The 62,714-nt window shown below is 30.1% G+C and overlaps 7 protein-coding genes and 1 long non-coding RNA gene across 15 annotated transcripts; 3 read left to right on the top strand and 5 right to left on the bottom strand.

Annotated features, from left to right (window-relative positions):
* Nucleotides 1–9,629: 9,629 nt before the first annotated feature.
* Nucleotides 9,630–10,576, top strand: LOC101205829. The gene is made up of 2 exons (XR_004214078.1): nucleotides 9,630–10,207; nucleotides 10,315–10,576. It is a non-coding gene; the product is annotated as an uncharacterized LOC101205829 (long non-coding RNA).
* On the bottom strand, nucleotides 10,468–17,101 carry LOC101213606. 7 transcript variants are annotated; one of them, XR_004214075.1, is made up of 5 exons: nucleotides 15,997–17,100; nucleotides 15,659–15,892; nucleotides 14,091–15,332; nucleotides 12,759–12,867; nucleotides 11,237–11,373 (listed from the first exon to the last, which is right to left on the bottom strand). XR_004214075.1 is itself a non-coding variant. In XM_011658795.2 (4 exons), the coding sequence occupies exons 1-4, from the start codon at nucleotides 16,281–16,283 to the stop codon at nucleotides 10,788–10,790; spliced, it is 2,349 nt and encodes a 782-aa protein (XP_011657097.1). In that variant the 5' UTR covers nucleotides 16,284–17,077; the 3' UTR covers nucleotides 10,468–10,787. The 7 variants fall into 7 exon arrangements, 1 of the variants encoding a protein (XP_011657097.1); XR_969751.2 differs by having other exon boundaries at nucleotides 12,759–12,872; nucleotides 15,997–17,097; XR_004214076.1 differs by lacking the exon at nucleotides 11,237–11,373 and adding an exon at nucleotides 11,647–12,238 and having other exon boundaries at nucleotides 15,997–17,101.
* Nucleotides 17,102–17,635: 534 nt separating this feature from the next.
* Nucleotides 17,636–20,798, bottom strand: LOC101205594 (glutaredoxin-C4). Its single transcript, XM_004146297.3, has 4 exons — nucleotides 20,482–20,798; nucleotides 20,217–20,290; nucleotides 18,168–18,266; nucleotides 17,636–18,081 (listed from the first exon to the last, which is right to left on the bottom strand). The coding sequence occupies exons 1-4, from the start codon at nucleotides 20,619–20,621 to the stop codon at nucleotides 18,023–18,025; spliced, it is 372 nt and encodes a 123-aa protein (XP_004146345.1). The 5' UTR covers nucleotides 20,622–20,798; the 3' UTR covers nucleotides 17,636–18,022.
* Nucleotides 20,799–21,640: 842 nt separating this feature from the next.
* Nucleotides 21,641–23,823, bottom strand: LOC101205358 (glutaredoxin-C4). Its single transcript, XM_004146296.2, has 4 exons — nucleotides 23,521–23,823; nucleotides 23,308–23,381; nucleotides 22,049–22,147; nucleotides 21,641–21,917 (listed from the first exon to the last, which is right to left on the bottom strand). Exons 1-4 carry the CDS (start codon nucleotides 23,682–23,684, stop codon nucleotides 21,841–21,843), a joined length of 414 nt encoding a protein of 137 aa, XP_004146344.1. The 5' UTR covers nucleotides 23,685–23,823; the 3' UTR covers nucleotides 21,641–21,840.
* Nucleotides 23,824–28,603: 4,780 nt separating this feature from the next.
* LOC101213370 (plant intracellular Ras-group-related LRR protein 6) lies at nucleotides 28,604–32,720 on the top strand. Its single transcript, XM_004146327.3, has 3 exons — nucleotides 28,604–29,038; nucleotides 29,481–29,650; nucleotides 31,725–32,720. Exons 1-3 carry the CDS (start codon nucleotides 28,748–28,750, stop codon nucleotides 32,401–32,403), a joined length of 1,140 nt encoding a protein of 379 aa, XP_004146375.1. The 5' UTR covers nucleotides 28,604–28,747; the 3' UTR covers nucleotides 32,404–32,720.
* A 6,752-nt stretch (nucleotides 32,721–39,472) lies between these two features.
* Nucleotides 39,473–40,366, bottom strand: LOC101205114 (oligosaccharyltransferase complex subunit OSTC). Its single transcript, XM_004146295.3, has one exon. It carries the CDS (start codon nucleotides 40,349–40,351, stop codon nucleotides 39,668–39,670), a length of 684 nt encoding a protein of 227 aa, XP_004146343.2. The 5' UTR covers nucleotides 40,352–40,366; the 3' UTR covers nucleotides 39,473–39,667.
* A 1,544-nt stretch (nucleotides 40,367–41,910) lies between these two features.
* Nucleotides 41,911–47,661, top strand: LOC101204865 (nucleotide-sugar uncharacterized transporter 1). Its single transcript, XM_004146294.3, has 7 exons — nucleotides 41,911–42,417; nucleotides 43,459–43,610; nucleotides 43,713–43,921; nucleotides 43,995–44,088; nucleotides 45,235–45,401; nucleotides 45,505–45,675; nucleotides 47,064–47,661. Exons 1-7 carry the CDS (start codon nucleotides 42,342–42,344, stop codon nucleotides 47,332–47,334), a joined length of 1,140 nt encoding a protein of 379 aa, XP_004146342.1. The 5' UTR covers nucleotides 41,911–42,341; the 3' UTR covers nucleotides 47,335–47,661.
* A 2,478-nt stretch (nucleotides 47,662–50,139) lies between these two features.
* Nucleotides 50,140–53,517, bottom strand: CSPIN5 (auxin efflux carrier component 2-like). Of its 2 annotated transcripts, NM_001280744.1 has the most exon segments (9): nucleotides 50,165–50,376; nucleotides 50,379–50,394; nucleotides 50,397–50,450; nucleotides 50,692–50,768; nucleotides 50,878–51,035; nucleotides 51,129–51,214; nucleotides 51,532–51,829; nucleotides 51,908–52,312; nucleotides 52,490–53,397. In NM_001280744.1, coding segments are annotated over 9 exon segments (1,944 nt in total). In that variant the 5' UTR covers nucleotides 53,337–53,397; the 3' UTR covers nucleotides 50,165–50,373.
* Between the last annotated feature and the right edge of the window lie 9,197 nt (nucleotides 53,518–62,714).

The raw sequence follows: 62,714 nt of genomic DNA, 5'->3' as shown, positions 1-62,714 counted from the left end.
TATTCAAAGCATATTCTCTTGGTCTATTCCATATAAAGATTAAAGTTATATATATATATATATATATATATATATATTCTGAATTACAAATTAGTATTGAAAATTTAGGTTTTAAAAATTGTGCCTACATAGACAAATAAATAAAGTTATGTATCTAATAGATAAATTAATTTTTGATATCAAAATAAATATGAATTTCGAAACTTAATGACTAGATTTTTAACTAGTGATATTTGAGAAAATGATTCTTTTTTGCCATAAGTTTTTTTGTTATTGCCAGCTAACAAAAGGTATCGAACAGTGTCTCTTATTATTCTTGTTGTACATTGTTATTATTATCATTATCATCGTCTTAAATTGGCCTAACATCTTTTATTTAATTTTTTTAAAAAAATGAAACTATAATAAAAATAAATATTATTTTATTTTGTTATGTTTCTTTCTTTTATTTAAACTATCTTCTTTTATCTAATATCATATTTATTTTTGTCAAAAAAAAAAAAGAAAAGAAAAGAAAAATACACAAGAAAAACGATAATGAAAATGTTTGTTTTTATTTTCGTTTAATAAATTTAAAATATAATTTCTTTTAAAATGTCATGCAATCTTAGAAAATATAAAAGGAGAACAAATTTCTCTATTTTTCTAAAACCACAAATAATTATATCCTTGGCATTATTCATTCTTATGGAAGAATTAATATATCCATAGCATTCACATCTTTTTAAAGTTTTTCCTTCACCATACTATTCTTACCTTCATTTGTGCCTATGAAATAGTAGGTTTAATTTGGTTCTTTGTTGTTCGTTTTTTATCGTAAAAAAGTCTTTTAACTTTCTTTTTTTAATAAAATAAACACAAAAGTAAAAGGTAAATTGTGCTTTTGGTACTTGAGATCTGAGGTTAATGTCTATTTTGTCTCTAAAGTTTTTAAATGAACACTTTAGTTTCCAAAGATTTGAGAAATAGTTCTAAATTATCCTTAAAGTTACTTATATCGTTAGTTAACTAACAAAAAAAATGATGTGATCATTAAACATGATTAGTTTGGCAAAAATATATGTTATTTCTTTATGTGCTCCCAAAATCGCTTCCTATCTTCTTATTTTTACCGTGAAAATTTTATTATTCTGTTTTTCTTTCTTTCTCTTTTGTAAAGGTAATGTAATGGGAAGTTGAACATGTACCTCTTGTCCACAAGTGCATACAGATGTCAATTGAGCTAAGTTCATGTTGGCTGTTTTTTTTTTTCTTTCAATTTCAAGCTCCACTCTTATGGCTTTCATTTTTTTCTCACAATAAATTTGCAAATTGAGAAGTAATATTACCCGGTCTACAAATATTCGAAAGATTTGATTGGACCAATTAGGTTTTCTCTTTTATGAAACTTGTTAGGGTTTTAAAATACAAACAAAAAGAATCTTGAATTTGGAGGAAGAAAATGGATGGTTTTACTCCAAAAGCAAGTAAAAATGGCAAAATTTGATGGTGACAAAGTAAGGGGCTAAGAAGTATGGAAATTTCTTTCAAAGAAATGAGATGGTGAGAATTGGAAAATTAAAAAAGAAAAAAGAAAAAAACAAATAGAGATAAAAAAAATTCTCGCTCACTAATCGATATTTATTTTTGTAAACGAACTCTATGCTAATCGAAAATTCTCGCTCGCAAAATTGGCTAGAGATTTGTGGAATGATAAGTGGAATTAATGGCTTTGAGTTAGGAGAGCTTGGAAATTGTTGTTGTTAATTAATCCAAGAAATTAACATAAAAGAAAAAAAAAGTGTAATATCGTGATGGAAGGTTGAACGAGAGAAAGGGGAGGACTAAAATGTTTATTTTAAAAATTTAAGAACAAAATAGCCATAAACCTCAAATATTAGAGACTAAAAGTCATTAGATTTGATCGTATAATTATTTATTAGATTGAATGGACTTTCTTAATATATATTTTCTTAATAACAAAATGTGGATAATCTTAAGAAAAAGAAAGCAAAGGTAAACATGCATGTGTGGATAGCCTTCATCATCAATAACTACTTAGTTACTTTTAAAAAGTTAATTAAATTCCTTAATCATCTAGTAAGGGCCATTATAGGTATTAAATAAAATTAAGAGATAAGTTTAAATCCAAAAAACAAAAAACAAAAAACAAAAAATCCTTTTGGTCAAAATTAAAATCAGAATATATTATAAGGGTCGAGATTTGATAATATCTTTCTCACTTTACAATTACATCATTGGAAGGTAACCCTTTGATGTTCTTTTCTTTTCTTTTTATTATATACCAAAAAAAAGTTCCTAAATTTTGAGTCTAATCTCTCTTCTTTACTTAAATTAACTTTCAAATTTTGTGTTTTTTAGAGTTTAGTTTCTATAAATTTTAAAAATATATTTATAGCCTTAAATTTAGCGTTTTGTTTCTATTTAAGTATAAATTTGTAAAATAGATATCAAATAAAAATTAAGATTAAAACTTTAGAGTAAAATATAGGGTTTCATGCATAAAATTATAATATTTTGAAACTTTATAGAAAAGATTACTTAAATATAAAAATATATTATACTTAATTTATCTATTTATTTGATTTTTCTTATAACTGTAAATATTTTTTGGATTTTTATTTTTGCTATTTTTGATTATTTTCCAAAAAAAGAAAAAAGAACTATTCCTTCTTTTTCTTTAATATTTTATCAATTATGGCCCTAAGGTTAGATTAGCAACATCAATTAGAGTACTTGATAAGCATTTTTTAATTGTCTATTTTTTCATTCAAAAATCTTCTATAACATTGGATGGTCTCCCAACTTTAAAATTTGTCTAATAGATTCTTCATTTTTTTTAAATTAGTCCAATTCAATTAGATAATTAAAATGAGTATTTTCAAATATCACAAAATAAATTAAAACAAAGTTTAATATTTTATTATTCATAAAATTGAAAATAGTATATAATAATAAATCAATTAATAGAGAAAAGTTTGCTAGGCCTTCTAGCCAAAAGAAAATAATTGATTATTAGACATTTAAAAACTCCAACAAAATTCAAACATAAATTTATAGCTTCATTATCATATTTTATATATATAGAGATAGATAGATGATAAAGATGTTAAAGTGATGTGCTATCTTGTATACAAATTTTTCAATGCAAAAAGCTGCAAGTAAATAAATAATAAGTATACAATCATTCTAAAATGGAATATAATAATTATTAAAAAAAACATTCACTTTTAGAAAAATATTCCAATGCATATTTTGGGTTATTACAACATCGGGTCACAAACTCCTTTACTTTTAACTTTTTGTTTTTTAATCGTCAAAGCTAAGCTTAACTCAACTAACATTCTCAAAAATCTCATATGTATATCATATGTATGTAATTTTGGAACGTAATAAAAATTCTATTTTCACTAAAAAAAACTAATTTCCATCTCCTTTTTCTTATTCATTACATTGAAAGGTAAGTTTTGTACATTGAAGGTTTAAAATATGGTTTCTTATTTTATTTTTTGGGTTAAAAAAAAGTTGAGGGTTAATTTAAATTGATATATATATAGTTGGTAAATAAAGCATATTGACTGCATTTAAATTACTGTTATTAGGAGTTAAGTATTCACATTTTTTATAATATGTTATTTATTTGAATCTTATTCTTATTCCATATTACTTTTACTCACTACATTTTTGTCTCCTTATTTTCAAACATTCCATTATACTTTATATGACTTTTGCAATATTTTTTTATTTAATCTTTTTCCTTCTCTTTTATTTATTATTTAATATAAACCCATACAAGGATTTTTCTTTATTGTTTCTTTTCTTTTTATTAACGATGGTTAAATATCTAAATAGATAAATATATGAGGTTTAGAGCATTTGTTGGCTCAATTTCCATATATGTTTTGTTTTTGGATTCACAAGTAATTATAAACACTTTTAAATATTTATTTAAAAACTTAGAAAGTTAAGATGGAAACTGTCTCAAATAACATAGGAAAAAGTTGATAAAATTTTCAAGAAAAAACTAACGGTAATTGATTGTTATTATTATCTCAACTTTCGTTTAAAAGTTTTTAAAAAGAGTTCAAAAATATCATTATTATTAGTTTTGGATGGAAATGGTTGAAATTTGTTTCAAAAACATTTTTTATAAATGTCTTTAAACTCATGAAAATTAAAAAATACTTCAACTAATTCAATTTTTACACCAAATTTCTTACTCCAAAAGAAAAACAAAAATTCTAAGTTAAAACCATAGTTTAGATTTTCACTCATATGTGGATATTTCTATTGATATTTTTTCACATTTCTATGAGCTTAATATCAAGGTGAATCAATATTTCTATTATATTGTGAAAAAAATTCATGAATCACAACGAATGAACATGAAAATAATACTAATATAAATAATAGATATGTTTACTAATTTAAAAAATAATAAAATATTTATTTACAAATTTAAATTTATTTTTTAAAAATATTCATTAAAATTGATTTTTTTAAAAAAAATTAAGACTTCAACATATCAATCAACATCAAATTTTTAAACATTAGCTAAAACATAAAATTTCATAAAATCTTACAAAGTTTAAAAAAAAATCTCCTTGAAACAAACTAAAACGTCAACTAGTCAAATAAAAAAAATCTCACATTGTGTTAGTAGTAAAATATATTGTTTATCTGACAATTACCTGTGTATGTTAATTACAATAATAACTATTGTGATTGGTGTTGTGTTTGTCATATTTCATTGTGTGTTAATAGTTAAATAAATTTAAAACTATGGTTTTAACATAAATTTTTGTTTTGGTGTTAGTTGGTGAGAAAATTGGTGTAAACTCTGGATTGACAAGTCTGTTCTTTTTTCTTTTTTCTTTTTTTTTAAGTTCAAGAGTATTTTTTAAACAAAACTTTAACGATTTTCATTCAAAACTAACAGTAAGAATATTTTTAAATTAAAACTTTTAAAAGTTAATAGATATTTTTTACACAAACCACAAAGTTGCTAAGTGTTATTTGTAATTTAGCTTAGTAGTATGTGGATTATAAGAAGTACATTGCACATACAATTCCATTCTATATTAGTTTAGTTTTTGTGCTTAAATTCAATATTCAAAATATTGATGTCGATGAAAATGCCAAAGTCTTGATTTGATTGAAATATCGATGAAAATATAAGTTTAAATTTTTTTATGATAATTGATGAAAATTGTTATAATTAGTCAATGAAACTTTTAGCATGACTTAGTTAGATCCTTTCATAATTTTTATGAATAAGACAACATTTAAATGTCTATTATAAATTTATGTGTAAACATCGATGTGAGAGCAAAAATTCAAGAAAGATTGAAAAAATAAACAGAATAATATAAAGTTTAGGAATATTTTGAAATGAAATGACGTGAAAATTATTAAAGTTTTGGATAGTAAAAGAAAAAATAACTCACATCAAATTCAATTTTGAGGTGAAATGATGTAAAAGTTTTATATAAAAAAAAAGTTTGAACAACGTGAGAAACAAATATATCTTATATCTTTTTTTGTGATTCTTTTTTTACTCAATATTTCTATAAATAAAAGTTTCTAGTCGAAAATAAAGCTAATATCGAGAAAATATGAAAATCAAAGAAGTACACATAAATGATGTTTAATCCTTTATAGAAAATAACATTGGCATCTGAAACTAAAATGTTAAGTTTCGTCAAGATTAAAGATTTTGAATTGGGCTAACATGGTAAGTTAAAAGAGAAAAGTAAAAAAATTTCTCTAACATGTTAGAAAGTTTTCAAACTTCTCTCGAAAACTTGTAGTTTTATCAAAATGGAAAAATCGCAATATTATAAAATTTTCTCGAAATGGTAGGAATAGCGAAATTTCCCAAGAGTCTTTAACTCATATAGCCTAAACTGATATATGATATTACATGAAGGATCTAAATTACTAAAAAATTTCGTTAAAGTCCTTAATGGACTAGTATATTACATAAATGTAGGCTCAAATTACTTTAATACTCATTTCTATTATTTAATTGATTTGTAACAAATATCTAAATGGAAAAAATCGTGGGATATAGTTTTGGAAACAAGTGGGGCTCAAATTAATTTAATACCAATTTCTATTATTTAATTTAATTGATTTATAACAAATGTCTAAATGGAAAAAATGGTGGGATACCATTTTGGAAATAAGTGGGGCCCAAAATAATTTAATACAAATTTCTATTATTTAATTGATTTTTAACAAATATCTACATAGGAAAAATAATGAGATACGGTTTGGAAATGAGTGAAAAACTTTTCATGCTTTCCTTCCACGAAAATGGTTGTCTACTCCTTCCAACGTGGATTACTATTTTTACTTCGAAATTTTAGAGAGTTCGGAGGTGAAGAAGAAGACAGTCGACGACCGACAAATACAAAACTTCTCGAACATAATCTAGTTAAAAACTTTGAGGTTAGTATTGTATATATTCAACACATATGAAACATTAGGTATATTAGGTATATTTTAGATATTCAATTAAATAGTCAATCAAACGAAAATGTAGTTTTGAATGTGATACATTTTAGGGTTTATTGAGATTTCGGGGTGAAGAAGAAAACTTTCGATGGCCGAAAAATACAAAACTTATCCGACAGAATCTAGCTAGAAATTTTGTGCTTAATATTATATATATTCAAAACAAATGAAACATTCGGTATATTAGGTATATTTTAGATTATATTTAAAACATATGAAAAATTTGGTATATTAGATATATTTTAAATATTCGATTAAATAGGCAAACAAACGAAAATTTAGTTTTGAATGTGATACATTCTAAAATTTATTAAGAGTTCAATATTGAAAAAGAACGGTCATCCTATCAAAAAAATAATAGAACTATATGTCAGTATATAGTATTATTGTATATAATATGATGTATATATATACTAAAACATAGAACATAACTATTATAGATTGCGGATATACTAAAGTATAATGTAATCAAATACATTTATAAAGGAAAAATATGTATGTATGATCATGTTGTTTACTACTACTTTAGTAATATTTATTCTACAAACAAAAAATTTAAACACAAATTCAAAATTTAAACACAAACTCCGTAGAAATTATGTATAAGGTATTATTGTATATAATATGAGGTATATATATTAAATAATATATATAAATTCATTGTATATTTTATTAGTGAAAAGTTCTTATATCAATTTGTTTATGTTTTTTATTTAAATATTCATATCTTATATGGTAAATAATACGTTATGTTTGAAATAATATTAATTATGTAATATTAAAGTTGTTTAGGGCTACAGGAACGTGAATGAGAAATAATTATGATGAGTATATATAATATATGTCATTAAAACATTAATTGTTTTATAGTATATGTAATGTTGTGAAAAACATTAGTTGATGTTTTGTATGGTATATATAATTTAATTTTGGAGAAGAATTAGGTAAATATATAATTTTGGAAAAAATATATAAATAGTTTACTATCAAATAGAAAAAAATTATAAAAATTATAATATATTTTAATTTATAATTAATTTAAAAGATACTTGAAATTTATTACCATATTAATTAATCAAATAAATTTAAGGATGATATGAAATTCATATTAAATTCAAATCATTTTAAATAAGGTAATTTTTCAAATAATTTTATGAATATAATATCTCATTAATATTCGTATTATATAATTAATAATTAATGAAAGGTTATAATTGTTCGTAAAATATTCTCTTTCCTATTTAAGAAAATAATTTTTAAATTAGTACGTTTGTGAAATTTCTTATTAAATTAATGTCTTTTGTCTAAATTTTTCTTTTTCCCAATCAAAATTTCGAGTCCTTCAAAATCTCAAAATTTCGAGATTTTGGTGGGAATTTTAAACCCATGCTTAAATTCTCCAAACTTAATACATGTATAGTAAATAATTCTAAATATGATCCTTTGAATTTAATTTTATCAATATTAGTTAAATAATAATTTCATGTAAGAAAAGGTATAGTGATATTTCCAAAAATCTATAAATAAAGAAATACTAATAGGAAAAAAAAAAAAACAAAAACAGAACTAACATATATACTACTTTAAACATTTATTGAAAGTATTTAAATTAAAATTGAATGTTTGAAAGCAAGGAGACATCATGACAAACGTCCAATAAGTTCAACATCTTAATTATGCCATATGGTTCAAAATTATGAAAGTTATTGCAGTTAGTGGTTTAGTATTGGTATTCTCCATCTTCTCTTCCAGAGACTAATCCCTCTACTGTTCACACCTTTACTATGGTTTGTTCGTGGGAGGAGCTAGACCATGTGTTGATTATTCTTCAAAGATGTGACATGCTCTTATAGATGATAAGGGAATCTAGTGGGATGTTCATGATCACGAAGAAAGAGCAATTCCTCAGAGATTACATATAAAGCAATCAAACTAGAGTGGAATGAGGACAATCCTCAAGGTGGTGTTCTCCCGTTCGATAGTGGCTTTGACATACCATCAAAAGAAAAAAATCTTTTTCCAAATAGCATTGAAACTCCTCTTTTCTTTAGATGGATGTGAACGGTCATAAGGGCAGTTTATTGTGGAGTCATACATGTTCATATCTCGAAAAAATTGAGTGTTTACCAACTAAAAGGGTCAAGAATAGACAAAAATATTTGATTTTCAGCGTGTTTTATTTCTCGATTTACTAAAATTTAAGTATAGATACAAAAATGGAATTTTAAGGTTAAAATAAAATGTGTGAATTTGGAAGAATTTAGCATTAAACTTTTACCTGAAGCCATTCATACAATCAATCAACCCATTTTACAGCCCATTCTACAGTTCACACCCAAGTCCCCACCATCCAAGCAAATTTCCAAAAATATCAAATCAGAACTCTTCTGTCAAAAAAATTAGAACCCAAATTAGTACATAGTCTGAATAGAAATACAGAACGTCAATCTTTCATGAACTTGTCGATATCTATTTATTATCAGATAAGTCTTATCATTAGAGTAAGAAATTACAATATCACAAAGGCATGGAATTTCAAAACTCAGATCTGAAACTGCTCACATTCATGGAAATAAAACAAAAGAAAGTCATGTCATGAAGTCTGAACCGATGACACACTTACATCAGCTGATTAATTCACATTACCACTTTCCTTTCAAATCAATTGTCACAGGGAATCTCCAGTGTAGCCATAAGTGATGTTAATCATGCAATAATCAATCATGTTTAAAAGCTGTAAAATGCACACCTCTTTCAGTTCCATACATTTAATGCATACAGCGCCAATTATCTCCCAAGGCTTTAAGATCCCGTTTTCTTTTCAAATTTACAAGCTTTACAACCTGAGCAGATAAATCTCATAATAAAATTCAAAAAGTTCTGATCAATAGAATGGGTACAAAGTTGAAAATGACCCATAATTTATACTAGAATTGTACAGGAAATGACAGACATATTACCCCCCCTTCCTTATTTTGTAAAGGAATCCAAATATATCCTTGGGTGAAAAAAAAATTGATACAAAGATAGAGTGAAAAGATTTTTTTCCCCCATTTTTCTCTTTTATCATGGCAAAAAAATTTCTAGGAAAGGGTATCTATTACTCTGAAACTGACAGGATAAGAGAGGAGAGAGTGAGAGAGTCAAAGGGTTAATAAAAGAACCAAACCAAATGAGATAGTGAGGACAAAATAGGGACGAACAATTTGGCCATGAGTGGTTCTGTTTGGCATGGAACAAACACGTGAAATTTTAACGTGAGTTAAGTCGGCCAAAAGAGTGTTAAATGGCTTGAAGACGGAGGTTGTTATCTGCATTCTTGGTTGGTATCGAGTCTATTTCATTTTGAATTAGCAACAAAATCACAAGCATGGGCTAGTCTTTGTCTCCCTTCTGCCATGGACCAATAATTGATTTTCCCTCTCTCTTTCTAACTCTCCAAAGGAGAATGCATAAAAAGCTCCCTCTATATAATGCAGCAAACCTATCTCTTTCCATCCCAAGATAACCTGATCTTTATTTCGGCAGATAAAGTTAGGAAATGAGATCCTCACATTTTATTTTCTTTTGCCTTCTCTTTACTTTCTTCTATCTTCGTTCAATGGATCTTTTGCATTCTCCACCTCCACTTTTCACCTCCGAAGGAAGACAAGCAAGAAAGTACCTTGGTACATCCTTTTCCCACGAGGTATGCTACTTCTTTATTTATTTTCTTTTATATATTTATTTATTTCTGAATCTTTCAAGTACTTTTGAGAATCCCTTATTTGTGGTTATGAATATGCCAAACTGCAGGTTCATGAAGACGAGTTCAATAGACCGTCTCCAAAAGATACGTCCTCCAACACACCTGAATATGAAGCAAGTATCAACAGCTTGGGTGAACTTGTATACCACATTGACTATCATGGAGTGACAACGCATCCCAATCCAACGCCAAAACATCCATAGCAAACATATCAACTTTTAAGATGAAATGAATTATTCATACATGTACTGCACTTCAAATACTCTCTTTTGTTTTACAATCTATCAAATGCTAATTTTTTTCATGCTACAATTATATACAAGGTGTAACCTTCCCCCCCAAATCGGCACCTAGTAGCAACAGGCTCCTTACCCAGAGAACCATTGCAGATAAGTCATGGTTGAGCGCTTATTTGAGCTTGCAACTTGCCAAAATATATGTGATTCTGTGAACATGAACCTGAATTGCTTGAAATAGGAATGTCGTTGGGAAAGAACCAGACACATTAATCACTCGTAATTCAATGCAAAGAAATCATTCCTTTCGTATATTGGCTTCTGACCTTTCTAAACCTCTTGAGCAACTTTTTGTAGCACTCCACAGCGTTCTCAAATCTCACTTCACTACAAAATCTAGATTTTACCTCCACAAACGTAGTTGCTACCTGTTCTCTATGATTAACACAAGTAGAAAACAGATCTCTTATACCAATTGAAGGCATAGTCCATTTATCATCTTTGATGCTTTCCTTTCCATCTACGTTGAGAAGTCTGAGCCATCTCATGCGATGAAAGGGGTCTTCGTCTTTCTCAACTGAAATTTTTATTGCAGCAAGCACTTCCGAGAATTTTGACTCTCTACTGATTTTATCTAACAATCTACTGAAAACAGTCTTCAGGTTCAGGCCAAGCCTGTCATTAGTTTCTGAGGGCAAAGAACATGCTGCTACCAAGCAAGCCTTTCGAAAGTTATGATCAGAGACACTAATTAACCAAATTGCAAAGTGCAGTAGTTCTAGCGACATAGTTCCAAACAAAGTATCACACTGCTTTGGGTTATGACTCCAATTCCAAGAATAGACAGCAGTATGAACAAATCCTTCCCACCTGAAGTAGGATTAGAAGGGTCAGAACAAAGTAAATAAATGATAAAATTGGACTAGTGAATTTACTACAATTTTTGGGGATTTTAAGTTTCAAAAAACTTTATCCGACTCACAAAATAGAGACCTCAAACAATTCAATAAATAAAAAAAGCTGAGAGATTTTGATGTTCATTGATGTTGTGGTCTACAAGACAATAGGCGTCTTATTTTATCCTTGGTTTCAAAAACAATCATTCTACCAACCTAAGCCACCTAAAGTTTCAGAAAATTGTCATAGAACAAATTAATAGTTTTGGCATATAACTGTGCAGATACAATAATAATAATGTAAAATGCACTTCCAAGTGAATTGAACTATCATAAATCTTTACACAACCTGGAACTAGCAATGCAGTAATTACAACTAACTTTAGGCTTTTACAAGGTGAACTAGCAATGCAGTAATTACAACTAACTTTAGGCTTTTACAAGGTCAGAGATCTATGATGACAATCAGCTTTCACAAGAACACAAACTCATAAAATAACCCAAATATAAACATTTGTAATAATATGCAATTTTTGGCTAAGAATCATCATCGTACAGAGCTTAATGATCATATGAAGGTTCTCGCTCTAAGACACTTCTATAAGCACAATAGCTGTCTGATGAAGTCCCATGGGGTCCATAAATTCAAAGTCCAGTTTTAGAAAAATGGAGAATCCAACATGCATTATGGGCGTCTGTGAACAAATAACCATCATCATTGCAAGGAACACCTGCTTTTCCAGAAGCATTGGGTCCAAAAAGTTGTTTGTGTCCCATGGAAACAGGTCAAGGTTCCATACTTTACAAAAAGCATGTTGGTCACAGCACATGACTTGTTCCTGAGTTGTCATACGGTAAAATATAGTGGTCTACCAAAGCAGAAACTTCCAAAAGATATTTGAACATTTTATTTAACCTATTTGCTTCAAATTTAAAACTTGGGACACACCTAAGCAATTGATTTTGTTTGGAAAAAAAGACAATATCTCAATATTAGTGATGCAAGATGTCTCCGCCGGTGTTTTCTAAAGCTCAAGGTGCAATAAAGCGCAGTGGACTTCTCACTTCTAGGGCTAAAGTGTAAGCCACAAGGAAAAAAGAAAAAAAAAAAAAGAGGACTTTTTTTGTGAGGTGCACTGTGTATAAAAGTACTACATGAAGAAGAGAAAGCATAGTTGAAGTAGAAAACTGAAATATTAAAAAAAATAATAATAATAACCTTGAACACAAGAAATTTGCTTTCAGGCTTAGTAAATTCAACTTTTTTAGTTAATAAAGGAAAAACTCTAATTATTAATACTTTCTAAAAATAATGAAAAAGCCTCAAGGCTCAGGGCTCAGTGCATAAAAGGTGCGCACCTAATATTGTGAGCCTTGCCTAAGGTGAGGCACCAGACCTACACCTTCACCTTCACCTAGGCATACGCCTGAGAGAGCTTATTAAAACACCGATCACAGCCACTGCTCCCTGAGCTGATTTCAAGAGGGAAAAACCACTAATTTGTTACAAGAATGCAAAGGCCACATCTTGAGTCAAAAGAAGACCGGTTCGTACATTATCAACCAATTAAATATAAGGACAACAAGGACTAAAGCTTTAGCCTCAAAAGAAAAAAAGAGAAAAAATACTTTCATACAAGTGCTTCATGTATATGGGAAGTAAGCGTATCTCGATATGTTATTAATAATAATTTTTTAAAAAAATTAAAAAAAAAAGAAGCAAGACACTGTCACTAAGGAGAACACAGCAGTGAACTATACTAGAGGAACAGCATACATGATCCAAGAGCAGAAGAAAAGCTGATAGAATTATCAGTGTAGCATAATCAACAGAATATTAAGCATCTATCACTTCATCTGAAAATATATGCTTTGTTCTTAGTCATTTCTATGTCATACCCTTGATCCTATAAGAATGAAAAACTATTAATCTCTAATGGTTATAATGACCTGAAAATGTTAACCTTCAGAACTTCTGGCCAGTAACAGTCTAGACTTTTACATCATATATGTAGGCCAGCCCTCGATAGAAGTACCTTATAGTATTCACCAAATCAAAATTGTAGATGACCTTAAAACATATAGTTTTTCTTTTGACATTTGTAAGTGTCCGGCTAGTTTACGCTCACCTCTCGACTAATCTTACGGGACAACCCTTCTGACCCTACAATATTTGAGTGTTAAGGTAACTCGTAGGAAATTAATTCCTAGGTAGATGGCCACCATGGATTAAATCCATGGCCTTTTAGTTATTGAGATTATGTCTCCTTTTTTACCACTAGGACTTTCCATGACGGTCATGACCTTAAAACATTAGTAGACTTACAAATAGGTAAAATAAAATAAGCAAGAGAGCAAAAACTTGTGGGGACATCAATTTCAAGAGAATTTGAATTTAGTGACAATGAGAAAACTACTTAGGGAACAAATCAGAAACTATTTTAAATTGAAAGATCCCTCAAGTGAATCAAGGAACTTAGTAAAATACAACCAATTATCTTAGTTACTCATAAGACTTTACACATCCATTCAAGAAAACTTCTCCAATTTGTAATTATAGCATCTAAAAAACTATTCAACTTTTTCAGATTAAAGTTAATGTTAAACTACATGAAGTGAAACGTAATAGACCAAAAGAAAGCATAACTGTTCAAATCATCTAAAATTCAAACAGAAGTTTCATTGACTTACTCAAAAGGAGGTTCAACCTCAATACCAAATGTAAGGTGTAGGGAAGACCCATCAGGACCACCAATTTCAGTACGAGCCTCATGAAGAAATCCTCTAGGAATATATAGCACATCACCCTCTCTTAGGAAGAATTTTCTTCCAACCGCCAACGGACTCTCAACATCCAAACAACTTGGGAATTCATGAGAATCGTACAAACGAGGTAAATACTTCCTTGGTGGACTAAAAACTGTCCACTGCTTGCTTCCAGCAAGCTGGCATACAAACACACAATGATCATCATAATGACGAGCCAAACCTTGAGAACCTGGAGGTGTCAAGTACATATTAGCACCTACAGATGGTTGACCAAACAGCGACGCTAATGTATTTGAAATAGCAGCAATCTTCTCATGCCGAAATTCCATGCCCCGCAGAGCAATTGTATAGCCTTCTTTAAAAGCTTCTTCACATTTTAGAGCGTCATGTAACTTTAAGAAATGAGGACCCTCTATGCAGCATGGCTCAAAATTCTTCTGAAAGAAATGTATCTCTCTTTTCAAGCACTCATCTGTTCTCAGGACCCGTATATCTTGCTGATAAATTAAAGGAAATCCCAATTCAGCTCTTGCCTCCTCTAAGAAATTATGTATGTCTAGCTCATCTGAGGCAATAGGACTACAAGAAACTAATCTTCCAAGCATTGGTGAAATAAAGGAATGATTTTTTTCAATTGAGGTTATGGACCCAACGAATGACCCGATGATATCAGCTTCTTCATTTATTCTTGAGGATTTCTGCATGAGGCATGGTGAAGTTTCCCAGTGACTCACCATGAATTCTTCAAAGTTTGACCCACTTAAACCCAATAAAGTTTTAACCTCCTTCACAGGAAAAACTCTGCTAACTTGATCGGTACTCATGGAAAGCCTAAAAATGCACGCAGCCAAATCATTGGTGCTAATGTTGCTCATATCAAATTGCTCCTGCGAGCACTCTATTTCGTTAATTTGCATCATTTTACTACGCACTTCTATCCATTGATTTTTCAAAAATCCCATGAATGCTTTCAGATGGTAGATTGGTATCTTCTCCAAATGTTCGAAATGGCAAATATTAATGAGAACTATAGCTGCATTCAGAATTGATATTAAGAGCTCATCTCCTTCAAATCCTGCCTTCAAAATTGCAGAATTTTCAATATATACAGTGCCTATGGAAACTGACATCCCTGTAGAAGCTGAAACCTGAAGAAATGCAAATCTAGTAGATCTTAAGTTCAGTTATCAAAGAAAACACCCTAAACTAGTATAACTCTGATTCGCATCATTAAATACCATAACCAGCCACTCGTAATACGTGTCACCTTAATCGTATTGGAAATGAATTATAGAGAAGGCACAAAGTTCAATTTAAGTCGTACCCTTTTTCTCCATGCGTTTGTTTTGAAATGCTTAGACGCAGGGTACAAAATCAAAATGATAAACGTAATTAAATCGTATATTAAAAAAAAAAAAAAACCAAAAAATGGGGAAAAAGATGGGGCAGGAAGAAATCAGAATTAGACTCAACAGCAATAAAATACTTACATAAGACGCTGGATGGCAGAGAACTCTACCAAGCGTTGCCGCCCAAACGACGTGGTGGACAAATCCAGAACAGCATTACAAGCAGCCAACGCAACCCTTCTCTTAGAACACCCCAAGACAGAGATCAAAGCCCTCACAAGCCCATCATCCGAAGCAATCACCTCATTCATACGAAGGGAGAGAAGCGAAGCAGCACCCACGATCTCAGCAGCACAAGAAGCAATCCCTTGGCGCCTGCAAAAGGAAAAGGGAAAAAAGAACAAATAAATTAAGAAACAGGGGGATAGAGAAAGTGCAATCGAAAGGGAGCGAAGAGAAAGAGGAAAGAAATGGGTTACTCGGAAAGAATGAGAAGAGGAAGAAGGGAGAGGATTGAAGAAGGAAGAGTTTGAAAAGGGTGAGGGGACTGAGGAAGAAGAGCGGAATGGAGGTGGGTTAAGCATTTGGGAAGCAAGGAAACAGAGTAGGGATTGTGAGGAGTAGAGACGGCGGCGAGAAGAAGAGAGAAAGTGGTATTGACATCAAAATCGAAATGGGGTTGTCTCTTTCGTTTGGTTTTGGAAGAAGAGGTATGGCTATGGCTATAGCTACAAGGCTCCTTCTTTTTCTTCAGATGCCGCTCCATTGGCGCACTCTGTGAATGAATGAATTGCGAATCCCGTCAGCACGAACTGCGTCTTCTTTATATATAAACACCTCTTCTCGCCGTCGCGGGCAGCTCCGGCTTTAGATCCCCATTTTTTCTTTTTCCTTTTCTTATAAAAATTTCAAGTCACCGTACAATTTTTTACAAAATAATAATAAAATAAAAAAATCCAAAACCAATATCCTATAGATTTTGTAATGAAAAAGAAATTCAAGAGAAAATGAGGAAATAACAAACAATAAAAAATGAGAAAATGAACCCTAACCCTAATATATTCAAAACCTATTCAACCTATTCATTCTCTTTCCAAATATATATGAATATGATGCTGCCCTGTTTTATAACATCAAAAGTATTGTAAATTAAAAAGACATTGGTCCATGAGTGTAGCTTTAATTTACTTTGTTGAGGAAATTAGGAGTTAAATGGATATTAAACATTAAAATAACAATAATTAGTCGTCTTGGCAATCAATGACTAAATTGACGATATTAATAATAACAACAAAAATAAAGATGATTTCCTTGAGAATCATTTAAGTTATATTGTTAAACTCATAAATCAAACTAGAGAGATAGATCAGTTTTCAGTTTAAGGGTTTAAGTAAGTAGTATGCAATGAAGCGAGAGAGCGTGACGATAGAGAGGTAAGTGGAAGAGAAATGGCGATGGCTATGGATGGTGGAACGTCGAGCACGACGGCGGTTATAGGGTGCAGAGAGTTTTGGAAGAAGAAGGTCACGATAGAGAAAGTGACTTCAGGAAAAATAAATATCATTAATAACCTACTTTTAATGTCAGTTTAAAACCAACGTTAAAGATCCCCTTTTTTTAAAAACCACTCCCAAGTAATCTGAAAACACAAAATATCATATTAAACAAATTATAGATACTATTTGGGTCAACTACTTTAATTTTCACTTATTTTGTTTTTTTTATATTTATTTTAACTATTTCATGGTTGTTTTTTCTTTAAAAATTTTGATTTGTTCTCTCTAATTTTCTTACCATGTTTACATCTTTATTAACATTGTTTCTTAAGTATCAATGACATATTCAATTAAACAAATTATAAAATACAAAAACAAGTCTAAATTAAATATATAATACTTTTGTATATAAAATGTATATTACTGAACAGAAATTGGTGTTTTGTAGGAATGTATATAAAACAACAAAACGGGGTCATAATCGGGTGTTTTGTCAAAATGTATATAAAACAATGGATGACTCTATGAAATCAATAGTTTAATCATAGCATATAAACCATAAAACTCAGAAGTTGAAAAGGAAAAGTAAAGCTTAGCAGAAGAAGGTTAATAAGAATTAAGCTGCTATCAACCAAACAGAGTCCCATTTCTGCTCCTTAATAAATGTGAGTTTGACCCAAACAGTACAGGATGGTTTGACCCTAAAGTTGGATTGGAGCTTTAACTACAGTGAGAAATTACAAGTAGATGTTGTCACAACGTAGATAATAGTTTATATGCGAAGAAACTGCAAAAATACTTTAAAATTATATTCAATAATTCCTAAAAGGATGTAGATTTGTTAATCCGCACCCAACAGACCAACAACGGACAACTATTTTGAAGACAAAATAATATCATGTAGTGGTCAATTTATCCCATATAATTAATAAGCAGTTGATTCAAGCAAAAATACAATCTGTATGTGCAAAGATATCTGCTTAGAATTGAAGAGATGAATCACTTTATCCTATTCCTCAATACCCAGGAGTTTACCCAATTCTCCGCTCTCATATGCTTCAACGGTATCTGAAAATCAAGGTCTCAATGAGTTAGAAAGTACTTTGGAGAAGAATATATTACAAACAATAAGTTGCCAAGGAAGAGCCAATTACCATCTGATCCACCTATGTGTTTTCCATCTATAAACACTTGAGGTACAGTGTGCCTTCCGACAAGTGCACTTAAAGCATCTTGAATGGCACTCCCATCATCTACGGGATAAAGATCCAAATTCTAGGAGTTAACTAAACTAACTTTTAAGTTATGAGTCATAGAAAAGCATGGAGAGAACAGTAGGATATAGAAAGACATGGAAACAAGAGTTATGATATATATATGTGTCTAGTCTAATGGTAACAGTTTTGCCAGACCATTTAGGGAATTGATACCAATGCTTCAATTCTATCCCCATCCTGAAATGAAATGAAAGAGAAGAGAACTAAAGTAAAGAAGACAAAGAACCTGTACGAACTACCAAAAGATAAAATAAGATTTTGATAATTTCTCACTAACAAAATAATTCAAGAGTTACGGTTGAATTTGTGCTCAAAGCAAAGTCAACACGAGTTGGACTCTGTTAGGATTCTACACCCTTTTTAATAAAATACCCAACTAGGGCTAAACAGAGACAGAATATATAGCCCAAAGTTACAGCTACAATAAGGAATGAAAACAAGAACAATGAACAACAAGAATAAACCTGCACCCTTCACAAGAAGGATACCCCTCTCCTATCAGCTGCTGCTGCCTCCCTTTCCTAAAAGATAACCAAAAAGATACCTATCCCTATTTCTCAATCATTCTATTTATACTCACCCTCAATTTCCTACCCAGTGGGACCCACCTGCACATTCTTTTATTTCCCACTCATTCTCTCTCCTTACATGTTGGTGAGTTTCCCTTCTTACCCTTCCTAACATACGTATGTATGATTGGGGGTCTCACAGACTCATAATGGACAAAACCAAACCCAAGGCCTATAAAGGCTAAAGAGAGTCAACCAGGGCCAATCAGGCCAAGGTTGTTGGCCGAAGGATATGTGGAATTTTTTATCCACACTCCACAGGATTGACCCGGCGAGAAGAGGCAGATCTAGATCATCTTAATCTGAGGAGGAGAGGAAAAACTCTAGGTCATCCCAGTTATATAATGAAGGGGTAAGTTAACTCTTACTACATTCTGAATCCTCTAAACTAACTTGGACATCAGGGGCGGTTCATTATATTTTGCAGTTCACCTCGTTTCTGAATCAAAAACTTGTCCACATGTGCAAGTTTGGTGATTCTTTCTTGCCAATATTTGCATCAAAACCAAGCCACATTAATCGGTCATACTTTTCCTCTATCATCAGCGACTTTTTGGCCCCTTTCCTTTTTGAGGATCTCATATTAGAAAGATGAAATGACTATATGGTCTTAATAAGACACAACAATTACTTCTCTTATTGTCAATTGGTTTTGAGATGAAATCCTATATAATTTAATATAGTATCATAAACCAAGACCATGAATCTCAATCAAATATTCAATCCAAACAAAGAAAACCCAAGAATGGTGAAACCAAAAAGACCCCATCTTTGAAGAGCATGTTGAGAGTTGCACATTGAAAAGAGAAAATTAGCCAAAGAGAGTAGAAAAAATGTTCCTAAACAAAACGTTTAGCTTCGAATTGGCAAAGCATATAACAAAGGATCACATCACAGGACTTGATACATAAATATTGCAGCTGCAGGTAATCCTCATTGTGAGAGGTTGAAAGCAGCACTAAAACTAAGGCAGTTTCTCTTACTCTCTTACAGTTTTTGCTGTTCTTATTTCTAAGCTTCACTTAAGTTTGTCTCAATCATTTACCTAGATAGTGTCTTTGAATAATGAAACTGAATCAGAAAACAACAGAAATGGAAGAAGAAGAGAAGCAGATGAAGCAAAGAGATAACAAAATAGTAAAGGCAATCCATTTAGTTAACACACACTTGAGCTTCAAAAATCTCAAATGTACACTCCAACATTTTCATAACTTGAAGTTACTAAGCTAGAACAAGATTCTCATGTATACTCAGTTTCAACAGATGCAACCCAAATTCAACAGTTAATAAAGAGACTTGTAACTGTTACTTTTCATAATCAGAGAGAAAACAAGAAGAAAGGAAATTAAGTAAATACCCCTTTGATCCAACTCAACAACATGAGGAACTTTGTTCAAATCCTTGAAAACAGTTTTTGCCGTTTCACAATACCTGCATTTTAGAACTAGAAATAATTAACACCAGGAATTTCAACGATTCCAATTGAACTTTAAAAGAAACAGAAAATAATCCTTGATTCATTAATGAACCCTGAATTTGCTTCCAATCTTGGACACACACAACAATATTAAAACAATTGACGAGAAGAAGAAGAAGAAGAAGAAGAAGAAGAATGAAGATACGGGCAATAGGATTTGGAGAAGATGACGGTCTGGTGGGAGGCGATGGTTTTCTTGACGAAGAGTGATTCAGGCGAAGATGAAGCCATGGCGCGTACCGTCGGTATCATCCTCATCCTCATCGTCACCACCGTGGCTGCCATTGATACAATGAAATTTCCGGGCCGCAATAAGGTTTTCTCGATAAGGCTGCTCCCGTCGGCGATTAAATTTGGAATTCAGTCAACCTAACTGTTGACCTTTTTTTCTTTTCAATTATAATGATAATAAATATTGTTATGTAATTGATTACAAAAATTTGCTTTGCATTTTAAAATTCATCTTCAAATTTATTTATTTATTTATTTATTTTTGAAAAAATATAAACAAAACCAACCATTTTAATGATAATAATATTGCCATGTAATTTATTATAAACGTTTGATTTTTCAATACATATATTTTTTTTTTTAATTTTTTGTGCCTCCATTTTTTTAATTTTTTGTGCCTCCATTTTATCAAATTTTTTGTAATTTTAAGTTTCAGTTTAATAGCATAGAAACATCATTGGAATTTTCAGCTAGAGCCTAATTTTCCCCCTAAAATTAACTCTCATCTTTATAGGACTCAAAATGTTGAAACCCAAGTAGTTATATAAAAAGTATTTGCTTGAGAGAGATGAAGGAAAAATGTACGATAAAGAGATCTGATGGCAACGTGGGTCTTGGTTTACGAGGCTAATAGCACCATCATGAATTTTGTCGCATAGGTTAGAGCCAACAGCACCATCATGAATTTTGTCGCATAGGTTAGAGGCAACGATGATAGATCTCAAGTATACTATATGGAGTAGCATTTTTTTGTTTTTCTATTTAAGTAACAATGGATCTCAAATCTCAAGACCAAACGTTCATTTTAAAACTTTAGGTACCAAATAAGTATCAATTTCAAACATTATGCACCAAAAGTTCGTTACGTCCTTATTATCATTATTTAGGTTGAAATTTAAAAACATGCATTTTTTAATATATATATATATATACCCTAAACCATAGAAGATAAAATGTTTAATGCAAAAGTTTTTTGTAAAAGAAACTAATATAAAGATTATGTGTAAATAGTCTAGAAACGTTATAACGTTACTTTCAACTACGGGATAGGCACGCAATTAAACAAGGTTAACTAGAGGGGCAAGAATGGTTCAATCTATTGACTAGTGTTCGAAAATTTCCTTACATTAACAGCATAGTTATCACTGATTTGATATCCCTATATCAGAGACAATTTATCCTCCACTATTAAGAGTTACAATTGAACAACTAATCCAAGCAAAACATACTCCGTTGGTGTAAAGATATCTGCTTACAATTTGAAAATTTGAGTTCAAAGATCAGCTTTGTGGTCTTCCTTGATGCCTAGAAGTTTCCTCAACTCCCCACTCTCATATGCTTCGAGAGTATCTGGAATCAGGGTTTCAATGAGTTAAAACTACTTTAGAAGAAATATATATTAGTACAACAGTAAGGGTACGTTATTTGATAACGTTCTTGTTTTCTGCTTATCAAACAAGTTTAGAAGAAAAGCCAATTACCATCTGATCCACCGATGTGTTTTCCATCTATGAACACTTGAGGTACAGTCCGCCTTCCGAAGAGTACGCTAAGAGCATTTTGAAGGGAACTGCCATCATCTGTGCAATACAGATTCACATTCTAGGAATAATTAACTTTTAGGATATGAGTAATAGAACAGCATGGAGATAACACTGGATATAAACAGATATGGAAACTTGAACTAGATATATGTCCTACAGATAGTCGTTTTGCTTTATCTTTTTCTTAGAAACAATGGCTTTTCCTTGAGAAAGAAATGAAAAAAAATACAAGAGCATATAAAAACCTAAGCTTGCATAAACTCTTAAAGAAACCACTGCTTTCGTTGATAATCATTTTGCCAGGCAGTTGAGAGAATTAAGCTTTGAACCTCCATATCAACTAAAAAGAAGAATTGGAACCACAAAATACATTTGTTAAACAGTAAACCCATGGTAGCGCTTCAAGGGATAATTATTCTTTGGTATTATGTTATATCTACTAATACTTTGGGTCTGATTGCTATATTTACAATTGTCCCTTGTCTATACTTTTTCTTAGTAAATTAGATGTTTCACGTTTGAAGCACCAACTAACCAGACACACCCTTGTACACCGTTGCTCACTTTCATTGCTGCTTTCTTCCTCCTCTACCATCTCCCACTCTTTGCCTTCCCTCTCCTAACTCTCAAAAGAACACACATAAATTATAAGGAATTTCCTTCCAGAAGGACACACTGCCTAACTCATTGTTCAGGGGTGGATCTGAGTGTGTGATTCTGATTAGGTAGATTAATTTGCATCTTTTTTCATCTGAAGTACAATAACATGTGCAAGGTGGGAGGATTCAAACTTAAAACCTCTTGGTGAATGATATACTTCTATATAAGTTGAGCTATATTCAAATCAATCGAAATAATTTGAGAAGAATGGCTGATCCCGAACAAACATGTTAATTTTCAATTTGGGAATCATTTAACAGAGCATCAGGCCACAATACCTAATACATAAGAACTTCAGTTAAGAAGTCACCATTTCAAGACGCTAGAGGCAATAAAACTAAGCACAAATTCTCTAACTACTCCGTAACAATTAAATAGAACATAGTAATCTACCTAATCAAGATATAAAGAAAGGATCTCAAAGACAAGAAACAAGCACACTTAATTTCAAACAGAATAAGCCAGTGGAGTAATTGCTATTTACCACAAACAGAACAAGAAACAAAGAAAAAAAAATGGGAAGATTAGGCTAGTACCTCTTTGATCCAGCTCAACAACATGAGGAACTTTGTGCAATTCCTTGAAAACAGCTTTTGCCCTTCTACAATACCTGACATTACACAACGACAACAATTCATTCATCAATCCCCGATCTGGTTCTAATTTAAGAGCAACAATAGTTAGATCTGCACATTGGGAGTATGAACAAATCGATTAAGAGAATGAAGAAAAAGGAGAATGAAAATTACGGGCAATAAGACTTGGAGAAGATGACGATCTGATGAGAGGCGATGGTGTTCTTGATGAATGATTCTGGGGAAGATGAGGCCCCGCATAGAGACGCTATGGCTACGGCGCAGACCATAGCTGCTGATGCCGTCAAAATCTTCCTCATACTCACCGTCGCCGCCATTGATCCAAATTCCGGACAGCAAACTAACCTCTTTCCGGTCAGGTTTACGCGTTCGGCAATTAATCGCTTCGTAAATGTATTTTTTTTACTGAATATCCCTCCTTTGTATATTTATGAATATTCGAACTTCAACTTTATTTCTTTTAGTTGCAAATAAATAAATAAATATATCATTATTGTCACCAAAATATTTATTACAATCCATATTATTATTGTGTTATATTTAAAATTATTTTCAATAGTTTTATTACTTAAAATAATTATCCTAATATTTCTTTTATATTCTATGGTACGTAAAACAAATTTAATTGTACGGTAGTAATAGTAAGTAAAAAAAAAAATCATAATCTCGATATCTAACTATAAAGTTATAGGTTCAATCTATGGTGTCCACCTACCAAGTTTTCTTGCTCAAAAAATGTTGTACTGTCCCATGAGATTAATTAAGATGTGTAAGTTAATTGTTGTGCAAAAAAATTTGACCAGTTAAATTATGCTACGTCATCACATTAAATATTGTCCAATAAATAAATGGGCTTAAGCCCAAACACAATAAGCAAATGGGCTCAAGTCCAAACCCAACAAGTAAATGGACCGAAGTTCAAGCCCACCTAAAGCCCATCAAATTTCTCTGTACATAAAAACTCTTGTCATTCATTTTATCGGAGTCTTTGGTTGAAAGAATAATTAAAACTTTGAAATATTCAAACTTCTATAAGCTCTCAAGACGTATAAGATTAAACTTTTATTGGATTCCAGAAGATCGAAGTTCAAATCAACTTGTAACTACAACATCAGAGTAAATACTAGAGGTTGTGTTCATAATATTCATCAATATACAAAGTTCATAGTATTCATCAATATATAAAGTTCAATTCCACGAAATACATTTATTCGAAATCACACGTGAACACTCGTGAATATATATAAAAAAAACGTAAATAAAAAAACAGAAAAATTTATCTAAATTTTCTATTCCCATCCTTTTTAATCCAATGATTATTTATTTTAACTTCAAAATGCAGTTTATCATTTTTTTTCTTTTGCTAGACTTTTAAGCATTGATCCAAAGAGTTTGCGTATAATTTTACATGGTTGTTTGTCTAAATTAGAAGGTAAATTAGACAAAATCGAACTCAAGGTTAAAACTACAATAATTCTATAAAGTTGCAGTCAAAAGAGATGAAATCAGGAATTTAGAGTCTAAATTCATATGTAGTTCAATAGTTGATTTAAGACTAATTTTATTTTAGCACAAGTACAACTCACGCAATATTTCATTAAAGAAGTTAAGTAAGTTAATGCATGTTATTTAACTTTGTTTTATACTAATTTGTTTGTGGGTGAGCTATTTTTAAGGAGCTGAATGAATTTTGAGTGAGCTTACCCGTCACTCAATATTAAAATAAATGTTATTTTATTAAAAATAAGTGTTATCTACCGTTTGTTTTGTTTCACTACAAACAATTACCAACTTTGTGGCTAAAGCTACCGATTCTTTCTTTCAAATTTTTGGAGTAACTTTAATCACCGAATGATTAACTCTAGACCTCAAAACGTTGGAGGACCCACCTATTTATAAAGCTCATGGGTAGTGTGGATTGGACTCAGTTGGGCAAGGTCCTGATCTATACAACTTGAACATTATTGGTTTTGTCTTTGGATTTTGACTCTTGGCCAACACAAAATGACTCGTGGGCCTAAGCCCATAAAGCAAATAGGGTATAGAGTCATCTTTAAAAAAAAATATCAAAAAATGTTTAATGGAAGACAACAGTGTGTTGGTGTTAACGGCCTAACATTCCCAAACCACACTATCTAACTTCCTCTTTCACTTTCCCTATCTTATATTGGGTGAGACCTTCTGAATTTTTTATAAGATATATGTGGTAGATAACAAAACATGCAGTATTTAGATAGCATTCTTAAGTAGCAAAGGATGCATGGGAGTGTCCGGGTGTTACAAGTACCCTAAAACATTACTACTTTCTCCTCTACAATCTAAAAAAACCAAAGTCCTACTTGTCAAACTTTTTACACATTTTTTTCTCTTCAACTCTGTCACTTTTTTTCATGAATCATTCACTTTCTTCCTTTTCAAATACGAGCTTCCAATCACGAACTTGAGTTCCAAATGATATGTGATTTCATCAATCAATTATTCTCGCTTTACTTTTTGCGTTAATTCTTACTCTTCCCATGCCCCATGCTTCCTATTTTGAATTCGAGTATCAACGTTGATATGTGATTTCATTGATCATCTCGCTCCCCATCCCACCGTCGCTTCAACTCCTACTCTCTACCAAAAACCAGGCATTTCAACGTTGAGTAACTTCTTGCTCCAATTTAATATTACAAACGGCCAAGATTGTTGTTATTTTATATATATTACCTAATTGTGTGTTAAAAAATACTATTTCGTTAGTTTTCTTAAATATAAAAAAAGATATTACAATAATCATTAAAATTACATTCTCATTACATATAAAACTAAACTAAATGAAAAAGTGAATATTTATTTGACTAAATAGAAATACCAACCGACCATCCCGCCATAATTGTACGTGTGTGACCCTAAGTCATCGTATTTTTTCTTTTTCTTTTTTAGAATCAGTCTGCCACACATTTCTATCCATCCATAAAATAAACGAAGGGGAGAAATTTAGACCATACTTTAATACTCTAATTTAAATAAATTTAATTAATTAACTATGTTTAATGACGTGATATACATTTGAAGACTTGAGGGACGTGGACTACATTGTTAAATCCCAAACTTAATTAGAAGGAAATACAATGGGGCTTTATAATGAATGCATAATTAATAACAAAGATTTTATAAATATTTTGAAAGAAAATAAAAGAACTAATTAGTTGAGATTAGTCAACGATAATGATAATTATGATGGAATAAGAATTGCATAATTGGATGCCTCCTCATGTTTTCCTTTCCCCGTCATGTCCGCTTCTACAAATTATAATTATTAATCATATTTTTCACTATTATAACTCACCATTAATTTTTACGGTAATGTTTATGTTTATTATTTCTTAATCATTTTCTATGCTTATTATACTTTTTCAAACTAAAATAGTGTGTACGTCAAATATAGATTATTATTATTACATTCAAACTATTATAATTCACATGCTATAATAATCTAATTTATCATTATATATTTGTAAACACTCTTATTCTAACATGAATAATAAATACGTGTTCAAATATGAAAATGGAAGTCGGATTTTAAATAATTAGAAATGCATAAACAAACAAAAGAAAAAACACATACTAATATATGGTAATATATTGAAGACACAATATATATTAGTTTGTGTATTTCATAAAATATTAATAGTATATCGTTGAAATTGTGAATAGAGAAAAAACTATAGAATTAATTTAAATATCTAAAAAGAAATAATTTTGAATATTGAAGAAAAGGTTGAAAATTTGGAAATAAAAGAAATGATTGGTTAGGTAAAATAACGTGTACATCGATGATTTGAAAGGTATGATTCACGTAATTAAGGGAATAATTATTATTGACTTACTTATTGTTTGCCTCATAAAGTTTTTGGTTTAATTAAATTACCTATCTGGTCTTTACATTTAGGATTAGGTTGAATCTCATTTCAAACTTTGAAATTTTGTTCCCATAACATAAAATTCATTTTTAACAAATTAGTACTCAATAGATTAAATCAAATTTATTTTTAAAGTGTTGACAACCACTTAAAATAAATTAATTTAAAAGATAACGTCGTTTACAATAAACACATAATTTGTATGAAACAATATAGCCAATACTTTTAGCTATATCCTCACCAACCAACCTTCGACAATCATGTATGTCAATTGTCGTTTGCAACTTTTTTCGTGACCGTTGCCTATCAACTTTTGTTGTCATTTTTCTATGACCGTCTTTGGTTTACTTTTTTCAATTGTTTTATAGTAATCGTTACCAGCCAACTTTTGTCAGTCAATAACCACTTTTTTTTGTGATTGTCATCGTTTGACTTTCACTGACAACTGTTATCAATCTCTAATTATCATTTTATAGTGACTGTCCTCAACCACACCTTAAATCATCATCCTCGATAATCATTATTGAACTTCTATCAAGATCTCCACGAACAAATTATATATATATAATTTTTTGCTCTATTACAAATAAAACAAGTTTTCACATGAGTTTGTCATCCACTTTTTCAAAAACAATTTTTTTTTTCTAAATTCATTCCAACAAAGGGTCGAGAAACTCAACGTCACTATTCTTGAACAACTTGGAATTGGGCCTTCCTTCTTTTCGTACGGATACGATTAAAATTTCACTTTTTTTTAATCAATTTATTCAACTAAGAAAGCTTTAAAAACATAGAGATGATCACCAACTTGTAATTGTTGATTACACACCCAAATATGAGGACCAAATTGAGATTACAGCCAAATAAAAAGGACTAAATTGGTAACTCCACCTCTCCAAAAAAAGCATTCAAAGGTTATAAATTAATAATAATAACAAAAAGTATTACGAACGCATAAAAAGTGAAAAGTAAAAGAATATTTTCAATTTGAATTTTAATTAATAGAAAATAAAATAAAATAAATTAAAGGACTGAGGCAAGTGGTTTGACTTTGTCAACTTGGCCCAATAACAATATACAAATGCCTACACTATTATTCTATTCAATTCAATATAAATATTTAGAGAAATATTATTTACTCATATTTCACAAAGAAAATAATATTAATATTTTGCTATATTAGTTTTTGCTTTTAAATAAAAAAAATAAAATTAGTATTTAAATTTATTTATTTTAAGTTTGGTTTTAATTTTTTGGAAGGAAGTTTATTGTTTTTGGCATTTGACAAAACGTCAGTCACGTACCAAAGTTTCTTCCTCCGTACGTCCTTCTTCCTTCCTATTCCTCCTTTTCTTTTCCTTATTTATATTCTTCTTCTTTTTTCTTTCTTCCTTCATCCATTCACTCACCGAATAGAAACCAAACTCTTTTTCATTTTTTTTCTTTTTCCTTTTCTCTCTTTCCGGCAGAGAAAAATGATGTACGAACGCCATCATTTGCAACAACATCAACAGCAACAACAAAGATGCAGAAAGATTAATAATAATAATCTTCTTCATCAGCATCATAATACGACCACCACCACCACCATGAATATGAAGAGCTTCACAAGTAATGAACTACTGCTTGTTGATCATCATGAAGCTGACAAACCCTTTGAAATGGTCGATTTAGACTTGAGTGGTTTATCTCTCCATTCTCTCCCTAATCCCACTCTTAATCTCGCCTCTATTTCCCATCTTGATCTCTCTAACAACAATCTCCAGGTAATATTCTAAATAAATAAATGAATAAACTCTCTTTTATCTTACTGAATTATATGTTCGAATAATAATTTCGATGTTCTTTTTTATTGATAAGGACAAGCTCCGTTGAATCCTCGCTGCTCTTCTTCTAATAATGTTTGTTTGTTTTCGTCTGTTGTATCTTTCCTTTGATAGCCACACCCTCAACCTTCATCTCTTCATTAGTCAACATTTGCATTTATTTCCATCTCTCTCTCTCTCTCTCTCTCACCTTATAATTTTCTTGACTTGGGCGCTCATGTCGATGTCTTATCTCTTACTTAATGAAACGATTTTTGATTTTCGTAACCATTGAAATTGTGTGGTTAAATTGTTATACTGTCATGACTATCGTATATAGTTCTCGATCGATTGATTAAGATGTATAACGGTTGATAAATAATTTGGGTTTTCGATTTTGAAGGTGATACCGGAGTCGTTAACGGCTAGATTGTTAAACTTGGTGAGCTTTGATGTGCATTCAAATCAACTCAAAACTCTCCCAAATTCCATTGGATGCCTTTCAAAACTCAAAATTCTCAATGTTTCTGGCAATCTCATTGTCTCTCTTCCTTCCACCATTGAAAATTGCAGGTAATAGTTAAGATCACTACTCTCTTATCATAAATTTATTACTAATGTTGTTATTATTATAAGTCTACTAGATCTTTTTAATTATATAATATTAAGGTTATAATACAAAGTATGTATATAGTTTGTTATCATTAATATATATAGAAAAGTATATGATCTCACTTTTAGTTTATAATAATTTCATTGAAAAATTAAATACTCTTTTTTTTTTTAACTTTATGTTTCATTTTAATGAAAAAAGAATTGAAAAACAGCAAAGCAAAAACAGAATTATTATAAAAATGAGAAGTAAACAAAGAAAGCTTATCACCAAACCCTCAAGGTTGTATTCATTTTTGTCCAATCTACTCAATATATATATTATAATGGTGTCTTCTTTTCAACATTAATGGCTTCTCTTTTCAGTTAACTGAAACATCAGCATCAAAAACCCTAAACCAGAATTTGTTTCTTCTGATCTTCTCTTACAAAATCCACTTAAATATCTTTTTTGGCCTTTTCTTTTTCAAATATCTAATATATTTCTTTATTTTCCATTTCTACTTTGTATTTTTTAAAGATTCTGTTGATAATTCATTGATATTTTTATGCTCCTATAGTTTCTAATAAATTTTCACCCCTTCTAAAATAATCTTTATAATAACTTAGAAACATAAATTTTTTTTTTACAAAAGATATATTAAATAAAATTGGAAATGAAAAGAAAAACAAAAACAAAACCTAGGAACATTATCTATGAGCTTTAAATTCATGGCATGCCATCAAATAATGAGTATGCTAGCAAGTAAATTAAATTGCCTAAGTCACATATTTCAAGTAATTAAAGAAGTTGATTGTTTCAAAAGAGAAAATTTGATATTTATTATACATTTAAAAATTAATTAACAAATCGTAAGAACAAAGAAAATGATTTTCATTGGGTTTATGGATTTTAAAAGTATTTAATAGTTCAACTTTGGTTTGTGTCTACAAATCATTAAATAGTTCAAAATATTTGAAAATTAATTGAACTATTTTTCACACCTAATTTAAATTTTGAAAAATGGAAAACTAAAATTCAAATTGTCACCTAAACCCTAAAGCAATAAAATTTTAAAAGCACCGATAAAGTTTGGGATTAAATAAACTTACAATTAAAAATGAATTTTTTTTAAATAGTCCAATTAAGATCTATGAAACTACACAAGAATCTCTAATGACTTGTGATTTATCATTGATTAATCATTGATTGCTTGCTAAAGAGGATAACTCGTGATTGAGTCAACTAACTAAACACTAATTTTAATCCTTCTTTTTCTTCCCTATATTTTTTATATACTTTTTAGAATTTAGAATTTACATCATAATTAGTATTTTTCTTTTAGATTAAAAGATTTTTCTACAACCCATTTGAGATAAGAGTTTAATTTTGCTTGTTTTTTGCTACAAATTTATTGAAGAGAGAGATTAATAAATAATATAATATGGTGTGTTCTTGAGTGTCAAGAAATTTGTCAATATGCTTTTATGAATTTTCCATGCAATTGAATTAATTTGCATCGGTGGATGTGGGGAAAGAAAACGCCATTAATGCTAATTTTAATTCTTTTTCCAAAAAAAAAAAAAAAATATATATATATATATATATATAGTATTAATTAAAAGTGATAAAGACCAAAGAATATGTCAAGAAAAAATTCGTTGTTTTTAATTATTACGTAACTTTTCCTTATATATATATATATGAAAATTTATAGACCAATAATGATATTAATTTCCCTATTCCTTAAATTTAATATTAAAATTACATAGCTTTCTTTTGATGATTTAATGAATATATTTGAAGACTTGGTTGCCGTCCATTATACTGTATTCATTTAGTTTTAATTTTTCTTCTTATCATATATCACCAATATTGACCAATAATTTTATAACTGACATATATTCAAACGTTTTTATTTTAATTTAGAAATCCACACTTGTTGTCTAGATTTTTGTACTTCTTTTAATATAAACTTATTCGGTGGCTATATAAAAAAAGTTTATTAGTTATAAGAAATTTGTAATTAAATATGGGATGTGTACATGGTGACAGATCTTTGGAAGAGTTGAATGCCAACTTCAATCAACTAACAAGGCTTCCAGACACCATAGGGTTTGAATTGACTAATCTCAAGAAGTTATCAGTTAATTCCAACAAGCTTGCTTTTCTCCCCCACTCGCTCTCCCATTTGACGGCCTTACGGGTACTCGACTCACACCTCAACTGCCTACGGTCGCTCCCTGACGACCTCGAGAACCTCATCAACCTTCAAGTTCTCAACATAAGTCAAAATTTCCAATTCCTTCAAGCTCTTCCCTACTCGATTGGTCTTCTCATCTCTCTCGTTGAGCTTGATGTCAGCTACAACAAGATCATCTCCCTCCCAGACTCCATTGGTTGTCTCAAGAATCTCAAGAAGCTCAACGTTGAAGGCAATCCTCTCACTTCACCCCCACCTGAGGTGATCGAACAAGGCTTAGACACTGTGAGAATGTACTTAACCGATAAGATGAATGGAGTTCATAAAGACTCTCACAAGAAAAGGTCGTGGGTAGGGAAGTTGGTCAAGTATGGAACTTTCAATAGCAGAAGCAACAAACTGAGTCGAGAGGAGAAGGAGGGGTTCATCATGCCAGAGTATCGGTCGATCGATGGTCTAGCATCACCGAGGTACATGGGGATGTTCTCACCACGCCGCCTGTTCTCACCTCGACATTCATACTCAAAGTGAGAACTCAAAAATATTTCAAAGAAAATGTTCGAAAGATTATCCAAGTGAAGTGATAATTAAGTTAATAAGATGTTGTTGTATAGGTAAGTTTGGTGATAAAGAGTGTTATAGTTATAGGTACCAAAAAATAGGATTTTGAAGTAGGGAACGTGTTTAATTTTGTTTGGTAATAATGCTTATGTTTAATATATAAATGCACAATTGAAAGACAAATGTTGTATATGATCTTTTGTAAAACTTGAACTGAAAGAGTTCTCAACTGTTTGTTCCCTTTTGCCAACATCTTGATTTGTGTATGCAGATTGTTTTCTTCTTAATTAAATTGAAGAATTAAGAATTAAAGTATGATGAATAGTTGCAATATCATACTCGAATTTATTTATTTTAAATAACAATATTTTAGAATTGGAGGGGAAAAAATGACATGTCTACGTGAAAATATAATAAATTAGACATAAGAAAATAAATCAACAAATATATTAACTACTAAAAGATGTGTAAAATTAGACATAAAATGTCAAATGCACCTTTTAGGTGCACATAGTGATGAACATGGTGTGATTTGTTTCCCCAATTTTCTTCTACTTTTTCTCATCATTTGTCAATATTCAAAAGTTTGAAAATTAAACTCTATGTTGCTTTCATTGAAATAAAAACCCTACATATCATTTTCCTATCCAAACTTTCACCAAAAAAAATCACCAATTTTTTATATATATAATTAAAGTAATAATTAAATTAAGAAAAAACCCTTTTAATTAGGTAATATATTGTTTGAAAATTTTCAATTTTCTATGTTCTATATATATCCCCCAACTATTTAACAAGAGACCTTAGAAAAAAAAAAAGCAATTAATACGGAATTCATTTTAAATTAACTTGTTAAGATATTTTAATATATATTGATTCATGCTATATTTAAAAACAATCATTTTACTGATATTATTTTAATATTTTGGTGTATATATATTTTTTCAGAGATTCCAAATTTGAAACCAAGTTTTGAAAATTATGAAAAGTTAATTTTTCAAAAAGCAGTTATTTTAGAAAAGAAAAAAACAAATTCAAACAAAAGAATTTGAGAAAATCAAATCATTAACTAAGTACAACTTTTAAGAATAATAAAACGAGAAAAGAAATAGAAATATATATAGGAAGGGCCATATTTGAATTTAGATAAAATAAAGGGGGGTCAGGGAAAGAGAGAGAGATAGAAAAAACGTAACGGCGGACTTTTCCGTCAAATAAGAGCTTTGTGAAACGGTTGAGGAAGAGATAGAAAGGGTTCATATCATACTGTGGGCGAATCCAATCTCTTCCCATCTCAACTTCTAATCTAATCTTCTTTTATTTCCATTTATTTATTATTATTGTTTATTTATTTTTTTCCTTTTGTAAAAGAACATGAGGATTTGACTTTAAAAATATTCCTTCTCATACTAATTTCTTTTTCTTTAATAAAAATACAAAAATATGCATGTGTAAAACTACTTTTTTTTATTACATTATTTGTAAGATTAGGCAGATTAATTATTTGGAAATCTTTGTGAATTAATCAAGCATCCATGATTTGTTTGCAAGATGGGGGGATTTTTGTGCTTCATTTTTCAACTCCTATTTATTGTTATAAACTTGACTTATGAGAATATGAGATTACGTTGAATTAAACGTTGTTATTCTAAATTTGGAAAATGATTTATTACCATCTAAATTCAACGTTCAAACTTCAAGTGAGTTAGACAAGAGTACCTACTAAGACCGCTATTACTATTGCTCTTAATTAATTATGATGGAAAAAACCTACTAGCTTCAAGGATTTTTTCCCCCTCCATTATAGTCAACTTGTTCAAGCTTTTTTTTGTCCTGAATTAACACCAGAAAAAGAACAAAATTATTGTTCTAAAGAAGCACTTTCAATCATGAATAATATGGGTGGATCTTTTACCATCTTTAGTTTAAAAACAATATCAAACTCATCATTTGTAGGAAAAGAAAGATATTAAAATATATGTAGAACGTGGCAAAGACATGTTAAAAGAATAAGTTGTAGATCATAGTAGAAAAAGATTAAAAATATGGTAATTTTGATTTATGAATTTAAAAAGTTGGCATAAATTTTATATTATGTTGCATATAAGTTCAAATGATTGATAGTTAACTATCATTCAAAATGAATATCTCATACATCAGTTAATCGTGAAGAGCTAAATGATATCGAATTCAAAAACAATTAGATTTTGTAACGTGTATCTTGATTATGGAGTGAGTTAGGACCGTCCAAGAGAGAGAACATATCTTCTCTCCTTTGAGATTGTTAGCTGGGGCTTCTACCCTTTGACAGTTGTTGATGTTTTCTTATTTGATTAAATTAGTTCATAATATAATATCGTAATTAGAAAAATATTTTAACAATAGAATTCAAATTCCACCACGTCGGTTTTAATAGTTATCGATTGAGATAATATAAAAGAAATAAAAATGAGGTGGAATATGAATAAAATAAAAGATTGACTATATAATAAAATTGATTGGAGAAAGACAAGAGGTATTGGTGCTTATCCATGTGCTTAGAACCGTACCTATATATTGTACCAATTTCAATTAAAATTCCAATTGGTTACACCAAATCCTTTTGTTCTTTTTTTAAAAAATTTAATTCCTTTGCAATAATAAATAATAAATTAAGTTTAAATGATTGACTCTCCATGTGTATTTGAAATAATTATGGATTATATTACATCTTTTTAATTACCAAATTGTCCTTATAATTCAACTAATTCTAATTTTATCCAATTCTGTTTAGAATTTAGGGTTTGAATTCTCGAGAAGTAGTAATAGTATAAAAACAAGAAAAAAGAATGAGAAGTTATAGTTTGAGATTGGAGTAGTGATGATGAGTTCAGATTGCTTAAAACTATGGATGATAATGTCTCTTGTTAACTTTTATATTTGAATTGAAATAGACGTAATAAGATAAAATCTTATTTCTCACAATTTTGTCTAGAATGAGAATATATTTCGTGTTTTGATTTAACGTTAAAACTACATTTAAATTACTCACATAAATATAGATTAATTAGTAATTAATAAGATATAATACAATGCATATCTTTCAATGAAAATGTTATAAACTAGTTGGTTAAAATACAAAATACAAAATTGATTATGATCATCCAGCATGTGTTACATTATTGTTATCCATAACAATGTTCATAATATATGTGAGTTTTAATTTCAACAAATAAGAACTACTAAACACAATATTAATTATTGTTTAATTTTACAAATTTAGTACCATAACATTTAAAGGTTGGATAGATATTCTAATTTTGGTTGTGCTTATCTTGAGTAGAAGCCCCCAACCCAATCTGTTTAGAAAAGAGAACTCTATGTATGTGTATATATTGCAAATATAGTTTCATGAATTGTTTGTATTGTTATCGATATTCATTTAATAACTCCGATCTATCATTTAAGAGAGGTTGAATTGAATGACCTAATAACTCTTAGACTACAAATGAAAAGAAGAAGAGAAAAAAATTAGGATTTCTATGAAAATGACAGAAATGGTTGACTCTGAGAAGTTGGAAGATTAAGAAACACCAACATGATAGATTATTCTTTAAGAAGATAGAAGAGATATTAAGGATATATATATATATATAAAAGAGAAGAAGAAGAAGGTGGTTTTATTAATTGTTTGTTTTGATATGTATTACTGGGATAATACACCTCATCTTCCTCCCTCTCTTCCTGTGTATCTTTTAATATATATCAATTATGAAAGAGATATGGGTAGGAAATTCACTTGCAAATCTCGAGATTAAAAGTACATCTAAGTTCAATTACACTTTTATTATATATTGATATCAAACTTTGTATCTATACGTCATTTGTCTTTATATATAATTGTAAACAACACATGATAATCAATGCTTCTTTTTTGTGGAGAAAAAAAAAGAGTGTGTATAAAGAGTCACTACGAGAATTATTATTAGTAATTCCGGTGTGGTATATATAATGTTACCTAGAAACTCATGGTGTGGTATCACTAGACATTACGAGAACTTTGATAGTACTACTTACCTATGAGTTCTCCACTATACCTCTAGGTACTACTAGCGATCTCCACGATACTAGATTGCATAGGTTTTTTTTTTTTTTCATAATACCACTGGGGTACAAGAAGATCTACAATTTTTAATCATAAACAAAAATGATCAAAATTTCCTATTTATGCATAGTTTCAACAAAAGTTGAAACACAAAAGAACAGAGAACATTATCATGAGCTTTAAATTAACCATGGCATGACATCAAATGCATATGCCGGCAAGTAATTTAAAGAAGATGTCATTTTTTTATATAAAAAAAAATTAATTTGAGTTTAAGAATTAATTAAGAGATAAATGGAAGAAATAAACATATAGTAATAAATTAGGAAATTAAAAGAGACAAAGTTTATAAAGAAACACCAAAATCTCCAATGACTTATCACTTATCATTATATTAATCATTGATTTACTTGCAAAAGATAATGTTCCACCCTTGATTAAGTCAACTAATTACATGTCCTTTTTTTCTACCTTAATATCGATGATTAAATAAGAAATTAATATTTGAAATGAGTTTGATAGGAACCATTTAGATTAAAATATTTGATATTTTTATAACTTTCTTTGGTAATATTTTTTAATATTATAATGAGATCTACCACTGAGTTTGTAATTTTGAGACCGTTTAAGATCGTAGTAAGTATGATTTAAATATTTATTCTCATTATCCTTTTTCACTTTATTAATCGTTCTTTCTTAGAGTCTTAATTAAATTGGAAGATGTGTGATGGTATTTCATTTCTTTTTTTTTTTTGGATAAAGATGGTTGAATTGGCAACATATTATTGGACAAGTTGAATGTGAACGCCAACGTGGGTGCTCAACTCACACCTAAACTACGTTGTCCACTCCTAGATCACCTCTAGCCCAAACTCTATTGGGCAACTCAAGAAGCTAAACGAGGAAGGAAACCCTCTCGGTTCACCCTCACCCACATGATCAAGGAGTGGATAGATGCAATGAGGTTGTAGTAGAGTGATAAGATGAACGGAGTCCAAGGGTCGTAAAAGAAGAGGTCGAGGGTGGTTAAATTGGTCTAGTATGTGACTTTCAACAGCAAAGGCAATGTGATGAGCAGAGGAGATTGGAAGAAAGAGTGCTTGATCATGTTAGAGTATCAATTCTCTATCAATGGTCTCATGTTGCCAAGGCACATGGGAAGCGTTCCTTTGCTTGTAAATGCAAAGGCTGTGTGTAGGCAGAATATCTGATAACTTGAAACTTTGTGAAAGTTGAGCTGATTAGTTCTTTATGGCAACATATACATTTTATTCCTGTTGTTTACTTCTGAATACACATGAAATATTGTTTTAGAAGGTTCCAACATTTTACATTTTTTAGGCAATCCTGTCATTGTAATTATCAATAATCCAACAGAGAATATGACATTCCACCATAAACTTACATTAAAAAAAAAAGAACGCATATCTGCAGTGAATCAACGGACATTGAATTAGGAAGTAGCAAAATAATTCTCAATTTTCATGAATATAAGCTTTAATTTGTAACAATTCAATCTTTCTATTATTATACAATACGTCCTTTTAGTTTATAAGCATATTTCATCCTAGTTTATTGATCTACATTGGTAAACAATCCTATCAAATTGTACAAAAGCAATTATAATCGGAATTAAATTGTTATAAATTTTATAATGCATAGACCAAATTTGAACCAATAACAATTAAAAAAAAAAAAAGAGGAAAAGAAAACTTTGATCAACTGAACAAATCACTGAGAAAGGGAACAAACATACAACATTCATAAAGAAAATCGGTCAACAAAACATCCCTTATTAGTGAATCAAGAATCCTAGGTTCCAATTATATCTATTGTACGATGAGAGTATGAGGATGTAAACCTCCAATGACAAGAGTAAGGAGTACTGGCAATTGCACTTGGGCTAACATCCAAATTTTTAGGGAATACCATTAGGGTTCTCTGCATACCAAAACTATCTGATAGCAATGTTAAAAAATTCAAGGCTCCCACTTGAAGATGAGATCAACTCAAATGCAAGAACTAGAAATGAAAACTCAAAATGCTGCCATTTCCACTCGTAACTAATGTAACTCAACACTCTTCACTAAAACATTTGGCTGAAAGAGTGGTGCAGAAATGTAAGAAAAAGTGGTACAGAAAGAAGTATCTAAAGGAGATGAGAGATCAGTCTCCTAAATCCTAAACATGAGTTACAAAATGAGCCCTGTGAAAGGTTTTGATCATGGAACATATGCAAGTAACTTACGTTGCCAACACAATCTTCAATCAAGGACAAGATGCCATTTACATGATCAAATAACAAAAAATCATTGCTTTAAATCAATTAGGAGTTCAATTATATGGTTTAGATATCACTGATATAACAAATTCGGAAAAATATACATTAATGAAAGCAGAACAAGGCTTTAGCCAGTATACTTTTGAAAAGAATTTGTTACTCTTCATATTTTACTTGATAAAATGTATTTGACAGTCCTTTTAACTGTCATCTATAATTCTATAATGCTAATGGCAGATAATACAGGTAACAAGTCAATTACCTAAACAACAAGATCACAGCAAGCTATCATACTCCAAGGAGAAACAACATAAGCAATGCATCAAACTAGTAAAGACACGGCCTTTAAACCATCATTAGTCTAAAACGTTTGGTTCATATCCTTCAAAGAGGTCTTTGAAACACATTATCAAGGAGACAAGAATATAGATAAGAATAATTTCAGCGAAATGATAAGTTAAGCAAGCTGAGGAGGCTAGAAAGAGTCTACAGAACAAGATTTCGTCCTGGGCCTCCTGGCTTAGCATTGAAATAAGTCATATGCAGAAAAGCTCGGTTTAATGTGTTAATAATGCACGACACGTTTACATTTTCACATACTACAATATTACAAACCTGATTAATCATAGAATAGCTCAACCAAATCAAAGCAAAGTAAACAAGAGCCAAGGAAATGATTCAGACAGCAACTTACTCTTAAATAAGAAAACATAACAAAAGCCTAGTTCATTAATAATGTTATAATGTGTAACATCAAATAAGGCTTCCTACACAAGAAGATCAAAAGCTGCAAAAAAAGTTCTTTCATTCCTCGAGACAAAAGGGGTTTCAAGTAATCCGACGTAGATCCTAAAATTCTCTACTTTATATCAACGAAGGTAAGCAGGGATCTTAATGCGAATGAAAAGCATACTCATTACATATGCAAGAACAACAGAAGAAATCCCAGCAAACGCATACGAAACCTTGACGCTCTTGGCGCGATTCCGATCAAGAGCAAGGTCCATCATCACAATTCCGATTCCACCCAGTACGAACATGAACCCAGAGGAGAGCCCCTCGATGATGTACTGGCCATTGACGCGACCCGGAAGAAAAACCACGGGTCGGACGGATCCGGTCGCCGGGTCTTGAGTGGATCCAATGCCGGGAGGCTCGACGATTACATCGTAGACGAAACCGGAGACGACCATGAAATAAGTGAGGAGGACAAGGGCGTAGACGGTCATTGGAGAAGGGAGGGTAAAGGTTGGAAGCTTGAGGCGGAGGCGCGGAGGACGTAGGAAGGAAAATGGGAGAATACGGAGGATATGGAAGATGGGGTCGACGGAGGAGATGGGAGAATCCGCCGATCCGGCGGAGGAAGAGATCTGAGCGGAGGATTCGGATTTAGGAGGCATTTCTATCGGCCGGAGTGGATTCAGAGATCCTCCGCTGTGGAATTTGGTGGTGTGCGATTTTGGTTGGGGTTTCTTCTTCTTCTTCTTCAACTGCGAGTATGGGAAATATTTGTTGAAATTTGGCCCTTTTTTCCATAATTGTAGAAATAGCATAATCGTAGACGATCCTTTTTTTTATATATATATAAATTAATTTGATAAATATCACTTTTTATAAACTAATTTTATAAAAATATATTTATTTTTCAGAAATCAAAATGGTTATAAAACCAAAATAGAATGAAAATTTTTCAAATCCTCAATATTATCGGTGTACAAATATCACCGTCATTTACCTAATTTATATTAGGTATATCACTAATAAAAAAAAATATTTTCAATTAGTATGATTGTCTTATGAAGTAATTAATATTTCACTAAAGTCAATGGCATCGTTGATACATGGATGTAATCGATAAACTGAGATAATTGGTATCTATCATTTCTATACACTTTCCTCGCTCAAACACTAAAATAAACTAAAACAAATTACTCACTTGGAGGCAAAAACATATAAATTGCAACCAACTAATATTTTTTACCACGTACCCTACTTTAAAATGTTGGTCTTGATTGCAAATTAATAATATCTCTTCATCTTATTATTATTACATGTATATAAAAAAATTTCGTATTGGTTTAGCTATGTTCGCGTTAAGGTCACATAATTTTACTTTTTAAATACATAAACATCATCATCATTATCATAAGTATGATCAATGATAGAAGGATTCAAACAATAGACCTTGTGGTTATTAATAAACCAATTGTGCTATGTTTGGTTTGACAATTTATAACTACTGCCATTATTATTTTGCACAAAATGCATTGACAAAAATCATATAAAAAATATGCTAGTCGTAGTAAACAACACTTTTATGATAAATAATTAAGTATGCAACCAAATTTTTTAAATATTAAAAAAATGTCTTTTATCCTTTATAGACTTTTACTTAGGATAGATTTTGATATATATTGGAAAGGACATGCAATCAATTCAAGATTTACCAAAACTTAAGTTACACGTCAGATTTTCAATTAAGAAAAGCTACACGTCAGATTTGTTAGCAAGTTTTAGTAATTAATTAATGCTTCTATCCAACATTTTGAAACAACTCAACAAATTCATTTATTTAGGCAATGTTTAATCATATTAAACTAAAATTCCACACACACCAATCAATAATTAATCACAACATCCAAATTATTAAAATTTCTCTCACTAATTAATAATTTAAAATGTGCCAACCTCCCAATATCTCAAGTGTTTCTTTAATTTGTTGAATATATGAATCTATTAAAATAAAATAAAAAATTGTAACTAAAACTAGATTAAAAGTAAAAAAAAAGACATTTAAAAAGCACTTATTTTAAAGTCTATCCAACATGTAGGGAGTCTAAGAGAGAATGTTTTCTTAAACTTTCGATAAACAGGTAAGTGAATATAAAACCTTTCGACAGCCTATCTATTTTGAGATGGTAACTAACGTCTTTATTTGCTAAACTTGAGTCATATTAACCTTTATTTATTATAAAATGATCTTTGTGTAATTATACTCCAAAATGTGGGAGATAAAAAAGAGAAATTAAGCATATTGATGCAATATTTTATTTTCTTAGGTGGAAAATAATATAGGAAATAAATGCATAGGAAATAAAGAAAAGGTTGGAAGTTTGAAAGAAGGTGTGGGCTATGAAGAACTATCCGGCGATAGCGAAACGAAAGGCGAAGGCGCGTGAATTTCTCCGTCTCTTTCTCAGACAACTGCTTCCAATTTCCGCCATTAACGCTCTTCTCTTTCCCCACGTGTCTCTTCTTCTTCTTCTTCTCTTTCTCTTTCTCTTTCTCTTTCACTTTCACTTTCACTTTCACTCACTCTTTCATTCACTTCACTGGTTTTTTCCCCTTTTTCCCAATTCCTCCTTTTCGCTTCTTTGTTTTCATCTATTCTTTGTCATCATACACATTCCAACTCCATTTCAAAAACACCCCATTACCCATCTTCTTAAAACTCACCCAATTCCCATCTCCACCCTTCACATGCCTCTTCATACCCCTCATTGAGATTCACTAAGCTGCAGCCGCCTATTGGGTATTTTCGTGATGTTCATCAAATTTTTATTCAAAAAGGATGTCCGCAAGATTCTCAAGCGCAAAGATAGCGATGCCGGCCAAAGGGGTACTTTATCTCTTTATCTTTTATTTTTTGAATTTTTATAGTTTTGCGAATTTCTATCCTTATTTTTCGGAATTTTGCTTATCAACTGCTTGTTTGATAGAGTAGAGCGCTTTAAATCAATGTAGAAAGCCCCCAATTGGGAAAGCTTTTGCTTTTTATAGAAGTGTAACCACTTCTCAAATTAAGTGCTCTCCCTCTCTTTTTCTATCGCGATGAAGGGCGTTGCGTCTTTGATCAGACTGGCTAGGGGCTTTGGTATTCCGTTACTGTACTAAAATGCATTTAGTGACCCTTGGTTTTTTTTATTGGCATTGTGCTAATTCGTTTGTAGTGAATCAGATCTGGACTTTTCTTAGCCATTTTGGTTTTGTGTACACGGGAGCTGCTATGTTAGGGTCTAGTGCTCTGTTTTTTGATTTTTAACAAAGTGGAAGTATTAAACTGGTTGTTCACTTTGAAAACTTCCTCCTGATTATTTATTGATCTCCACGATCATTGTGTTTTGCATGTGCCAAGATAATGGGTGTCGAACTTTTGTATTCTACAGAACGAATGAAAGATCCTCATATTGTTGTGTTTCAACCTTCTATTGTTTCCTTATACTTGGTTCAGTTTATGTCATTCAAAGTTGCTTTAGGGTATGTTTGAGAGTGATTGTTCAAAACGCTTGCGCTGTTTGAAATTACTCCCAAACATGCTTTTAGTCTTTCAAAGTTGGTATGATTGAAGGCACGCTTGGAAGAGAGTTTGAATATGATTAAAAACTGATTTTAACAATTTTGGAATCACTCTCAACCATGCCCTTAGTAGTAGTGTTTTGATAGATTACTTTGTCCTACAACTGTTCGTTCCTTGGAAAATTCTTGTGATGGAATTGGTTTTTACTGGTAATAGTTGATTTTAGGAAGTCAATTATTTTGTAGTATAGTATAGTATAAGATGTAATCAGTCGTTTATTACTAAATGAAGGTTCTTCAATCATGAAATCTTCTTCAAGTATTACTTTCCAACTTACATTATTGGTCAAATTTGTAATATCAGGAAGATCTCTGGAGGATTTGCGTGGATCATTATTTAGCAAATTTCGCTCACCTGAAGGTGCCAAGCGTCAGCAGCAACGTTCCTTTGGTCCTGCTGTTGCTCTTACATTCAATTTCTTCGTTGCAGTCAGTATTATTTTCATGAATAAATTGGTTGGTATTCCAATGCCTATCTAATTTCAATATTTTATTTTTACCTTTAAACTGCACTGGTGGTAACTCTGGTGGTTTTTTTCTTCGTCCGTGTTGTTTCAGGTGCTTAAAACTGTCGGCTTTAAATTCCCTATATTTCTCAGTTTTATTCACTATTTCATTAGCTGGATATTGATGGCTATTTTCAACTTTTTCTCTATTCTTCCTGCATCTCCTCTATCCAAGACTACCCGTTCATCTACTCTACTTACACTTGGTTTAGTTATGTCCCTATCTACAGGGCTTGCCAACGTGAGCTTGAAGTATAATAGGTGAGAGTCTACAATCCTCTTTTCCTTAATATATTGTTTCCTGACATTCTGACTGCTAATATCAATTCTCCAGTGTGGGCTTTTATCAGATGGCAAAGATTGCTGTAACTCCGTCAATTGTACTAGCTGAATTTATATTATATGGAAAAAAAGTTTCTTTCTTGAAGGTAAAACAACATCCTTTTACATATTAAGTACATTTTTTAGACATACTGACTCTCGTGGTAGCTGTCACGACTTACCTATTGGCTATTACAGTATCATAAACTGTAGAAAAGAAATTTCAGTCATACCTTGATCGTTTGTTTTGTCAACTCTTTCAGAAACAAATTTTACAAAGATATCAAAAAATGACTAAGAAAGTGGTTACTTTTCATTGGTGAGATGTCTAATGTGCTGTAGTTGATTAAATTTGAGATTAGCTGAGAGGTGATAGAAATATATTTTTGAAGTATTGTGCTTGAGAAGCTGCATTAGAAATTTTGTCTAGCATTTTTATTAATGAGAACATTTTAAATGAGTGGATGAAGGAAAGATGCATATTACATTTTAAATATCCATGTCTTGCTGGGTCATTGGCATTTAATCAAACCCTGACAAACCCATCTCGTCATGGGCTGGGAGGGGACTTTGTAATAGGGAAAGGTCTAGGAACCAATGGCTTTGCATTCCAGTTGCATATAATTTTTCAATTAAACTGCAATTCAAATGCAAAGGGTGCAGTTGAGGTTGGTATTAGATGTGAAGTGATATAACATTGTTATGGCATTGATCTTCCCATGGCGATAAGGTAGTCTTCTGCATGCTATGGGTGGCACACTAAAGAATTCATTTAAATTAAATGGATTGAGGTCAAGCTCTTTAACATAAAATGTAAATATATGCAATAGGTTATTTGTCCAAATTTCGAGGCTTTTAGAATTGCCACTTTAGTTTTGTGGACTTCTGAAGAAAAGAGCGCTTAATATTAGCAGAGAGAATTATACATTATTGTTTGCGAAGGCTTGGAAGGTGTATAACAGGAGTAAAATTAAGATGAGAACAACTCTGAAATAATGTGCCAGACACCTTCCTTAAGCATCCTTCCCCATTCAATTTACTGACAAGAGATAACTTTGAAGGGTTTTTCCTTTACCCTTGCAGTTTAACAGCTCCGGAGTCCAAAATGTTTGTCTGGTGTAGTCATTCTTGTAGCTTCTGATGTATTGAGTATTGTGTTTTTTTTGGAGTGATAGTGCTCAATGGTTTATGTTATGCATTAATATACAATTAGCCTTCATCCAGAATTCTGATAAATTTTTTCTGTTGCCAAGGTCCTAGCACTTTTGGTGGTATCTATAGGTGTTGCTGTAGCTACGGTGACTGATCTACAGTTTGATCTCTTTGGGGCTTGTATTGCATTGGCATGGATCATTCCTAGTGCAGTTAATAAGATTCTTTGGTCCAGTCTACAACAGCAGGAGAATTGGACTGCATTGGCGTATGTCAAATACCCCATTAAGCATTTTATCATTTATCTTCTTATCTTTTTCATGTTGCATACCGTCAAGGGATTGAATCTGAACTTGAAACTTTTTTCATAGGTTGATGTGGAAGACAACACCTGTTACATTGTGCGGTTTTATTGCTCTGATACCTTTCTTAGACCCGCCTGGTGTTTTATCTTTCAATTGGAGCTATGATAATACACTTGCTATTCTTCTGTCAGCAATTCTGGGTTTCTTGCTTCAGTGGTCTGGTGCCTTAGCACTCGGGTACGTGAAATCCCACAACTATTCTCAGTTTTTCATCTAGCAACATATTTGGTCTTAATATATTCTGACATTTTTTTTCACCGTTATGCGTTATCTATGATATTAGATGCACTGTATGTGATAAGGGGCAAAAGAGTGTTAGATATGCAGTTTCAAATTTTATCTTGTCCTGTAACCTAATCGGCAATGTGTAATTTAAGAAGCATTTCCTTCTGGATTCCAGTGAACTTTGATTATGATCGTTAAGCTTGTTAATTGTAAATCATCGGATACTTATGGGGAATTTAAAGCTCTGTGATGGTTTTTGGTTTCTTACCTATGTGTCACTCAAAGAAACCAAGGGAAGTTGTTTCGTTGGTTTTCTTCTACCCCTTGTTTCTTACTATACACATCCTAACTGTACCACCATAAGGCTAGTAAAATGTTGTGTTTAGGTAGAAAGTTATGTCAGCCATGCCTTGTTGTAGGCTATTCTCCACACTGTTTTCAGTGAGAAATAAAATATCATGGATGGAATTAAATATAGAGGGTAATATATTGTAATATCAAGAGAAGTTACAATATACCTATAACATTTTGAAGATGGTCGATCTCTTTCTCTCTCAAAGTCTTACAATGGGAACTCTGACCATAATGATCCACCATCTTTAAGTCCACAACTCTTCCCATTTATAATCAATTAAACCCTAACTAATTACTCTTACGAGTTACACCCATAACACTGTTCTATTAATATTACTAATGTATATCCTAACTAGGACTTGCACACATCATAGATCGATTTCCATGATTTTGAGGTTAACTATTTTCAGATTACCTAAGTTGCCCTTGTGATCTTTTATTGTGCTGAAAATTTTCTGTGAGATGAGGTTAGTTTGTTTGTCGTGTATGTATGTGAATTTGGATAATTTTTCCATATGTTTGGAATTATCAAAATATGAATGTTAATTGATTTGAAAGGATTGATACTCCAAGGTGAACTACTGGTTATATGGTGAACTTTAAAATTTTATTTTTATGTTATTTCATATCTTCTTCTTGGAAAATCTGTCTTTTCGTTGGTGCTTGCCATGTGATGGAAATATATTATTGACCCGATTGGTATAGCAGGCGAGTGGAATCATGCAGAAGCACCTAAATATTTATTCTCTGGATTTTCATCCATTTTGTCCAACTGCCTAGCATGAATTTGTTGAATGTTTAAGTATGTTGTTTATGGTCCAACCTTTTTCAACTAAAAGCTTAATTTGATGCATTGGAAATTTGTTTCTTACAGTTCATTTTTATTCTAAAACGATGGGATTTAAGGATACTAGCCTGATTACCCCAAATTTCAGTACTTTGAGGTATATATGATCTGCTTTTAATTTTTAGTTTTCATTCTACAGGGCTACCTCTGCTGTCAGCCATGTTGTACTCGGACAGTTCAAAACGTGCGTCATTCTTCTTGGGAACTACTATCTGTTCAATGCTGATCCTGGCAAAACTAGTATATGTGGTGCTTTCACAGCTATAATGGGCATGTCTTTTTATACATACCTTAACTTGAGACAGCAACAACTCAAAACATCTAAACAAGCTTCCAATTTTCCGAAATCTAAGCTCGGCAAGGAAAATGGAAGCCCTCATGACGAGAAGTTAGGGGAGGAGTCTGTTTGAGCTGGGAAATGAGCAATTTTATTGGCATGAAGTTAAGGATATCAGTCAATACTTCGCAGGCGTTTCATTGATTCGTTTTTAGCTAACTCTTTCATTTTTATGCTGTTAGAGATTAGGGATATATGCATGTTAATATGAGTACACTGCTTAATTTTTGGCTTCTTAGTAATTTGTTAGTCAGGATCTGGAAAGCAATTCTCTGCTTCATAATCTTTTATTCTCTTGCAATTTTTTTCCCTGACTTGTAGAGTCCTTAAACTATTAACTATACAATGTAGAAATGAAATATATATTGAAGAAGCAATTGCATTTTGCTTCATTCTTCAATTTTGATGTTCTAGCAACTCGTCTTGGCTTTGAGGTGCTGTGAACTATTGGTCATTGCCTATTACTCTTAGTTGATTGACTTGCCTTCAATGTGTAATGATTAGAAGCATTCAATTGGTAATAATTACTGAACATGTTTTGCTAAATAAAGCATTGGAATGTATAAGTTGAAGAAGATGAAATCTTCCCAAAAAAGATTCTTCCTCTGGTCAAGCTTTAGAAGAAACTTAAGAACACTCCCTGGCCCCTCTATGTATTGCCTTTGCTTGAAAGATAAAAAGTTTCTAAACCACTTGTTTCTTGTTTAGTATGCTTCTTCTTTTGATTCCTTTTGGCCTGTTTAACTTACAAACTCTATGAACACCTTCGAATCTGATTCCTTTAGGCTGTTTTTGCTGGTATTAGAATGCATTGAATATGTTATTTGTTTCTCTAAACGACTCATTTTTTGTTTGTATTTGATGTTCGAATTCTTAACACGTGGGTTGGAATATACAATGTTGTTTCTCTAATACTGGTTGAGAAATGATGAGATGAAAGTGAAAGCAATGATGAATGATGATTATGGAGAAAATGACAGAGAACAGTGAATAGAAACAGTAAATCCTAAGGGAAAAAAAATGAGAAAAATACAACAAAAGAATATGCTGAAGAAGTGAAGGGCCCAATTGTTGAAGGGAAATCTGTGGAAGTACAAATCCTATTTGGTTTTGAATCAAATAGAGAAAAAGCAGAGCACATGGGGCAGATGGGTGTCGGTATTGATGTTTACACTCTTTCCTTTTCTTTTTAAAAAGATTTGATGTCTTCTTCTTGTTTCAAACCCTTTATTTATTTTTTTTCTTTTCTTTTCTAAAATAATACATCCAATAGAATGATGACTTTATATAAATTCAATTGACTTTTCTTTTTTCAATTCTAATTTCAAACCCGTTTGGATGATCCTATATTTTAACGGGTTGAATTATAGTGAAGCTAACATTGAACCTCTATTGTTTCTTTTGAATGGTGATACCATGATTCAATTTCATAATTTTTTTATCTTTAATTTCAATTTATCGGAAGAGTTTTTTTGGGTAAGGTTTTACCTTCTCCTAGAAAGTATTTTGAATTATTAATCATTCTTTTTAGAGTTTGAATAACAAATTTCTTCATTTCATTTGGAGAATATTTTAATTTTAAAAGTTAGAATTGAGATCTTACCATTTAATAAAATCACTTAAATAATCCAAGAATTAAATTATAAAATATAATAATTATTAAATACAAGGATGAATTGAGTTTTAATTATAAACCATATAAGGACTATTTTTTTTTCAATCCATCAAATCTGAATTTAATATTTTTCTTTTTTTTCAAAAAAGTTCTTAGAACTAGTTTTGGTCTTTGAAATTTTCTTACGATTTGTAAATCGTGGAATCAAAATAAAGAGGGAGAATGTTTATAAACCTATTTTTTCAAAAAGAACCAAGATATTTATAAATATATTTTATCAAAGAAAAATGGTAAAAAATACCACGAAAAAATATTTATAATGTAATGAAATTTTCTCTTTTAATGGTTTTGTTCTATGGAGTGTAAATATTTTGTCAATTTTTTTATTTTTTGAAAAAACTCTATAAAAAATGTCATTATCTCTAATAAATAAATACGAAAATTTCAAAAATAACAAATTTTACAAAAGTATTTAAAACATATAACAAATTCTATTAAGAATAGTAATTGATATGCTATAGTGATAAAAAAAAACTATTATCGAGTCCAAAATTTTGCTCTAACTTATAAATATTTTAATTATATTTTGCTATTTTTTTAAAAATACCCTTAAATAAAAAAAAAACATTTTATGTATATATTTATATATATATATATATATATATATTTAGCAATTTTACCATTTTTAGAAATCCTAATTTTTCAATCACAATTGAAGAGAGATTTGTACACAAGTAATTAACGATTTAGAACTATACCTCTCCACTTTTATGAACATGAGCTTGGATCTATGTATAGTCCTATAAAGTTTGAAAAATAAAACAAAATGTGACAAGATTCTACAATGATTTGTTCTAATCTAATTTGTATACAATAAGAAAAGAATACATTAATATGCTATTAGACAAAAACCCAAAATTTAAAAATGTATATTTATTACTTCAAAAAGATTTTTAAAAATTAAAAAAGAAGAAGCTGTGATTGCAATGAAATCTCATATCAAAGCCATCAATTTAATATGGATATTAATTTGATTATTAATTGCTTCATTTGGAGGGTTGTGTTCAGAAAAGGCACATGCATTTCTTCAATAACATCCAACACACAACTTTGCAAAATTACACATATATATACATATACACATCAAATCAATTTCATATCCTCTCCCATCTAATTAATTCCTCTTTAACAAATATCAAATTCATTAATTAATTGCATCTCTTGTTTTATTTGTTATTGAGATTTAATTAGGGAACAAAAAAAGAATTCAAAATTGCAACTTTTGGGAATTAATTTCCAAAACAATACATATAAATGTAATATATTTGTGAGGGTATTAACCCATTGGACACATAAATAATTAATCATCCTTTAGAGAAGACTATATACTTAGCCCAATGAGCTCCTTCCCCCCTTTGATTAAATAATTAAATTAAACTAAGTCTAACCCTAATCCTAAACCTCTCAATAATATGCTCATAAATTAATCTTAATTTGTCAAACAAACTTATAGTCCCAAAAGCACATAATATAGTATTGTAATTGGTAAGGCAATCAACATTCCAAATATAACCCTGCACACGAGAAAGAAAAAAAAAGTACCATTAGCCATAATCAAAAGTAATATGAATACTAAACATAAATACGATAAGACATGTATTCAAATTCAATAAATCCATGCATTTATAAGTTGAGAACATGTTTGATTTATTATTACTCTCATTCTATACCCACGTGTTAAATATACGTAAGTCAAATTAGAGTATTAGTAGTGCTCGTTATAATGATATATAAGAAATAAGAAATTAAACTTACGCCGTGCTGAGTATATCTGCGTGAACATTGTACTCTTTGGCAAATACGAAAGGAACAATCCCTTGAGGAAGTGCAGCCTAGAATGTAACGAAGAAGAAAAGAATATGAATATTATCATAATGTTTAATGAAGAATCATAATCTTGATTATGTAATTAGTGATGGCTAATTAAAATTAAGGATTCACCTGAACAATTGCAACATGAAGAAGAACTCCACGAAGACCAACAGCAATGGAAGTAGCAGCCATGACAGCAGGGCCTGTTAAGAACCTTACTGCCATTGAAAATGTTGCAACTGATTTTCCACAAGCTATGATTTTTGGTTGTAAAGCCATGAACAAACCTGCCAATAGGGTTGATTTGATTCGTCAAATCATAATGGAACTAGCTCTAGTTGAAGAAAATGAAAATGACATGGAAGAACAAGATGAAATACCAAGACTAAACATAGCCATTCCCAAACCAGCATCTGATAGAATTGAGATGGATCCTTTGATGATGGTAGGCATTTCAATGTGCCATCTGTAATCATGCATTAGATAAAAAACAATGCAGTTAGTCTAGATATCAGTTTGTTTCCGATAAGTAGAATGAACTAAAACATTTTAGTCAAGCTACGAATTCATTATTTATGTTTCCAACTATTATAACCTACAATCAACTATAAAATTACTATTTCAATACTCTCTCTTTGTTGCGGTGTTCACTAAATTTTAGAAGTTAATACTTTCGGTGTTTACTATTTTCCTAAGCATGGGCCATCAAAATTAAAATACTTTCTACCAATCTTTGGTGTATATATATGTGTTTTTTTTTTTCGAGATAGAGTGGGAGAGTACTTGTAAGAAACGAGAGACCACGCAAGGCCGAAAAGACTAGAATATGTATTTGGATTTCTAATGAGCTTTCTCCACACCATGATGAGAATGAGGCGAGTCATGACACTTGCAGGAGGCATATGTTGCTTATTGTTCCTATTTTGTTCAAAATCTTCGTCTTCCATGTTCTTCTTTTGAAAACCACTATATGGAGATCCATTATTGTTCCCTCTAAACCTTTTCTTTGATCCTTCCTCCATTGATTCTTCATCTCTATTCTTCCTTCCTGGACTCATATTTTGTATCACTTCTTGCAACCCTGCATTCCCACGATTTACCGATAAATATTACGTTATGTTAAGCAATGTGCACGTAAGTTTGAGGTTCAGTCTCTGACCTTTTGCAGCAATAGCTTCTTGTTGAGCTTTGGAAGCATCGAGTGCAGCAAAGTCGGCGGCGGTAGCGGTTCTATTTACGGCGTGCTTGAGGTTTCCTTCTGAGACAGGAGAGGCACTTGAGCTCCAAACAAACATGTGAAGCTCCTTGTTATTGTTGTTAGCGGTGGAATTTGCACCTCCATGGCTGCTGTTGGTGTTGTTGTTATGATCTTTCTTCTTCATTTGGCCTCCACTTGAAGAAGCTGAAAACATGGGGTTTGGTGGTGGGTAAGATGGCATTGATCCTCCATTGAAAAGCTCTCCACTCATGCTCCTCCCTCCTCTTTTCTTCTTCAACATCTCCTCGTCGAAGTTTGACGTTCTTGGCGTTACTCCTTTTGATGATTGCAAGGAGTAGACGTCGCCTACATTGAGTCAACTCAAAAGCTTAAACAAAATTTGAACTATTTTCTTATCATGATATGAAGTTGGGAGAAACTAGAGCAGATCCAAAAAGAAAATTATCATATAAAACAAAAAGAAAAGGACATTAGAAGGATCCAAAATTAACAACTTACTATACTGATTTAACTTATGAATACCTTGAAAACTATTGGTGTATCCATGTTTAGGACTAGCAGCTTTACTAGCAAACATGGCATAAAAATCCGTCTGGTTGAAGCTAGAAGCTCTAGGTGTCGGCTCTCTCGAAGACTGAACGGAATAAATCTCAACTCCGGTGAGATTCGAAGCTCTAGGAGTCATGGAAGTCAACGAGTTCAAACCATGAGACTTAAAAGAAGAAACCATAGAAGAAGCTGCAGATCTTCTAACAACAACATGAAGCTTTCCATCATCACCAATCTCAGCATCCGCTTGCAATTGCTCTCTCCCATTCAACGAAACCACATCGGAATCGACACGAAAAGACGTAATCGATCCAGCTGTCTCCGGGAACTGCTCTGTTATCAAAAGCTTAGCTCCTCTGTATTCGAACATGAAGAGCATTAAAGTGTACCAAATAATGCTTTGTAAAACCACAATTTGGACCATAAGATTGCCAGAGAAATCTCCATACATGGCTTTAAGAAGAGGGATTCCCATAACGAGAGTATTGGGGAGAGTTGAAAGGGAAAACAGAGTGATCATCCATTCAAGAGTTCCCTGTTTTGAGAAGGTCTGCCATAGAAACAGAGCAAAGAGGATGACAACCTTTTGGAGGGAATCAGCGGCGATGAATTGGTAGTTCATGGCGTAAGGATCGTTGGAGGAGATGAAATGGAAAGAGAGTAATGGAACGGCAAAGACAGCAACAAAACGATTGATGCCGGAGCATTGATCGGGAGTGAAGATTTTCCACCATTTAACAGAGCCATAAGCTAATATCATTGCAACGTATAGTGGAACAATTGCTGAGAATACATCGTATATGTCTTTTCCGGTGATCATTTCTTTGTTAGATTTACAAAGAAACGTAAAGAAGAAGAAGAAGAGGAAAAAGAAGAAAGAAGAAAGAAGGAGAAATGGATTGTTTGGTTTTATTAATATTTTCCCTCAATGTTTGGGTCACATGAGGAAGATGGAAGAGAGAAGAGAAAGATGTGGATGATTCTCTATCCTTTATATACTCAAAACTCCTACCCTCTAATCGGCTTAACTTGATGCCAATGACATAACCTTCCATTTTGAAGGTAATATCATACATAGCTTAATTAACGTTTATATATCGAACTCTCTTGTACTAAAAAATATATATATACTTAAGATTCTATAAAAGAAAAAACATCCATCATTCTTTAAATTTTAAGTAAGATAATCATCAACAAGTTTTTTAAAACAACAAAAAGTTCCCCGGAAAGTCTGTAACTTGGTAGTAGACTACGGTGGAACTTGAGCCATTTAATTTGAACTTCTACCTCTACCAATTTTATTGTTCTCTTTTACTTTAATATTATGCACAAAAGTGATTTCATTTTTATGCCTATCTGCTTGGGGTTTTGGACATTATAAGTCAATTTCATGCACATGCATATCCTTTCATTTCATTTAAGATTTAGCACATGTATGCTTGGTTCTAAGAGTTTTACAACGTTTACATCTACGTATTTTTAAAAATTAATAATTATTATTCCTATAAACTTCTTATTATTAATTTTTTTATAAATATTTTTTTTGAAAGTGGTCATAGATTTACTATTAAAGATTTTACACATTTCTTATTAGTTAAATTTTCTTTTATACGTCATGAATGAGAAGACCGTTGAAGAAATGGAGAAGAGAGAAAGTAGGTCAACACATAAACCAAGGTAAACAATTAATGCGAGAGATTTTTAAATTAAATGAGAGAAAGATATTGTCAATGTGACAGTATTTCCGTACTTGAGATTTGTTTTAGTTTCCATTACATTTTATCGACTTTCTTTCTTCAAAGTTGTCTTCACGTAATTTCTAGATTTTAACTTCGTTGTAAACTCAATAGATTGAAAAGCAATTAATTTGTTTATTGTGTATTGCTTGCCATCCGTTTTTTATGAGATGTCTTATAAAATATGTGATTTGATTTTTAGATATGGAATATATTCTGTCTTACACTTTAGTTCTCAAATGGTTAGGTATTTATATTCATACTAATATTATAATATAACCTTTTTCTTTTAGAAAATATATTATATAGACCTTTTTTGTCTATATGTCAATCAAAGTTTAATATACATATATCTACCCACGTTAAACTTTAATGTATACTTTTCATACGTAACACACAAAACTCGTTCATTGATATCAAGGAATGTGAAGAAGAAGAAAAGAGGGAGATGAACGGTTTGTTTTTGTATATTTCTTTGTTCTTTGTGTATCTACTTAACAACGAATTTACTATAAGTTCAGTGTCTCCAACTATATGCTTTTTATTCCTTATTTTTTTTTCATATTATTTTTATGGTATTATGAAGTCTTCGTCAACAAAATTTCAAGATCCGGAACTAGCTACGAATTATCTAGAGCCTTGGAAGTACACTAATCCCCTGTTTCGAATTTGTATTTACGAAAATTCTCTTGAAACGACCTTTAATTTTTCACTCATGCATGAATGACTATATTACTAAAAGCTTACTGATCTACCCCATGACTTGATGGACAGTTTTGTATAGTTGCACATGTATATTAGAAATGGAAACAAACAATATAATAATGTATCAATTTTGTATTAGGGACATATATACAAAATTTGAAATCCATATCGAAATGTGAACAAAATGAGAGAAATTATTGGGTCAACAAATCACAATAAAAAAAAGCAATATATATCAGTATACATACAGGACTAGCTCGTAATTAGAGTTTTTTTGACGTCGCGGTTACCACCCAGTAAGTTTTTGACAACAAATGAGAGAAAAGATAATCCAATCAAAAGGTTAATCGAAGGTACAGAGTGAGTGGAAGTGAATGGTAAATGGTAACTAAAGAAGGGATATGAACAAAGCAATGGCAGGGCGCAGTTGTTAAGTTGGTTGTTTTGTTTAGAGATCCAATGAGAAAATTAGAGAGAAAAGGGGTACATGGATGCGTTAAGAAAGGACATGTTCATATATATATATATTGTGTATGTGTGTGTGTTAAAATAATAAGAGAAGGGTCAGAGATTGTCGTTGAAAGAGAGATATGTATTTGTTTTAAAGGAAACAACATAGTCGGCGCCACAGTAGGGGAGTTTTATTCAAACCCCATGCACATGCACCACTTAAACACACCCTTTATTTAATTTACACCCAAATTATTCTCTACCTTATTCTAATAACAATAGTTTTCGTATTAATCAAATTTCTTACGCGTACAATAATGAAAAACGAGAAAATGTGAATAGTAAAAGAAATCAAAGCAAATATTCATGTAATTTACTAATATTGTGTTAACTATAAGGAGAATATAAGATAATATAAGTTATTATTCACACGTCAATAAATTTAGAAAGTCTGTATACGGCAACATAACACTTCTCTAACGATAATTTGTAAATAACAGATATTGTGTTTGATTATTTACAGTATTAGGTAACAAAATTGAATGGCCAAACGTTCATCAAATGCTATTTTATTATATTTTTTTCATCAAAGGTTATTTTAATATATTAGAAAGTTGAAATGTAATTTTGATCAAATATTTCAAAAAAAAAAAATTATTTACAAAATAGTATCCAAGTTTTTTTTCCAGTTGTAAATAAATTTACTTTTTTCTATCTATAAAAATTTCTCTTGATTTTATTTTGTTTTAGTTTATAAATTTTAAAAGAAGTTTTTAGTTTATTAGGTTTGTATAATTAAATAGATATTTAAAAATATAATAATTTATATTATGCTATAGACTATTATCTTAAATACGATAAAAATTTACTATATTTGTAAAATATTTGATTTATTTCGTTATACTTCGAGAAATACTTCTAAAATTTATTGAAAAGATTGATATTAAAATTAGGCGTTTGAATATACATGCTCAAAATAGAATAAAGGAAAATCAGATTTCAATATGTATATATATTAAAAAAATGTTTGGTGAAACTTGAGCCATTTAATTTGAACTTCTATCTCTATCAATTTTATTATTTTTTTCTTTTAGTTTAATATTTTGAAGGAAAAACAAAATCTGCAAAAATATATGCTTATCTTCTAGGAGTTTACAAGTTTAAATCTTCCACATTACACATCATATAATATTTTTAAAAACATTTAATAATAATTTATATCAACTTACTATTATTTTTTACTTTTTTATTTTCTTCTTCAGAGTGTTCATTTAAATTTATTATTACAAGAACCCATGAAAATATATAGATGTGTTTAAGTAGATTTCATTACATTTTCTCCTAATTTTTTTTCAAATTCTATCATTCACTTTCAACCATCAAATTCATATATATATATATATTATATATATCAAAAAAAGCTTCTCGATTGAACTATAATCTAACTTCTATATTCTTGTTTAGTTTGAAAATCAATTAAATTTTTATGTATTACTTGCCATCAATATTTTAAGAGATGTATATCCTATAATCAGAGATGTGAGATGTGGAATATATTCTTTGTCTTCATTTTAGTTCTCAGAGGGTAGCATTCATATTCATATTCATATTATAATCTATCATCGAACTTTTTTATATTATAATACACATTTCTGTCTATATATATATAGTTTTTAGATTATTTACCTATACCTTAGTAATTAAAAATCAAGAAACAAATTCGTTCTTTATTATGTTTTCAAAGAAAAAAAAAACATTTTTCTATTGATACAAGATTCTTTGAAATATTGAATCTACCTTAAGGTCTATAAAAATAATTAGGAAGAAAAATAGGGATTTTTTATATAAAAAAAAAAACTCAAGTCAGATTTAAATTTATTAAATTAAATTCAGCCGTAATTAAAATCATGGAAAATATAATTTAAGTTTTAAAATAATGCTAAATATTTTAATTACTCGATAAAATTTTAAAAATGATTTATTTCACACTTTCACGCTATTTAAATTATTTTTAGTAATTAAAAAATATTTTTTCGGATGAATTTTAAAATTGAAAAAATGCTTTTAATATTTTAGAATAGTTAGTAATAACAACAGTAAAGCAAGATTTTGGTTCATTATTTTATTTATTGAAAAGAGGGTTCCATTATTTCTTGGATACTAAATTGTATAATAGATTTTAATTAAAAAGAAACATATATATAATAGATTTGAGTATTTTGTAGGTAGGAACACTTTGTTAGTTAAAATTCATCACATACCTTTTATTCATAAAAATATTTGTAGGTATATATATATATATATATATATATATATATATATATTTGTGTATAGAAGATAAACACACCATTAATTAATTTTAAAATCCTGTATATTCACCTATTATGTTTTTTAAAATTATTAGGGGGAAAAAGAGAAATTTGTAGAAATATGATTTATATTTAACGTCAAAGATATCTATTTATATCTATTTGTTATTTTTTTCTAAATGAATACAGGCGAAGAGGGCTACGCCCAAGGTTTTGGGCCTTAAAGAATCTGGGCCCATAAATTTAATGAAGTCCAAAGGCCCGTTATATAAAAACTGAAACATATGGTTTAGCATTACAATAACTTTGTGTGTTCGAGTAGAACCAAAATAACTTATACTATTCAATCCGAGTTAGGTTGGTTTGAGGTTATATTTCTACCCGAATTTTTAATATTATTGAAAATATATATTATGGTTTATAGATATTATAATTTATACATATTGTTGTGATGTTTGTGATTAGATTGGTTTGATTTTGATATTTAAGATTTGTGTTTGATGAAATTTTAGTTATTAATTGTTGGATACACAAGCTATATGTAATGGAAATAAGGATCAATTTTACTTTATTTGTATCTAGTCTTTTAGAAATTAACATGCATTACTGCCTTAATTAAAATTATGAAATTAGGGTTAATGAAATTTATATATTTGAAGCTTCTGAGCTCGAAGTCTTTATACGAACCCAATTTGGACCACCACTAGTGTTGATTCGTTATTCTTCGAACTTATAATTGGGTTGAGAGACCTAATAAATGAGGATTTGAGAAAGTGGGATAACAATTAGAGATAGGACTTAGGGTTGTGTCGGGTTGTGAGTCAGGACAGTAAAAATACTTTTTGTTTAACAAATTATTTTCAAAGTAAAATTACTTTAAAAAGTCCAAATGTTTTTTTTCAAGAGGAAAAACAACCCTTTAAATAGGTTAAAAAAAACATGGAATTATTGTATATGCAAACTGACCAGAGTCCAACGACTAACATTTCATTAACTCTTATTCAGTTTTGTGTTATTACTATGAACTTTCACTTGGTCCATTAACTTTAGTTAAAGGGTAAAATGGTTATTTCACAATGTAACTTTTGACCTTTTACCATTTTTGTCTGTTTTAACTAATTTCGACCTCTTAAATTGAATTAACATTCATTTTTCCAAAATTTTAAATCACATATATATATAAATTCCAACACTTATATTTGTTGTAAACAAATTTAAATCCTTTGAATTTGTAAAAAATATACTTAAAAAAAAATTAATAATATAACACCCATTTAAATTGGGTTGGGTTAGATTGAAAATCCTATTTGATTAATTTGAATTGTCAATTTGACCAATTTTAGAAAATTTTCCTAACCCAATCCAACCTAACTTTCGTGTTTTGAAAATAATATTTCTATCTAGATTTATATTATCAATAACTAGTTCGTACAGATAGTTTATTATTGATTTTTAAAATTATTTTGCTATGAAATTTAAAAATATTTTTACATAGAACTATTTGAAAATTATTAAAAAAATTTGCCTTGCATATTTCTAGGAGAGAATTAAAAACCAAAAATTTAAAAGAAACTACACGTATTTTTCTAATAAAATTATTTAAAATCTGAAAATGTGGGTAAAAACTATTAATAAAACAAATAATTTAGATGTAAAACAAGTGCACGTAGGATTGATTTTCAAAAAAAAAAAAAATCAAATAATTATAAAACGAAGATCCTTAAATAATTACCAAATCAAACCGAATAAATATAGAAATTAAAAAATTCACCCTCTCAACACACACATATATATAAGAGATTGACTTATAATTTAAATAGCAGAAATAGAATTAAGATGAAACAACAAAATAAGTACTTTTTGTTGGAAGTACAAGAACTAGACAACCTTCTCTCACATAGAGAATTAGAAGAACCAATGGAAACCAAAAGAGAGGGTAACAAAACAACATTCTCAACACACTCGTACATAGATCAAGTCGCTCTAGCAAGACGATAGACCACACCAATTGGAAGAGTGCAAACACCAACCGAACCAAAATCATAAATTAACTAAAGACCATAAACAAAATATGTACTTAATTAGATAGGGATTAATTAGAGAAATGTTTTGATAAGAAATATTATACCAACTAATATGTGTTAAAAACATAGCACATTCTTTGAACTGGGATCATAACAACGTTACGTTGAAAAAATTGGAAATTAAAAGTCAAAATTATTCCAAAAGAAGAAAAAAAAATTGTCAAAATATTTGAATAATTTTCAATAGAATCATTTGTTGATAAACATAGAAATAAAAAAATTTAGACTTTTAATAGAATCAAAAATTTGGAATTTTCCTTTTCCATAAAGTAATTAAATTAAAATTTCTTTTTTCTTCTATTTAAACATATGATTATTCGATAATTGACTTTTAACAACATCAAATATGCTTTAAGGATTTAAACTAAGAACGTTCTTAAGTATTAATGGAGAATATAATTTTTTTTATAGCATACTTTGATATTGATATTAGCACTATATATTATTCTTTTTATTTTTTAAACTTAGGATTTTTTTTTTTAATTCTATATCATTTTCTTCCTTAATAATTCATATGGATTAGATTCTGTTTGTAATAGGAAATATATTTTGTTTCCACCCAATATTGTCTAAGTATATATTCATGTCATTCTTGGAAAAGAAAAACTATAAAAAGTTACTTTTTTTTATTACTCTAAATTTGGAATAATAATGAATTTATATAATCTTAATAGATTTAAAAGGTGTAGATATGAAGTAAATTTTTTTAATTGTTATAAATAATTATTTAGAGAAATAATTTAAAACGGATTTTTTTCTAAAATTATTTTGATAGTTTAAAAGTAATAAAAAAATCACTTCATACATTATTTTAAATGATACACATTCTTAAAATATTGTTTTAAATTGATTTAAGAGACTTTGAGGGCTATTTAAATTGTAAGGGACTATAGAAAACTACATGTTTAACTCACGAGCCCTAAAACACTTCCAAGTTCCATTATTATTCAATCTCTCTCACAGCTAATTAAGACAGTGTATTATTATTACTATTTTTTATGATTATTATTATGGTTAAGTTGAAATTAATGTGAGGAAAAAAGAATAAGTTGACTTTTGGAAATGAAATATAGATTAGGAAAACCTAATTAGATGACAATATTGTCAACTAAGACTTTAATATTTTAAAACCTAATTCAGACCTAAAGATATGGATGGACAGCAAAAAATGTTGATGATCATCAAAATAATTAATAATAATTCTTAATTTGATTTTATATTTGAAGAAAAACAAATGTGGAAAAGTTAGAAATATCTGGTCTAGGGTTTTGTTTTGTTTTGTGTCAACGCTTTGAGTTGCTCCATCCCATCCCATCCCATCACATGTGTGCTTTTAAAAACTTTATTCTAAAATTTTAACATATGGTTTTAATTCATTCACTTGTCAACAAAAAATGGAGTAGGTCAACAGTTTCACCTAATCGGCCGCCCCCTCTCTCTCTTCCCTTTCTTTTTACCTCAATTCAACTTTACATTTAATCACCTTCTTTTTTATGGTCTACTCTCCTTCCAGTATTTTAAATAATTGTTATTGGTGATGACGATATGCTTTTATAAATTTAAATGCAATCAGTTTTTGTTCCATGTAACAATAATAATAAGTGAAAATTTTCGTTTATAATCTTCAACTTTCAAATTATTTACATTAATTTAAAATTTAAACTTTCATAATTAGTGTATCCAATTTAAATACTAGACTAATAATTATATCAATTTAGACCTTGAACTTGTATAGATGTATTAATTTAATTAAACTCATGTTATGTTTTTCTTTAACACTTATAAAATTTCAGGGTTTAAATTGATACACGAATAAAAGGTAAGCTTCTTTATATTGATACAACTATTAAATTTTGAATATAAATTGATATAACTTCAAAAGTTCCGAGTCGAAAGTGATACAACTCTAAAATTAAAATGTAAAAATTTAATAAAATAAATAAATTATTACTGTAGAGAACAGTTTCTTATAAATAACAAAATAATATTATTATTATTAACAATAATATGTTATCATAAAATATATTTAGCATTTTTAAAATAAAATACATCTAAGTGTATGAAAACCTAAATCTCTTACCTTTCTACATTGAACATAAAATATAAAATGAATGTGTTTCCAAAAAGGGTTTAAAATTTATAGATTTACCATCAACTTAAAAAAAAAAAATCTTTCTTTCATTCTTTTAATTTTTTTATATTTATGAATGTCCGGGTTCTATGTACAAGTGTCAAATAAACACGTATAAAATTAATAGAGATGTATATTATTTTCTTATAATTTTTTTGAAAGAAAACTAAATTCTTTAAATTTGAATTATTACTTCAATATAGTTTTTTCCCATCAGTACCATGGATGAAAAAATAACTTAATAGGTTTAGTAAATAAATGTTAGATAATTTGTTGGTATGATGTGAGAAATGGTCAAATAAACTATTGAACAAATTATATGAATGTTTGGTCAATAGCGTTCATAATATAAAAATTAAATCAAAGTTATACCCATGATATAGAAAACTATATTATTAAATTTTTAATTGAAATTATTAAATTGGTGAATTTTGTTTGTTTATCTTTTTCTTCAAAAGGATAGTAATAGATGTGAAAAAAAACATAATGTTTTAATTTAATTTTCTATATTTAAAAGCATCTAATTAGAATAAAATTGAAAATCGAAAAACTTTAAATTTAATAATAAATGAATAGGAAATCAAACCTAAAAACTCTATCAATTCCTCTTAAATGTATTAAATTTATATCTTCATAATCAATTTGACCAAACACACAATTGGTAATTTACACACATAGTATAGTATTTGTTAACTTCCTATGTAGTTATTTATTGAGATAATTAACAATAAAACCACTTGGTTTATTAATAAATTTAATTAATTAAGCAACTTTTGATTCTAA

This window comes from Cucumis sativus, chromosome 1 (assembly GCF_000004075.3).
Source record: "Cucumis sativus cultivar 9930 chromosome 1, Cucumber_9930_V3, whole genome shotgun sequence".
Taxonomy (NCBI): domain Eukaryota; kingdom Viridiplantae; phylum Streptophyta; class Magnoliopsida; order Cucurbitales; family Cucurbitaceae; genus Cucumis; species Cucumis sativus.
This window is presented reverse-complemented; position numbering and strand designations above follow the sequence as displayed.

Excerpts from the sequence above, each read along its gene's own strand:
- LOC101213606 (XM_011658795.2), bottom strand. The coding sequence starts at position 16,283 with ATGGAGCGGCATCTGAAGAAAAAGAAGGAGCCTTGTAGCTATAGCCAT. Across the intron at positions 15,333-15,658 it reads TCTGCCATCCAGCGTCTTAT|ATTTGCATTTCTTCAGGTTT; the intron begins GTAAGTATTTTA and ends AAGATCTACTAG. Across the intron at positions 11,374-14,090 it reads GAGGTTGAACCTCCTTTTGA|GTGGGAAGGATTTGTTCATA; the intron begins GTAAGTCAATGA and ends ATCCTACTTCAG.
- LOC101205594 (XM_004146297.3), bottom strand. The coding sequence starts at position 20,621 with ATGGCAGCCACGGTGGTGACGATGAGGATGAGGATGATACCGACGGTA. Across the intron at positions 18,267-20,216 it reads TGTTGAGTTGGATCAAAGGG|ATGATGGGAGTGCCATTCAA; the intron begins GTATTTACTTAA and ends TTTATCCCGTAG. Across the intron at positions 18,082-18,167 it reads ACACATAGGTGGATCAGATG|ATACCGTTGAAGCATATGAG; the intron begins GTAATTGGCTCT and ends CTTGATTTTCAG.
- LOC101205358 (XM_004146296.2), bottom strand. The coding sequence starts at position 23,684 with ATGGCGGCGACGGTGAGTATGAGGAAGATTTTGACGGCATCAGCAGCT. Across the intron at positions 23,382-23,520 it reads TTCTCCAAGTCTTATTGCCC|GTATTGTAGAAGGGCAAAAG; the intron begins GTAATTTTCATT and ends GTGTAATGTCAG. Across the intron at positions 22,148-23,307 it reads TGTTGAGCTGGATCAAAGAG|ATGATGGCAGTTCCCTTCAA; the intron begins GTACTAGCCTAA and ends TGTATTGCACAG.
- LOC101213370 (XM_004146327.3), top strand. The coding sequence starts at position 28,748 with ATGATGTACGAACGCCATCATTTGCAACAACATCAACAGCAACAACAA. Across the intron at positions 29,039-29,480 it reads TCTCTAACAACAATCTCCAG|GTGATACCGGAGTCGTTAAC; the intron begins GTAATATTCTAA and ends TCGATTTTGAAG. Across the intron at positions 29,651-31,724 it reads TCCACCATTGAAAATTGCAG|ATCTTTGGAAGAGTTGAATG; the intron begins GTAATAGTTAAG and ends ACATGGTGACAG.
- LOC101205114 (XM_004146295.3), bottom strand. The coding sequence starts at position 40,351 with ATGCTATTTCTACAATTATGGAAAAAAGGGCCAAATTTCAACAAATAT.
- LOC101204865 (XM_004146294.3), top strand. The coding sequence starts at position 42,342 with ATGTTCATCAAATTTTTATTCAAAAAGGATGTCCGCAAGATTCTCAAG. Across the intron at positions 43,922-43,994 it reads GTGAGCTTGAAGTATAATAG|TGTGGGCTTTTATCAGATGG; the intron begins GTGAGAGTCTAC and ends TCAATTCTCCAG. Across the intron at positions 45,676-47,063 it reads TCTGGTGCCTTAGCACTCGG|GGCTACCTCTGCTGTCAGCC; the intron begins GTACGTGAAATC and ends TTCATTCTACAG.
- CSPIN5 (XM_031883234.1), bottom strand. The coding sequence starts at position 53,336 with ATGATCACCGGAAAAGACATATACGATGTATTCTCAGCAATTGTTCCA. Across the intron at positions 51,830-51,907 it reads AGAAGCTATTGCTGCAAAAG|GGTTGCAAGAAGTGATACAA; the intron begins GTCAGAGACTGA and ends GTGGGAATGCAG. Across the intron at positions 51,036-51,128 it reads AATGGCTATGTTTAGTCTTG|GTTTGTTCATGGCTTTACAA; the intron begins GTATTTCATCTT and ends CCCTATTGGCAG.